Here is a 71,596-nt window from a genome sequence, read left to right as displayed (position 1 = left end):
CTTGAATAGGTGTGAGGTTTTCAAAAGCATACAAGCCTCTTCTCTGTTCAGCTACACCAATTGTCTTCATGGTAATCTTTTCCTGAATTTCACAACCAAATTCATCAAATGTAAGTTTTAATTTTGAATTGGCAGTCAATTTAGACACAGATATTAGATTAAATTTGAACGTTGGAATGAAAAACACATGAAACAATTTAAACTGATTCGAAAATACTATGGTTCCTGCATATTGGGTTATTGTGTAAACCCCGCTAAAATCGGTAAATAATTAGTCAATAAATCGAATTTTAATTAGAAAAATTAAAAATGAAAAACTAGTATCAAAATAGGATAAAACTCTTCAAAACAAGAATTTTGACACTAATTTCAAAAAATTTGGCCCAAAATTAGACCAGATAGGCCGAACCGATTGAATCGGACCTAAACTGGGCCCGTGGGCTAACCGGACCCATCACTTAAACGAGCTGAAGCTCATTTTCTCCCTCATTTGGCATGCAGAACGCTGGAAAGCTCAACAAGCAGGGGAAGAACGTTTGAAGCTTCCAAAACCCTCACTCAAATTTCATTTCTCAATAACTTTTGATCCGAAGCTCTGATTGACGATCCGTTTGTGGCCACGCGACCGCAGCGTCAAGCTCTACAAAGCCCGGCACATTGTAAGGTAAGAAATCCATATTTTCTTCCTCAATTTCCCCAGTTTCAGTTTTGAAAATCTATGAACAAATATGTTGAAAATTGTTCAATTCGGTGTTCTAGGCTTGATTTAGCTTGCGGAGCTTACTGGGTTTGAGTTGCTATGCATGTGGAAGTGGTAAGGTTTCTCTAAACTTTAATTTAATTTTAATTTCATTAGGTAAAATATGAATTTGGAACATATATGTGTATTAGGTGTGAATTAAGTTTATATACATGCTTTGGAATTGAAAAGTGAACATTTGGAGGCTTGGTGGTGATTGAGGCTAAGCTTGTGGCTGGTTACACTATGCTTGAGGGGCTGTGCTGTAGCTTGTGAGGCTGCCTTGGATTAAATAAAGTGATTGGCCAAGGTATGGTTTAGGTTTCGCGCGTTTAATATGTAAGGTTTTGTGAAAACTTAGGCTAGAGCACTATAGGATAAGTTGAAATGATTAATTGTGTTAAATGATTAGTCTTTATGGTATTGATGGATAAGTTGATGTGGGCATGTGTTGAGTACTTGATAATGTGGGTTGAATGCAAATCTATATATGTATGTTAGTATAATGATGATGGATGAAGGATTGATGATTATGGCAATTTAATGATATGGTTGAGATGGAGTGGTGTTTATGTGGAATTGTTGGTATGATTATATTGATTAATGTTGTGGTGATGGTTGAAATATTTTATGATGATGACAATATGTGGATATGAAATAATATGTTAGTTTGTGAGTTTATAAGTAAAATTTGTAAAGTTGGATGAAAATGAGGTGTTGTTGAGTTATGGAAATGCAAGGGTTGCAAGAATTATTGTGTTATGGTGAAGAACAGGTTGTATTGATGGTTATGGTATGATTGAGTTAAATGAGATTGAGTTTTAAAAAGGAAATGTGATTTTTGGGTAAAAATGGGGTTTGGCATGTTTTGGTAAACTTTGGTTTTTGATGAACTTTGGTAGCCCATAACTTGCTTCTCAAATTTTGAATGGAGATGCGGTTTGTTTCAAATGAAAAATGGTTTTGCAAGCTTTTCAACGATATAAATTTTGTGAAAAACGAAATTTTGTAGAGAAAGTTATGGACGACAGAATTTTGGCATGGAAAATGTATATGCAGGTAACTAAAACTGGTTTTTAGCAGCTTTTTGGGCAATCTGTAAATTTTTGGAAAAACGCACATCCACGCGTACGCGTGGCCCACACGCACGCGTGGCCCACACGCACGCGTGGCATGACATATTAGACTACGCATGCGCGAGTAGCCCATGCGTACGCGTGATGAGCCAACATGCATGACCATGCGTACGCATGACCCACGCGTACGCGTGACATGCTGTTCTCACCTACGCGTACGCGCGTGGTAAGGGGAAGCGCGCGCGTGCTACCTTTTCACACTACCACGCGTACGTGTGGCCCACGTGCACGTGTGGCCCACGCGCACGCGTGGCCCTTGCTTGCTGCAAAACTGAATTTTTGTGTTATAAACCAGATTTTCACTTCTAAACCTCTATTTTCATCCTTTTAAACATAAGGTATAGTACTAAGTACAGTAGCTAGTTGAAGTAGGGGAAATTAAGGTAATTTGAGGGTGAAGTAAAGGTTAAAATGATGTATTATGAATAAGAAGGGTGAAAATGTTATGAAAATGATGAACATTTGTGATAGTGATATGTTGATGGATGATTGAACTCATTTGGAATAAACAAATGTATTCTTGAGATACCTGGTCAGTAGCAAGGATGGTGGTTCGTCCCGCTTGCTCCATGTTAATGTTTGAGAATTAATAATGATCATGCTTGATTTAAATTGAATAAATGTATGTTTGTGACGCCTGGGTAGTAGCAGCAGTAGTGGATCTCCCACTTGCTCCAGGTTGAGCTTTTAAACACCCGCCTGGGTAGTAGCCGCAGTAGTGGTTATTCCACTGGCTCTGGGTTAAGCGGGTAGTAATAAGCGGGTTGTAGCTCAAACCTACTTGCTTCACATGGGTGTTTCAGTCCATGGTTAGCTACCAGGACATGTCGGGTTGGCTATATAACCGACAGATGATATCATCAGCCATAGGATAGGCATACATCATGTGCATTTGTTTCCTTGTTTGCTATGCATTACCTGGGTCTGTCTAATTGAGTATATACCATGCTACTTGTTGTATTCGCTACTTGTACTATCTGTGTCCTACTTGTGCGTGATATTGTTTGATCGCTTGTCTCTGCTGAATCTATGGTGACAGAGGAAAGGAGGAAGGGTGAAATGGGTTGATGTTTATGTTAGGTCTAAAAGCAAGTCAGTTTAGGAATGTTTAGATTACCTACCCCTATTTGTGGCTTCTGCTTAGAAATTAATTTTTACAATTGTATGGCGGAGTTCTAGGATTGCCTCTGGCAATCCCAAGACCTTATTTATTATCCGCGTGGCACCTTTACCATGCTGAGAACCTCCGGTTCTCACCCCATACTGTGTTGTTATTTTTCAGATGCGCAGCGGAAGGCTCCTCGGTAGGCATCTGAATTTCTGAAGCGAAGTGGTTTTTGGGTTTATTTTGCTATTTAGTTTATGTATATGTGTACTTAACGTTCTCTTCGAATAACTTGTTTATTTTGTTCCTCTTAGAGGTTTGAGGAGAGTTTTCATTTATGTATTTTGGGTTTTTGGGATATGTATATATGTATATAAATATTCTCCGGCCAGCCTTAGCTTCACAGGCTGAGTTAGGAGCTTGTTATTTTGTATTATTAACCCTCTACTTGTGTCATCTGTTTATATTTACTTTTGAGCTTTAGTTTTCTTCTCACGCAAATAACAACATTTCCTGAGCGTTGCACTTTTTATTTTGCGATTTTGTTTTACCCCTTTTTCAAGGCTCCTAGCATACTATCTCTTTTCATTAATATTAGTTATATATATATATATATATATATATATATATATATATATATATATATATATATATATATATATATATATATTTTACTTTTAGAGGTCGTAATACCTTGCCACCTCAGCTTTATGACTTAAGCATAAGACTCTGTGTGGTAGGGTGTTACATATTGTACTGGTACTGTAACCACCCTATCCCATGAGGCCTATAATTTCTGATTCCTTACAGCGTTCGCTGGCACGCATAGGATTAGATATATGAAAATATAAAGCGTAGACAATGAATTAGTTGAGAAATTAGCCTAAAAGTGTTACCAACCATTAACTCGGTTTTTCCTTTCTCTTTTTCAAAAGTACGGTTTTCTTTTCCTTTTCCCGGTTCAACCGAACCAAACTTTCCCTACACAAATCTAACCCTGATCACTTCTCCTCTCAGCGCCATTTGGAACCATGGTCACACCTCTTCAAGCATGCATTGATGCTGTGTTGAGGTGAGGAGAAGCCACGAAGCCTTATGCACCGCCTCACCCACTTCCTTTTCTTCTATCTCTTGTTAATAGTGCTTCTCATTTTCTTTGAACCAAAACACGCACAAAGAAGGAGAAGAACAGAGAAGGGAAGCAAAACGAAACTGAAGAGGAAGGAAGAAGCCATCCACAGCAAGAAGGAAGGCACCCCACCTCTCATCACTCTGAATCTTCGAAGCTTCTTTGTTGGGTGAGAACTAGCAACTCTCCTTCTTCCTCTTCTTCAGATTCAAATTCTGTTCTTCCCTTTTATTCCACCTCTGCCATTCTAATTCCAATTCTTGCTAGAACAGTAGTGACCGTAGGCAAGAACTCTTCCCTTGCTTGAGATGAGGTCGGCCATTTGTTCTTGAAAGAGAGGCCAAAGCTTCAATTCCATACGCTTAGGGTTCTGATTTCCGAAGGAAGTAAAAATAGAATTTCCAACTTTAAAAGAGGTAAGGGTTAGGACAAATAGATTACTATTCTTGTGGCTGTACCTGTGATGAGAAGAGATAAACTGTTATATGCTTGATTGATGATAAATGAGGCTCTTGTATGTGTTTGAATGATGGTTAGGTTATATGAATTATTATGTTTGATAAAAATGCAGAAAAGTGAATTTGAGTTATGAATGTGTGTTTGTAAAAAAAAGGGGTAAATTAATGAGTATAACCTCTTAGAGCTATGCTGACCATGCTAGAACTTTAGTTAGTCAAAAGAAAGGTAAAACTATGGTTTTAGATGAATTTTAGGCTTGAACATAAGATTTGGCATGTGAGGTTGTTGGAAGTGCATTATGCAGAATTTCTGTAATGTCTGCATAATTGGCAGCAGAATGAACGAGTTTCTGGGAGCATTCCAGATCATAATTTTTTATGAGATTATTTTTCTATGAAACTTTAATGTGTTTTTAATATCTCGTAAAAATTTTAGAATTAATTGATAAGTGGATTGGGAAAAATGATTTTTTGAAGATTGATGGTTTCAGCAGAAAATTCTGTTTCTTTACTGCAGAAGCACCAACTTCCAACTCACTTAATTTATAATTCTGATGAGTAATTGGGCTGAAACCAACGGCAGTCTCAAGATTTATGTGTCTAAAATATTCAGTTTAAATTTCGTGTCAAAACTCTTTTTGACCAATTAGATATGTTGCAAAAAGTATGAGTTGCTTGCTGGATTTTGAAAACAGATTTGTATAAGGCAGGGCTGTGTTCCTAACCTCATAACTTTTACATGTGACATGGTAATAGTCTAAAATTTAATTTTCTAGAAAGCTGGAAGAGTCTTGTTTAAGTACATGAATTTTGAAAGGCAATGGATGAGAATTGGATTTTTAGTGAATTTAACAAATTTACTATTCGCTGCTGTTTTTTTTCTGCAATGATAGTAGAATTTTTGAAAGATTTGTACAAATTTCAATTATGGTAGGAATGCCCCCGAACCAAGTTGTATTTTCTAAACCCGTGTTTTTACAATAACTAAAGGGATTAAAGAGAGTATAATGACCAATTAAGAATGTTTACTTGATAAATTGTTAAGGAAAGTTTGAACGTTGTTAAAGCTGAGGGAACCCGTAAGGGTGGTTTTAGTGCTATTTTAGAGGAGACTATGTCCGAATTTCTATAAAAGTTCAGGAATTTAATTAAATGTAAATGTGTAAGTTGTCTCCAAGAAGGTTTAAGGTTAATGGGTGATGTGGAGGTATGTATAATTAGACGGTGGTGTAGAGGTATGTATAGTTAGGCGGTGATGCGGAGGTATGTTTTACAATGTTGGTGATGCGGAGGCATGATAAAGAGAAAGTAAATGAGAAACCATGTTTGAAAGAGATAATTGAAATGAATAAGTAAATTATGAAAAGTGTATGTTGAATGGACCCTGTGCCGAACTGCTAATGCGAAAGTGCCCGCCTAATGGATAGCCTGAGATTGCTAACGCGGGAATGTTCGCCTAATTGATAGCACTGTTCCTTACTGTGATACACATTGAAATGTTATTATAATGAGACCTAATTGACACGGGTAACCGTGATGCCAAGGTGTCTAATTGACACAGTAAAGGGACCATACTCGGGGTTCACTCTGAGTAACGTCGGGTTGCGGGTAGACAACCGACGCATGAGCTCATGGCCTGCGCTAGGAACAGGCATGCATCATCTTGTTTGCGCATATGAACTTCTTGTGAATTATTTACTGCCATTTCTTTCTTGTTCATGCTACTTACTTGTTATAAATATGTTTGTGCCTTGAGTCTCTGTGTTTGTTCCTTTTCTGTTTCGCGACAACTTAGAGATAAAGACCCTAGGTTCCCCTTTTTCCTTACTGAGAACTCTAGGTTCTCACCCTTCTTTTCTTTCTTTTCCCCCTCCCCAGACGGGTCCGGTAGAGGAGCCCTGTGAGTTTCGTTCTAACCGCTGAGCTATGAAGATCTGGCGCGCGGCGGAGTCTTCATATGGAGCATGTTTTGGACCGATCACTCCAGAGTTAGTCGCAGTGGATCTTTCGCTCCTGCTTGATGATCTTAGTATCACTTTCTCCTCACTTTTGTAGTACTTTTAGAGGGGTAGGACGTCTTAGTAGTTCGGTTCCAGCTTAGGAAACCCGTGTGAGGGTTGGAACTGATTCCTTCTTTTGTATCTGTACATATAACTTGGTGTGATACTCGGCTTTGATGGATGACACGTATCCTTGAACTTAACTCATGTGTATATTATATATATGCTTATATATGTTACTTTCTGTTGCCTTGTGTTTTCTTACACGACAACCCTGAAGAAACTAACCTTGCGAGCAACTAAACGCTATTCCACGAGTAGTAATCTGTTCACGATTAAACCGATAAAGGCTTTTATTGATAATTAATTTATAAAAATCTGAGTCTAGAGCTAAGTAGGCCGCACAACGAGTAACACCTGAACATTTGGCATTAGTCATGACGTGTCGAAAGTTGGGGTGTTACAGGTACCATCAGGCATATTAATAAGAACAAGTTTTATTTGATATAGACACTGAAAAAATGACTTTGAATAGGCAACATGATTTGTAGCACCTGAGTCAATAACCCAAGATTTTTGACTGAAAATGGACATTGACATTATGTAAGAGATACCTTGGTTTGACGGAAGTATGGTGGCAACAATTTGATTTATGCTATGCTTCGGTTGTGCATCTTGCTGATTCAAGAGAGATAATAATGCTTCCTTTTGCTCTAAAGTAAAGCCAAGCTCAGAATTGCCAAATGCTTCTTGAGATTGATTGCTGTTATCATCACTTTCTTCAGCAACCAAATTGTTGATAGAGGCACCACCATTCTTGAAATGAGGAGGGAATCCATGCTTTTTATAGCATGTGTCTACTAGATGGCCATTTTTGCCACAATAACTGCACTGTTTTGAACCTTTTTCAGTCTTGTGATAATTGCCATGGCCTCTGATAAACCCATATTTCATGAGTTATTTTGTGCTTAGTTTGAGTGATTTATTCAATCCTTCACCCACTTATTCATATTAATTGCATGGTTTTACTTTCCCTTCCTTATTATGTGATGTATGTGAAAAACATGTTTCCTAAGCTTTAAAATTAATTATTTTAATTACCTTTATTTCCATTCGATGCCGTGATTAGTGTGTTGAGTAGTTTCAGATTTTCTAAGGCAGAATGACTTAAAGGATGGAAAAGGAAACGTACAAAAATGGAAGGAAAGTGCGAAACGGAGTTTTGCAGAAACTGGTATCCACGCGATCGCATGGACGACGCGATCGCGTGCCAGAAGCGAAGAAGCAGCGACGCGGCCGCATGACTGACGCGACCGCGCGCCTTAAGTAGAACGCATACGACGCGGACGCGTGACTGACGCGACCGCGTGGCAAGGAAAAGCTCCAGATGACGCGACCGCGTGACCCACGCGGACGCGTGACAAAGGCCACGTATTAGAATTTACAGAATGCGCCCCCAGCGATTTCTGAAGCCCTTTTGGCCCAGATCCGGGTACAGAACACACAGACTAGAGGCTATAAAGTGGGGGAATGCATCCATTCAAAGAGGAGCTCGCCAATTTTCACTTTCCATGATTTAGATTTAGTTTGAGAGAGGTTCTCTCCTCTCTCTCTTAGGATTAGGATTTAGGACTTCTCTTAGTTTTTAAGAGTGACTCTCGATCCAGGTTTAATATTTACTTTAATTCATGTTTCTATGCTACTTTTACTTTAGTGCTTTTATTCATATCTACAGATGTTGCCCAATTGGCTTATAAATTATTCCATGTTACAGATTATTATTTGAATTAATGATTATTTGAGGTATTTTGAGTTTATTATTGTTCTCTTTAATTTAAGTTATTATTGCTTCCCATCTAAGGATATTTTTATTCCAATAATTTTACTTTTTCCCTTTTTGGTCTTGGTTAAGAAATCAGTAACTCAACAGTTATCAAACTCAACATAATTGATAATCATCATCTTGCTAATTAAACTGAACTTCAGTAATCCCAACTTTTTCTTAGAAAATAAATAGGATTCGAAGGTCAAACTAATTAGTCCCTTGACTTTCCTTTACTTTAGTAAAGGTTAACTAAGTGGAATTAAGATTCAACTTTCACTATTGTTGAGAGGAATAACTAAGTTGGACTTTCAATTTCTCTTACCTTGCTAAAAGTTTGCTTTACAGTATTTATTTATTTTAATTGCCATTTAAATTATTTGTCATATCTACCCTTCACTCTCAACCCCGATTTTACAACCTCCATAACCAATAATAAGAACATACTTCCCTGCAGTTCCTTGAGAAGACGACCCGAGGTTTGAATACTTCGGTTAACAATTTATTTAGGGGTTTGTTACTTGTGACAACCAAAACGTTTGTAAGAAAGGTTGATTGCTTGGTTTAGTAACAATACTTACAACGAGAGTTTACTATAACCTCTAAACCATCAATCTTCTGCTCTTTCAGCCTCCCCTACCTCCTTTGCCTCTAACCCTTCCTCTAACAATTCCACCATCAGTTCTTGCATTGGTTATCAATGCCTTCCCTTCAACCATTTCATTCATGTTAAACTGCCTTTCTTGCTGAAGCAGATCAGAAAAAACTGCGTCTACCTTGGACAATGGTTTCATCAGCATGATTTGAGATCGTACAGTAGAATATTGATCATTCAATCCACGCAAGAGTCTTAGAACACTTGCATCTTCCTTATAACCTTTCAATATATTCAATTCACAGGTGCAGTTTTCAAAACATCTTGAGCAGATCGGGATCGGGTGCAAATGATCTAATTCTTCCCAAATCTCTTTCAATTTTGTATAGTAAGTAGTAATTGTTAACTCTCCTTGTTTTGTAGCAACTAGATCTTCCTCTAGTTCTGCAATTCTATATATGTCTCCATGACAGTACCTATGATTTAATTCTTTCCACAATTCCTCAGCAGAATTTATCCACACTACACTCTTAGCTATCTCAAGGATTAAAGATTGATTAATCAAAGAAACCACATATGTGTTAGATCGTTCCCTTGCTTCAAACAATGCAGTTCCTCTTTCAGATTTTTTAATTGATCCATCTACAAATCCTAGTTTATTCTTTGATGTAAGTGCTCTCCACATAGCTTTCTCCCAAATTTGGTAATTGTTTCCTACTAATGGAGTCGAAAGTAAAGAAGAACTTGAATTTTCTCCGGGATGCAGAAAATAGGGACTCACTGGATCCAATGCAGGATTTGATTGCGTTCTTGTTGCATTCGATTGCATAAGATTGATCTGGTTAACCAAACTTGCAAGAGCCTGGATGTCTAAAGAAGAGAATGGTGGATTGTTATCTGACGCCATTTCTTCAACTTCTTGCTCTGGATTCAATTTTTAAAGAAAATTTCAAGAACTGATTGATTTGTAGAATTTTTGCCCCTAGAACTCGCTGATCGGATCACTATTTGTATGGACTAGTTTTGTGCAAAACAAAGTAGCTCTCATCAGTCTCTATTGTGTGAGTTTAAGGGAGAAGGAAGAAGAAGAAGAAACGGAGAAGAAGATGAAATCAAAGAAGAAAGAAAGAAGGAGAAGAAGATGAAATTGAAGTTGCAAGAAGAAGGAATCAAAACTACATACCGGTTAATTGAATCAGCAGGGAGACGAAATCGAAGTTGCATTCAAGTTTCTTTCGAAGTTTCTCAACCCTTCCATCCACGCTCACTGCACCATGTTAAAGTGGTAAGTTTCTTGCTCTGGATTCAATTTTTAAATAAAATTTCAAGAACTGATGGATTTGTATAATTTTTGCCCTAGAACTCACTAATCGGATCACTATTTGTCTGGACTAGTTTTGTGCAGAACAAAGTAGCTCTCATCAGTCTCTATTGTGTGAGTCTAAGGGAGAAGGAAGAAAGAAAGAAGGAGAAGAAGATGAAATTGAAGTTGTAAGAAGAAGGAATTGAAACTGCATGCCGGTTAATTGAATCAGCAGGGAGACGAAATCGAAGTTGCATTCAAGTTTCTTTTAAAGTTTCTCAACCCTTCCATCCACGCTCACTGCACCATGTTAAAGTGGTAAGTTCTAGAAGGTGAAAGAGCGACTTCACGAAACTCAGATAAGGGAGAGTGTGTTTCTTATTCACATCTCAATCACCATTCTACTTGAAAATGGGAATGCAAAAACTGACTATACAAAAGAGTACTGTTGATATATATAGTCACTAACTACTCTACTGCTAACTAGTTTTTCTCTCTTGTACAAGGTAACTAATTCACTAATGAGTTTTGTAACCAACACTATACACATAAGCTCACTATACTAACTAACTAGTAGAAGTGTTAAGTCATGTAACATCCATGTCCACTACCTTCAAGAACAAGGTAGGTCACTGCACTAATTTTTCTGATGCTTGGTTCACTATTATCAATTACTTTTCTGCCACGTCAAGGACTAGGATTTGGAGTCTCAAATCATAGCTCAAATCCATCAAGAAAACTGGTTCCATTGCAGATTATCTTGCTCGAATTCGTAAGTTAGCTGATTCCCTTCTTGCAGTTGGATATCAACTAAAAGATGATGATCACATACAAGCTATCTTGGATGGCTTAACTGTGGAATATAGTAACTACATCACTGTTGTGATGTCAAGGATGGAAACTTTCTCAGTAAGTGAGGCAGAGGCTTTTCTCCTTCAATATGAGGACATGCTAGACCGGTTTAAGAATCAAGCTAAGGATGGTGGTGCTAGGAGAGAACACAAAGGCCGGTTTCAAAGAGGAGAACGATCTTCTTGGAATAATTCGAGGACTCAAATTTGTGGTGAAAATGGTCATGAGGCTTTGAACTGCTTCTATCGCTTTGACCAACAATATCAACCTGGTTCGGGATCTTCCTCAGCATCACCTCAAATTTCTTGGTATCCTAATTTGGGTGCTAGCCGCCATGTTACCACTGATCCCAATAATTTCCTCTCTTCCTCACAAGGAACTCATGATCCTTATCATCTATTGATCATGTATATGTAGGTAATGCTACATGATAAGTTTGAAAAACTTGAAATTATTATGATGATCAAACATTATTAATATTAATTAGAAAATTGTTATTTCAATATTTAATTCCAATTGTTTGGATGATGATTTTGTTAATGTGCAGGTTTTGGTTATTGGGCCAAAGTCACATATTCCCAATGTGATAAGAATAATAAGCTTTTGTCCAAAAATATTTCATACTAAGTAGCTGAATTATTTAAAAAGATAACAAAACTATTTGGGCCAGGAAATGTGTGCACAGCCCAAAACAAAATTCTTGTTAGACCAACAAAGCCTTTGGTCCGATTTGGAAGAAGAAAGAAAGGAAGTGGAGCATGCATATTCAGTTACCTACCTTCATGGGTTATGGAATTCAAATTTTAATTAAATTAAGCTCATGCCTTAGTAACTGAAAGAGAAAATTAAAATTGATTTAATTGCATTAAATGCTTCACAACACGTTACTCCACCTTTTGGGGATTGTTAGCAGGATTTCAATTTTATTTAATTGTACATTGAAAATCTTTGTATCTTCTCTCTCCTCTCTTTGTTTCAGTCATTTCATGTGTCAGAAAAGAAGATAGAAGCAAGAGCAAGTTGTCAGAGAAAAATAGTGAAGCTATGAAGAAGAAAAAGGCTAGGTTGATGATGACCTTTTCAAAAAGAAGATCCAAAGCATGGTGTGGCTAGATCTTTGCCACTGAAGGCAAGATTTTCAAAAGAAGCTTCAAGATCTTCCATGCCAAGAATAGGAAAGATCCATCTCGGTCAGAGAAGAAGATCTTAGTGGTAAAGCTCATTTCCATTTTTGTTCATCCAAGAGAGAAGGTAGCTATTGGAGCTACTAAGAGGAAGAAGCAAATATAGAAAAGAAGGAGCTGTCAAGGATCAGAGGTTCATCAAAGGTCAGAATTCTTTCTTGGAGGCAAAGTCAGGATCAAATGCTTAGATTGAAGAAGCTTGATGAGAAGGGATGAGAGAGGTACATGCATGTTGATTTTCGGTTTTCCTTTTCTCTTCTCTCTGTCCGAACCAAAACTGCTTGAGTGTTGGAGAAGATGTTGGTGGCTTGGTTAAACCAGTTTGAACCTTGGAAGCTTTCCCTTCTATAATAAGGGTGAACGGCCAAGGGTTGAGATCAAGGAGAGAAAGCACAGAGTTCTCATAGCTACCCTAAGCTAACAGAGTTCTTCTCCTTCAATGGGTTTTATTTTGTTTTCTTTTCTTTAGTTTTGTCTATCTGAGTCTCATGGAAAAAGGCAAACAGAGTGAGGTTTGTAAGAAAAAGCCAGTGAGAGGAAAAAGGCAGTGAGCAAAATTAAAGAAAAAGCCATAGGTGTTTAAGAGTTCCTTTGTACATCTGATGTTGTGATTCATTATCCTGTGGGGATTCCCTTGCAAGTTGGGTTAGCACTTTGCAGTTAAAAGCTTGGTAGGTGTCCAAGTCAAAATCATATTTGGGGATAGAATCTGGATTTGTCCCAGATAGTAAAGGGTAGTTCCTAGGGAAGAATTCGTGTATGTAATCTGATGATTATAGTGAAATTTTGTCATGTTGTGATGGAGAGTGAATGTAGGCTGCATTGCACTTAGCAGCTGAACCAGGATACTTCTGGGTATGCTTCTCTTTCTCTCTTCTACTCTTATTCTATTTCTGTTGCACTGGAGACAAAATTGAAAAATATCTCCTAATTGGTTACGAGACAAAAAGAAAATGTCTCTTGACTGGTTATGAGACAAAAAGCAGAAATATCTCCTAAAGCTATTTGAAAAAACAGAAATTAATATACAGCAAAAAAGGGGCTAAGATTCAACCCCCCATTCTCTTAGCTACTGATTACCATCAGTACATGTACCCCTATTAAAAACAATGGATTTTCTATTTTGATTGATAAAAGAATAATGATAGCTTTAAACTGCTTAATTTGCTACATGTCCATCAAATAGCAGAGGACAACAATGTCTTTTTTGAATTTTGGCCTAAACAATGTCTTGTTCGTGATCAAGTTTCTTGAAAACTCCTTCTCTAGGGCACTACTAGGGGAGGAATTTATGCTTTTGATCACCTAGTTGTCCCTAATAGTGTTCTCTTGCTAAGAAAATACTCTAAGTGTTTGTCTTGTGCATTGAATTCTGCTCCTTGTAATAATTGTACTCTTACTCATGCAGATACCTCACCTATTAGGTGTTCTGATTCTCATATTGTAAAGCCAGTTACTTGTAAATTTGTAATGCTTCAAATCATTCTATGAATTCAAATTATATGAAGTGTTTTCCTCTAATTCTGATTCTAGTTCTTTTCTTAATTCTGCCTCTACTAATATTGATCAGCATGTTATTCAATCTCCTTTAATTAAAACTGCATTGTGTTTGTCACCACAAAACATAGTAAAGTTCTTAAAAGTGATTCCTCAGAAACACTACATACCAAGGCAAAACATGCATCCAAAATAAAGGCTTTACAAAACAGTGAGGATTGATAGCGTTTAACACCATGATATCTTTCCTAATCTATAGCCTTATACACAAAAAAAAGCATATGTTCCGATGATGGTCTTCAGATAGCGTTATCTTTCTTCCTTGGCCTTTTGAACCCCGGAGTCGGCACAAAGGTCATGAAACTTGCAATCTTCTTGGTTGTCGCAGCACTAGTTCCTTTGATTGTTCCAACAGAAATTGGAATTGTTGCAGTTGTTGCAGCAGGCTGGGGAGAGATAGCCCTTTTTCCTTTTCCCTTGGAAACCTGAAGCTTGGGTGGTCTTCCTCTCACCTTAGCCTGCATGACATATAAAGTAAATACATGAATAGACAACCACATATTTATGTATATGAAAATGAAAAAAATGTAATTAATCAAACCACTACAACTTCACTGGGTGGTGACGGTTGTGTTCCTTGGGTTGCTGGGATTCCTTCCGGTTGGTTCAGGACTATCTGTGAGGCTGCATTCGATCTTAATGGTGGTGGAGAAATAGACACTAGAACAGGGTTAATTGGGGGCAACATGAGCATTATCATTTGAGAGTTCATTTGGTGCATCTGTGTTAGGATCAACAACTGCAAGTTGCAGTTGCATTAACCTTGCTTCTTCTTCAACATCAACTTGTTTCTTAAGTTTGCATGTTCTCTTATTGTGTCCAACCTCACCACAAAACATGCATCGGATGAGCTTATATTTTCTCTTCATCCTTGTCTTGGAACCAGAGCCTCCTTCATCTTTGTCTTTTCTTCTGTTCTTTGTGGGTCTACCTGGTTTGGGCTTAATTAGAGGAGGAACTGGTGCAGGTCTACCTATTTTTTCCCTTAAGTCTTGGCTCTTGATTGGGTTAACATGGAAAGCATATGTTTTTCAGTATGATTCCATGGTTAACCACTCATGGCAGTAATCCTCCGCCCTCTTATCATTCTTATATTTTATACATGATATGGCATGCATACAAGGCATACCTGTGTGATGCAGTTACATTTTCAGACCAATTGGCATTATTAATATAGTACATTTACATAAAGATTGAGAAAATATACCTATTAGTTGCCAGAATCTACATGTGCAAGTACGCTTTCCTAAGTCAACAACCATTGTGCTTGGCCAGCCTTAAACCTCGTATAAGTCCTCATTCTGATCACCACTCCATTGTGGGGACCAATGCTGAGAAAGCTTTGTCATTGCCTCAAGCCTGCTTTGTTGCACTGGAGACAAAATTTTTTGGTAGTTTGCCAGTTTCTGCCTATTGTCAACCATGGTCTTCATTATGATCCTCCTGACTTCCTCTGCCAATGTGAGGATAGGCTTGGCCCTATCAGCTTTGTCCTTGCATTAAATGACTCACAAGAATTGTTATCGATAGTGTCCATTTTTGGCCCCTCACAAAAATGAGCTTTAGTCCATGCCTCCTTCGGCCACTTCAATATCTTCATCCTCTTCAATATCTTCATAGCTCGAGTTATCGGTGTCAATAACCTTTTCAACCCCTCTAGAAGAAGCTGATATGTGCTTCTCTCTGAAATCAGTTTTCCTTGGCCTGCTACTGTTGAAGTCATCACTGTCATTGTCAGTGTCACTGAGATTTTCTAAAACTTTAGTGGGTTTATACAGACTGTCCTCAGTACTCTCATATGAGTCATGAGAGTCACTATCATCCTGAATTGGTGGTGGCTTAACAACTCAACCAGACCTTGTGAATTGCAGAGGTTCTTTGTTCTTATTTTGAGCATGTAACTTTTTTGGAGGTTGATCGCCACTTCTTAGTTTAACAGCAGGTTTCAAAGGATCAGTGCAAGGTTTTGCAAGTTGGAAGAAATTTTTTGGTTTGAATTTGGGCTGGAATTTGGGCTTTTGCGTGCGCTGAGAATTGCACTTAATGGTGGGCTAAGAATTGGGCTTTTCAACGAACTTCTGTGTGGGCTGGGAGGACCTTTTATTGGGATGCACATAGTTTATTTTCTTGGGATGAGAATTGGGTCCAACAAATGTGGGACTAGCTTTGGTATATTTTTGGAAGGGGAGTGGAGAGGGTTAGTCTTCCATGGCTGTGAGTGGCTCTTTTTGGGCTGGGATACATTTTTGCCATTGTTACCCATATAACCGATCATAAACCAAACCCTGGAATGAAATCCTAAATCATATGCACTAATAGATTCTTCACCATGACTCAATCATATAATGGGAAAACTAAGGGTTTACATAGTGTTACCAATTTTTTTAACAAGATATAAAAAATTTACCTCTCACGTCGAACACAGAAACAATGCTGTGTCGTTGCCTTCAAGATTTCTACCAAGCTCCAGAACTAACGCACGAACAATGCTCCAGAATACTCTATTGGTTGTGGACAATGACGCAGGCTTCTTCGTCTTCGTGATGGTGGCTTATGGGTCAGAGAAACAGAGAGTCACGGTGAGAGTAAAGAAGAAGAACAAATGAAGACTTGTTCAGGAGACAAAATGTTAAACGTTACACTCTCTACTCTCAAAACGGTGGCATTTCATAATTTCCATACTCTGAAAGTGAAAAACGACGTTTGGTATGATGGGTTGTGACGTTGGGATTTTTGCCAGTAAAGAATTTCATAAAAACAGTCGCATTGTAGTCTTGTAGATATAGTCTCTAAACCGACAGAAATCCCTTCGTACAAACGTTTTGGGTGTCACAAGTAACAAACCCTTTTAAAAATTATTAACCGAGTATTCAAGCCTCGAGTCGTCTTCTCAAGGAACTGCGAGGAAGTATGTTCTTATTATTGGCTATAAAGGTTGTAATCGGGGTTTAGAAGATGAGAAGCAAGTAATTTAAATGACAAGTGAAGTGAATGGCAATTAAAATAAATAAATATTGTAAAGCAGACTTTTGGTAAGGTAAGAGAAGTTGGAGGTCCAACGTAGTTATCTCTCTCAACTATAATGAAAGTTGAAGCTAAAATCCACTTGGTCAACCTTTACTAGGGCAAAGGAAAGTCAGGGGACTAATTAAATTGACCTTTGAATCCTATTTATTTCCTAAGAAAAGGTTGGGATTACTTAAGTTCAGCTCAATTAGCAAGATAACGATTATCAGTTATGTTGAGTTTAATAACTGTTGAGTTACTGAATTCTTAACCAGGACCAAAAGGGGAAGAAGTAAAATTGCTGGAATAATAAAAATGTCCTTAGATGGGAAGCAATGGTAACTTAAATCAAGAGAACAATCATAAACTGAAAATACCTCAATTATCATTAATTCAAATAACAGTCTGTAACATGGAAGAATTCATAGATCCAATTATAAAGGTAAATAGCCAACTCAAATGCTGAAATAAATAAATAAAGTGAAAGGGAAGTTTAAAATAAAGAAATATAAAACCTGGATTGAGAGTCACTCTTAAAGCAAGAAGAAATCCTAATCCTAAGAGAGAGAGAGGAGAAGATCTCCCTCTCAACTAAATCTAAATCATTGAAAAATAAAATATGCGAGCTCTCTTTGAATGGATGCATTCCCACACTTTATAACCTCTGGTCTATGCTGTCTGTACTTGGATCTGGGCCAAAAAGGGCTTCAGAAATCGCTATGAGCATTTTCTGCAATTTCTGGTGCGTGGCCTCTGTCATGTGGTCGCGTCATTTGGAGCTTTTCCTTGCCACGCGGTCACGTCAGTCATGCGACCGCGTCATGTGCGTTCTGCTTAAGGCGCGCGGTCGCGTCAGTCATGCGGCCGCGTCGCTGCTGATTCGTGCTTGGCACGCGATCGCTTCATCCATGCGGTCGCGTGGATACCAGTTTTCTTAAAGCTCCGTTTTGCCTTCTCCTTCCTATTTTGTATGTTTCCTTTTCCATCCTTTAAGTCATTTTGCCTTGGAAAATCTGAAACTACTCAACACACTAATCACGGCATCGAATGGAAATAAAGGTAATTAAAATAATTAATTTTTAAAGCTTAGGAAACATGTTTTTTACAATATGACATAATAAGGAAGGGAAAGTAAAACCATGCAATTAATGTGAATAAGTAGGTGAAGGATTGTATAAATCACTCAAATTAAGCACAAAAGAACTCATGAAATATGGGTTTATCAACCTCCCCACACTTAAACACTAGCATGTCCTCATGCTAAATCCAGGGTAAATAATTAAGGTTAAAGTGATGGAATGTCATGCAATGCAACCTAATTTAAATGCAACTACCTAAATGAATGATGCATCACGCAACTCTAAATTATTCACTCATATATAAAGCTTACATGTAGTCAAGTTAATTCACATTCTCAAGGAATCATGTATATATATAGCCAACCCTTAAATAATAAAGCATTTTAGCAAATGAGATGGGAAAGAAAACATTGTACAAACTTGCAAAACAATTAGTAAATTTAAGCACAGATATATGTTGATGAGTTATTGAACCCTCACTGGATTTTGGGTTTACTCTCTAGTCACTTAGTATTTGTTGGGTTTATTCACTCTATTTTTCTTTTTATTCTTACTTTCTATAGCTTTGTTCTTCATCTAACCAATCAACAATTATAGAATATAGTCATACCAAAAAGTCATGAGGTCTTTAATTGAGGTTGTAATGGGGTCAAGGTAAAGGTAAGGATTTATGTATAGGGTCAAGTGAGCTAATAAGTGAATCCTTAATTAGACTAAGATCTCACCTAACATACATATTTAGTAAAACAAAATCTCTTTACCTATTTTCCCATATTATCCCACTTATTGTTACATACTCATGTTTCACTTTTTATTTTTTTATTCCATGTGCATTGCTTTTATTTTGCATTGGGGAATTTCTTTTGTATCCCCCTTTTATTTAAATGCTGAAAAATAACTCTTCTCTTTTTTTTTTTCAAGGCACATGGCAATTAAATCACTTTGATTTTCTCATGAGCATGCTTCCCAAATTTATTTTATTTTTTTTAACTTCTCTACCTTTTGTTTCTATCATCCATGTTCCCAAAAGGTTTCCCACATTTAACTCTATTCATGATTTTCTATCTTAAGCTAACCAAGGATTCACTTGGGATTTTCTTTTGTTTTTTCTGCTTAAGGCTAGTAATTTGGCTAAATAGAATAAAGGGGTTTTAAAAGGCTCAAGGGGGCTAACAAGGGTGATGTAAAAGGTAGGCTAATTTGGGGTAAGTGAGCTGAAATCAAATGATGGCCTCAATCATTCTATTGGTATGTATCTACATTCTATATTCTATAATTGGACATATAGATTAAAGCAAAGTAAAGAACATCAGAATAAAAAGAAATGAAACACACAGAAATAAAATTATGATTTGAATGCAACCATACAATTAAGCTCAAGACTCACAGGCTGTGTGTTCTCTAACTCAAGCATCATATATCATTTATATATTGTATGCAGGTTTATTTAAAAATTCCCATTATTCTTATAAAAAATTTATTTAGGGTAGCTTTTAAAGTTTTAATGTTCCTCCTTGATGAAATGTTGTCAGCTTAACTACATCATGTAATGCTATATATAAGGTTTGTGGATTTAAATATGATATGTTCAATTTCCTAGCTTACTTCCTTTTTATATTTTTCTATTTAAACTATACTATCTTATGCTAAAAAGGGTAAACTATACTAATTAATCCACTAATAAATCAGAATTGCAAACTAAACTAAATAACTAAAATAAACTAAATGGCTAAAATATGAACTAAAGATGCAAAATGCAGAAAATAGAGTAAAAATATATAAAAGCAATGTATAAGTACTCAGAAAATAACAGTAAAAAGAAAAATACAGAAAAATATCCAAAATAAAAGAAAAAAGATGTAGTGGTTCACCAAAATAAACGCCAGAGATGGCGACCTCCCCACACTTAAAAGGAAGCATCGTCCCCGATGCTCAATCAAGCCGGGTGTGAAGGAGTGTTATCACTGGAAGGGATGGTAGGTGGAGTCTCAGTGGTGGTAGGCTGGGAGTCTGGCTGCTGTGGAGGAGGTGTTGACTGGATCGGGATCTCAAGATCCACAGCCTCAATCTGATGTGGGACCGCTGCCTGTGGTGCGGCTGGTGCTGCCTCCTGGGGATGGGTCTCTGCCTTGGGTGCATCCGCCTCCTCCTCAGATGCCTCGGATGGTGTGTCAGGCTCGGAGGGGATGTCACCAGATCGTATCATCAGCTTTAGGTGCTCATAGCGTTGCTTGTTGCGACGCTCCATCTGGTCAAGTCGTCGGAACAAGCGGTGCACCAGATGATAGACGGGTTCTGTGGCAGGTGGAGGTGCAGTGGTGGTAGCAGGGGTAGGTGGCGTAGCAGTGGAGGAAGAGGGTCCAGTAGACGGTGGGGCTGACTCATCAGTAGCAGTGAATGGTGGTGGTCTGTGGCCCAAGGCTAAGAAGTTTCGGCTGTGCGGAATGATCTTCCTGCAATCCGCCGCTGGTGGTCTCTCATCGGCATCCTCCCGTGGCACGTCAGCTCGACGGCCAAGCTGTATAACCAGATACGGAAAAGGGAGGGTGCCTCGGACGTGGACCCTGGCCATATAGTGCCGAATGAAACGTGGCAGATAAAGGTCCTTATCCTCCAGCACACACCAAAGGAGGGTGATCATAGCAGCCGAGATCTCCGTCTCGTGAGTACTCGGCATCACATAATTACTCAAGATCTGGTGCCATAACCGAGCCTCATCATTTAAGTACGCTCTCTTGATCCCTCTAGGCATGGTAGTGTCCTGACCCATCTCCCAAGGAACTGTCGGGTCGAGAGCTGTCCGTGCCTTCACGGCATCCCAATCAAACTGCATCTGACGCATGTCCTCCTCAGCCTTTGAATAACCATCAGGCTGATCGGACTTGGCTGGGAGCCGGAGAATGTCCTCTAAGGCCTCTTCATTGACCAGAATTTGTTTTCCTCTCAAGTTCACGGCATCTAGGGTGGTGAGATAGTAGTTGCAGTAGAATTCCTGGACCCAAGATGCGTTGACCTCTGTCAGTGTTCTCTCTAAAAAGAACCAGCCCCTTTGCTTGATTTGCTCAGTGGTGTACTGCTGGAGTGCTTCAGGAATCTTCAGAGTTCGTTCCAGGTATAGATTTATGGAGTTTGCAAAAGCCGGGTACTTCAGCTCATAGTACCGGTTTGCAAATTTTATAGGATCATTCGCAGGGAGCAGCTGGTCAGCTTTTTCCTGCTGTGTGAAGTTCTTCTCCCGCCATGAAGAATCGTGCATTAGATCAATGATGGACTAGGAGGAATCTCTTCTCTTGCGCTTGCCAGTAGCCTTGCCTTTTCCTTTCCTTTGTGAGGCAGACATCCTGAAAAACAGAAAACCAGAAAATGGATAAAATAGGAAAGCAAATAGGCAATTAAACAAAGGAAACTCAAAGCGGCAAGGGAGAAATAGAATAAGGAAAATGAGTAAATGAAATGTGATTGAATTTATGTTAAATGGAAAAATAATCAATATGCCATGGTGAGAAAGTTAGAGGGAAGTGAAAATAAGCAGAAAAGAGATCAAAAGGGTTAGTATGGTTAGAATTTGAAAAAGAAATTAGTAAATTAAAATTAGTGAGTTAGTAAAGTGTGGGTTAAAGTAAGTGGCATAGAAAAATTCCATATAACAAGGATTCACAGGTAAGAATAGAAGTACTCATAATCGAACAAGGAAAACAGGGTGATGTTGATTCGAATAGAAATAAAGAAAGCAAAAATTGGAATCAGTGAATCACAAATGCAGTTTATGAACCAGGAAATCAAAGAGGATAAGAAAGTCTGCCATAGCATTCATGAAATGGTTTGGGTAAAGCAGAGTAAAACAGAGTTCAGAAATGCCAAACCAAAACATGAATGAAAACAATTCAAAAAATTTGGGCAGCATTCCGGCTAAAATTGGATTGTCCCGGAAAATAAACAGCAATCATAGCAGTTCATATGAATTAAAAACTTGCTGCAGTCATTGTTGTCAAACTCTCGAGTTAACTCGTAAACTCGTACGAGTTTACGAGTTTAGATATGGAATCGAGTTAACTCGTACATAGACTCTATCTTGAGTAAACTCGTCTAGACTCGGCTAGACTCGGTCAAACTCGGACAAACTTGTGAGTTTAGGACTGAGTTAGCGAGTTTGTGTTTTTTCTTCATTTTTGCTCAAAAAAATGTTATTTTGAATCCAAAAAAACACTTTTTTATTAGGGTTACGATAACACTCCCAAAGAATAAAAGAAAACTCACTCACAAATCACTCACCTGTGTCGTTTCTCTCAAGTCTCACTTTCTCCATGTTCTGCCGCAGTCATTGTTCCCCGTCGAGCTGCCGCTGTTTGCCTACGTCTGTTACCTCTGCTCTGATTTGCGCCATTGTCTTTGTGAATTTTACCTACTGCTTTGTATTTCTTCACATCTTCACTATCCGCAACTCCATCGTGCTATCACCATTCACGAGTTCGACTACTTCTCCTACAGTTCTATCTCTGCTCTGGTTAGCGCCGTCGTAAAATCTATGACTCTTTGTCGCCATTATTTCGTGCTGCTGCTGCACCCTCACCACCGCTGCCTGCTGCACCCTTGCCTTCGATCTGCTGTTGCTGGGACTTTGCCCCTTATTTTCTTCTGTATCCTCTATTTTTTGTATGCCTTTTGCCCTTTTTTTAGCCTTTGCTTCTTGATTTAGTTTTTTTTTTTAATTTTATTGCTTCTAATTTTAGCCTATTGCTTATCGTTTATGTTAGATGGCCAGATGGTTCAACCATTGATGACTGATTAGTAATTAATTATTTTGATTAAAATTAATTTGATTATTTGATATTGTTTAATGTTTAATTAAAGATTTAGTATTACAGATTTAGAATTTTTAATTTTGTGTGTTCTATGTTGTATTTGTATAAGAATAATTATAGAGGATTTGAATGTGTATTTTAAAATATTTGTTATTATGTATGCTACTATTTTATTTATTATATGCTTTAAGATTGATATTATTGATTTTGAAGGATTAGAATTGAGTAAATATACATTATGATATATATATATATATATATATATATATATATATAAACTTCATAACAGGTGAACTCGTACGAGTCTACGAGTTAACTCGCGAGTCAAGTCTAAGTTAGCTCCACGAGTTTACTTAGACTCGCGAGTTTGACAACCTTGGCTGCAGTTACCAGTAATGAATAGAAACAGGAAAATTTAGAGTAACAAGCAGCAATTGCAAAAAATCACAGCATATGAACGAGGTCACAGGAACAGCAGAATTGCAGTTATGATAAAACATAAACAGGAACAGTGCAAGTAAACAGACCTAGATCCACTAACCACAGCCTAAGCTACCTAACAACCTAAAAATCCACTACAGCATGCATATCTATCTATCCTAATGATGAACAGAAACGGAAAAAATTACAGAAAAACGATGAACGGATAAAAGGGGGTTGCGTTTTGCGAAACCTGGTAGGCGGGAGGGGTGGAACGGGGAAGAAGGTGGCTGCGGCGGCGTCCGGCGCGGTGGCGGCTGAGGGGGGCAGTGGCGGAGAGAGGGTTTAGGGTTAGTGATAGAAGAAGGGGGGTTTGCGGGTGGGTGGCGGAGAGGGGGGGGCGCGGCTGGATGGCCGGCGGTGGTGGGCGGTGGTCGCGGAGGACAGTGGTGGAGAGGGGAGGAGAGAGGCAGAAAGAAGAAGAAAGAAGGGGAGGGGGTGGTACGGCGGCGGTGTCTGGATGGCGGCGGCGTTTGGGTGGGGGCGCGGTGGCGGCTGGTTGGTGCTGGGTGGTGGCTAGAGGAAGAAGAAGCAGAGAGGGAGAAGAGGGTTGGGGGTGGGGGGCTGCGCGACTGGTAGGGTTCGCGTGGCTGGGGGGTTATATTTTCAAATCCACGCGGTCGCGTGGGGCACGCGGTCGCGTGGTTGGGGTGAAAATGGGAGTGACGCGATCGCGTGGGGCGCGCGATCGCATGAGAGGGGGGAAAGAGGGGTGACGCGATCGCGTGGGTTGCACGATCGCGTCGCTGGAATTCGTGCTAAACGCACGACTCCAGCGCCGTTTTAGCGCAACTCTCTGTCTCCTTTTTGGGGTGATGTGCAATCCATGCGACGCGATCGCGTTGCTCACGCGGTCGCGTGGGATTGGTATTGTGCAAGTGACGCGATCGCATGGGGCATGCGATCGCGTGGGCCAATTTGTACGAAACGCACAAGGGCCGCACGATTCCAGCCTAACTTTCTGTTCGTTGGATCCTTACGCCGATATATATATATATCACGCGGCCGCGTGGGTCATGCGGTCGCGTGGGTGGTGTTTCTCGCAATATGACGCGATCGCATGGGGCATGCGGTCGCATCGTGCACCCTTTTTTTTTATATATATGCATGAAAAATGCAGAATGCAATGATTAGCATGAATGCTATGTATGATTCCAGGTTTAATAAATTAAAATGAAAAAGGAAAAAGGAAAGCAATTAACAAGAAAAAAATTGAAAAAGAAGCGACCATACCATGGTGGGTTGTCTCCCACCTAGCACTTTTAGTTAAAGTCCTTAAGTTGGACATTGGAGAAGTTTCCTGTTATGGCGGTTTATGTTTAAATTCGTCTAAAAATCTCCACCAGTGCTTGGAATGCCAATAGCCTCCGGGGTCCCAAACCAAGCATGCAAAGCTTTTGAGCAGCTCCAAACAGATTTTCAGGCTCCCGGGACTACGAATGTCAGGATAGAGTCCAGGATTCCAAGCCTTGCTTTTAAATCCGCCTCCGTCTTGATCTACATGTCTCCATCCGGGCGGTTTAAAAAGTAGAATCTCACCGTGGTGACCAAACGTTCTCCGTGATCCATGCAATTGAGCATGATACCAATCCGTGTACTTCGAGGTGAAGCGTGGAACCTTATTGAACCTTGTGCACCAGCTCTGAGTACGAGCCATTTTCCTCTTACTCTTAAAGCCGCAGAGAGCTATAAGCTGGCCATCTGTTTCAAGCAAACCATATTCAAGTGAATAAGTAAAGTTATAAGTTAAGGATTGTACCCACTTGAAGCTTGTATTAGGTGGTAATGGCCTTGGGATAGGTGTTTTTGGTGGTTCTGCCAGTTCCATTTCTTTGTGCTCTTCTGTGAATTCCTCCACTTCTTTGCAAAGATCTTCAATTGTATCTGTGTCCTGGTCAAAGTCTTCTATGTCTTCCTCATCACTTGAGTCATAGATTGGAGGTTGAGAGAAATCTACCTCCGCATCATCTTCATATTCACTTGGGGAAGATTCTTCGATCTCAGAGAATTCACTTGCGGATGCAAGTTCATCACTAAGAGAGCTAGACTTGTGACTATCATCATCAAGGGAATTTGCTTCTTGGATTATTCCGTCTGATTCCTCATAAACGACTTGCCTTGGAGATTGTACAGTATCCTCCTTAGCATCAACTGTAGTATCCTGGACGGAGTTTTCCTCAATTATGGATTCCCATGGAAGTTCAGCATCTCCTAGGTCTTCAACCAGCTCTTCTTCTTGAACAATGACAGCTTCTTCTAATTGTTCTAGTACAAATTCATGCTCTATCTTGTCCACTGGAGTTTCTGGCAATTCCTTCATGCTCTGCTCTTCATTGGGCTGTCCACATGGGGCTGTGGCTAATCCTTGTGTATTTGAGCGCCTAGAAACCCATTGAATTATCGCTTGCTCCAGTTGTTGAATGGTTGTTTGAAATTGATGTACTGTTTCCTTTAGGCGATCCTCTGCTTCTCGGGTTGCTGGACTTGGACATGATACAAAGGAAAGTGGTGGTGATTGGGAACGATTAGATTGGTATTGGGGTAAGGAAGGATCATATGGTGGCGAATGGTGAAGAGAAGCTTGTGAGTGTGGTGGTTCGAGGTTATGTTGAAAGGATGGTTTATATGCACGGAGTGGGGCTTGTTGGTAGTTACAAGGTTGTCCACCATGTCTTTCAGCTGGGTATGCACTGTAGAATGGTCTTTGTCCAGGATATCTCGGAGGGTGTTGCTGCCAAAAGGTTTGATTAGATCCTCTTGGTTTCATCCATCCTTGATTGGTCTGACCTTGGTACACATTCCTGCTGTAACTTCTATTTCCTTTAACAATATTAGAACCAAACTCAAAGCGAGAGGGGTGAGAGTTCATAGTAGCAAATAAAGATAAAAAGGAAAAATAAAAATAAATAAACAAGCAAAAGAAAAATATTTATAATAACCAATAATAAGGCACACGTTAGCAGTTCCCCGGCAACGGCGCCATTTTTTACGTTGGAATTTTTGCCAGTAAAGAATTTCATAAAAATAGTCGCGTTGTAGATATAGTCTCTAAACCGACAGAAATCCCTTCGTACAAACGTTTTGGGTGTCACAAGTAACAAACCCCTTTAAAAATTGTTAACCGAGTATTCAAACCTCGGGTCGTCTTCTCAAGGAACTGCGAGGAAGTATGTTCTTATTATTGGCTATAAAGGTTGTAATCGGGGTTTAGAAGATGAGAAGCAAGTAATTTAAATGACAAGTGAAGTGAATGGCAATTAAAATAAATAAATACTGTAAAGCAGACTTTTGGTAAGGTAAGAGAAGTTGGAGGTCCAACGTAGTTATCTCTCTCAACTATAATGAAAGTTGAATCTAAATTCCACTTGGTCAACCTTTACTAGGGCAAAGGAAAGTCAGGGGACTAATTAAATTGACCTTTGAATCCTATTTATTTCCTAAGAAAAGGTTGGGATTACTTAAGTTCAGCTCAATTAGCAAGATAACGATTATCAGTTATGTTGAGTTTAATAACTGTTGAGTTACTGAATTCTTAACCAGGACCAAAAGGGGAAGAAGTAAAATTGCTGGAATAATAAAAATGTCCTTAGATGGGAAGCAATGGTAACTTAAATCAAGAGAACAATCATAAACTGAAAATACCTCAATTATCATTAATTCAAATAACAGTCTGTAACATGGAAGAATTCATAGATCCAATTATAAAGGTAAATAGCCAACTCAGATACTGAAATAAATAAATAAAGTGAAAGGGAAGTTTAAAATAAAGAAATATAAAACCTGGATTGAGAGTCACTCTTAAAGCAAGAAGAAATCCTAATCCTAAGAGAGAGAGAGAGGAGAAGATCTCCCTCTCAACTAAATCTAAATCATTGAAAAATAAAATATGCGAGCTCTCTTTGAATGGATGCATTCCCATACTTTATAACCTCTGGTCTATGCTGTCTGTACTTGGATCTGGGCCAAAAAGGGCTTCAGAAATCGCTATGAGCGTTTTCTGCAATTTCTGGTGCGTGGCCTCTGTCACGTGTCCGCGTGGGTCACGCGGTCGCGTCATTTGGAGCTTTTCCTTGCCACGCGGTCGCGTTAGTCATGCGACCGCGTCATGTGCGTTCTGCTTAAGGCGCGCGATCGCGTCAGTCATGCGGCCGCGTCGCTGCTGATTCGTGCTTGGCACGCGACCGCTTCGTCTATGCGGTCGCGTGGATACCAGTTTCCTTAAAGCTCCGTTTTGCCTTCTCCTTCCTATTTTGTATGTTTCCTTTTCCATCCTTTAAGTCATTCTGCCTTAGAAAATCTGAAACTACTCAACACACTAATCACGGCATCGAATGAAAATAAAGGTAATTAAAATAATTAATTTTTAAAACTTAGGAAACATGTTTTTCACAATATGACATAATAAGGAATGGAAAGTAAAACCATGCAATTAATGTGAATAAGTAGGTGAAGGATTGTATAAATCACTCAAATTAAGTACAAAAGAACTCATGAAATATGGGTTTATCAGGTTGTCAGCTCACGTTTCAGGTCAGCAGATTTTTAATGGTAGCGTCACGAGGTTAACAGAAGGACGAACGTGCTTTAAAAATATTCATTTAGAGATTAATTTAATTAAAAAAATAATTCGGGGACGAAAATGAAAAATGCGTGATCTTTTAAGAACGATTTTGATTATTAACCCTTATTTAAATTAAGCAGATTGTTCTAAACCAAAAGATACATAGACGGCACTTATATAGTTGTATTAATAGAAAATTATGACAATATATTAAACTGCTCTTGTAAAAAAAGTTTTTCAATTAGTACGCCACTTATATCTCCTTTTTCAAATAACAACATTATTATGGGTGAATTTGAAAAAAAAATTAATATAGAAAAAAGAAATTAATATACGAACATACTTGGCAGTTAATATACGAAATTAATATACGAACATAATAGAAAAGTCCGTTTGAGCGTCTTGAACGTCTCATTGTCATGTTTGGCAACTTTTTTGAACCTCTAACCTAGAAGTGCTTTCACCTCTGAACGTACGTTCACGTGAAGCTAAAAATTCAAGCTTTTGCGTTCACGTTGGGAAAGTTAACTAGTTGGAGGAATTAGATAAAAAATTTATTCCATATCTACCAATTATACCCTTCATTTCTTGTATAAAAAGGATGCACATAACCACATAATTTCACACTTTCTGTATGTTCTTCTCTTTATGTTCTTGGTTACAAATTTTTTTTCCAGATTTATTTTCATCACCGCCAAGGTAAAGATTTTAATTTTTTTTTTTATTATTTTTAGTTCTTTCTTTCATATTTTGATTTTTATGTTTTTTATTATATTTTTTATTTGTATAATAAATATTTTTCATATCATTTTTTTATGTTATTTTTTTAATTTTCTATTGTTATATTTTTATTGTATTTTTTTATTTATATGACAACTATTGTTGATATAAATTTTTATTTTTATTAATTTTTATGATATTTTTATTATTTGTTGTTTATATAAATTATTTTTTTCTATCCTTTATTGTACTATATTTATGTTATGTATAAAATTTTTTATTTTTTTATTTGATTTTTTTATATGAATTTTATTTACTTTTTATTATAATTTTTTTGTTCATATAATATATGTTGTTGATTGTGATTATTATATACTATGTTTGTATGAATTTTTTTTTGTTTTTGTTTTTTATTTTTATTGTACTTCTTACTGTACTTTATTTTTGTTTTTATTATATACTAATTATAAGTAATAAAAGAGTTATAAATAATAAAAATTTATAGTCCAAAATGACACTAGATTAAAGAGTACTAACGACACTAGAATAAATTATAAAATATTTTTTTTGTTTAATATTATAAAATGTATAGTACTCCCTTTTATATTTTTATTTTTTATTGTTTTTTAGTTCATATGAATTTTTTTTATTATTTACTGTTCTTTATGTTTAATATGTAAAGTGTCTTTTTTATTTTTTATTCGCCGATGTAAAATTTATAATTATAATTCTCATATATTATATTTTATTGTAACTTTTTTATAATATAGATTAATTGATCCCATTAAAAAAGACAAATTAAATAAAAAATTATTCATAAGTATTAATAAAATTATGAATGTTGGATGCCAAAAAAGTCTTATATTGTCAATTTTTATATGTTACTTTAATTTAGTAAGTAAATATTAACATTATTATAAAATAAATTAAAAAGATTTATTTAAATATCTAAAGTAAAATAATAGAATAATATTCAAAATTATTTTAATTGATGTCTCTTTTAGTAATTTTTCATCTAAAAGTGATTTTGAATAGTATAATCTAAACAACATTTATTTTACTATAATTCATTTTGACATAAAGATTGCCAAACATAAATCACGTTAACACAAATTTACTTTTCATTAAAATCAAATTTACAAAATTAATTCTATGCAAACTCTCGTTTGTAAACTGTAATCCAAACACACACTATCGTCTCCCTACATGTTCTTATTGTGCGATTGTTGAAGCCAAGGTTGTGAAGAAATTTCATAGTCAACTATTTCATCAAGGGAAGTCGTACTTGTATGATAGATACAAGAATTACTACTACATAATAATAATGTTATGGCAACATTTTAGCATAACAAGTTATCTACTTCAAAAATCAAAACAGATACATCAGCTTGTGTCATCTAATTTTGAGGAAATCTCAATCCATGAATTGATGACTCAACATATATAATCTGATTGAATTCAAAGGGACATAGCAATATAGCATGTGCTCTTTTTCACATGTGTAATCCTTCCACTCCACATCTCCAACTACTCTTCATCGACACGTCATCACCACTGGCAATATTTGTTGGCCTCGGAGTTATTAACATGCTTGTGTGTATATAATGTTTTACTTTATGTATTTTCTTTTTTTTTCTTATATTAAATTGATTTTATTGAAAGAGTATTCAACATATTAGTAATTCTATTAGATTTTAAAATAGTGGGATAAAATTACATCAGTAATTCTAACATGAATTTTAGTTAATTAAGTTAAATTGATCTAATAATTAGTTTATTGGTCTATTTAAGTAAGTATGTGACAGTCAAATAATTTGACTTTTAAAAAAATACTTTTCATAAGAAATGAATGACATTTTTGCTTTAAAGAAGATATCAATTTAACAAAATATACTCTAATAATTTTTTTTGAAGGACTACGAGACTTTCAACCAAAAAAAAATATTCATTTCAACTCATTGAAGGACCGGGAAGTGCACTTACGTGATTGCTTCATTATGATCTAATGATTCATACTTCATATATATAAAATAATCCTCCTCTGTCTTAATTCTTAAGCTTGTTTGCTATAACAGTGTGTTGTGTACCCTTTATATGTATGAGTTAAAGTTATTTTCTTTGGTTAGGGTTTGTACCAACCAATCACAAAAAGCAGATAAGTTTGTTGAGTTAGAATTAACGAATAAAAGTAGAGCAATCTCACTGTTAATTTCTCAATAAAAGCAGAACAAAGCTATGCTAATGATTTTTTTCCAGAACATGTTTATGCTATATGTTAATTATTAATATATCTTTTATTTAATTTTTTTAAGTAAAAATAATTTAAAAATTATTAATATTTTTCAATTTTACATAATAAATTTAGTCAATATATTTAAAAAAGATAACAAAAAATATTAAAAAAAACCTAAAAGATTCTAATAATTGCCCAAAACACGAGACTCCGAACAAAAAAATCTATCAATCCTAAATGATTTTTAATGGATAAATCAACAGTTCAACATGTAACATAGGTTAATTCTTTAATACAAAGAAAAAATATTGACAACAGAACTAATCTGTCTCACAGAAATAATGATCAAAGATCGAAAAAAGTATTTTTTTATTGAGGGCCTCGTTGTCTTTCGAAATAATTGTCAGGGACCGTTTAAATTTTTTTTTCTATTTTTATAAATGACAAACAATTTATATATTTGATTTAATTTTGTTGCTGAAATATTTGAAAAAGTATTTAAAAAATACATCATAAAAAATACAAAAAAAAAAATGATCTCTGGGTCATGTTTCTAATTTTTTTTTTAATACTTTGCATTCACATAAAAAATATTCACTTAGAATAAAATTACTAAATAAACAATAAAAGGATTTCTTTTTTTTTTTTATAAATATACTTGAAAAAAAATTATATCAAAACTATAATTTTTCTTAAGTATATCTCTCTATATATTTAATACATTTTGTCAAATTAAGATCGTTTTCAGATGATGAAAATTTCATTTCTTTCTTTCTAATACCACTTTGACTTTATCAAAAACTTAATCATTTGAAGGCTAAAATAATAACTTAGTCGTTTGAAAAAACAATACAATAGCAGCGGTCAAATATGTTTGTTCAAATTCCATTGTAGCTAGTAGAAAGAATTGTAGAACAACGATGTATACCAGATACAGAAGGTGCCTACAAATACAATTCAAGAAATCAAGAACAGGCACCCGGTCACATATATCATTTTCCAAATTTCCACGTAGAAGCTATACTCTACCTAGCTATATTCTGACTTCTAAGGTTTGAAACATGTTAATTCAACAATGTAACACTTAAATTATAACATATAATTAGATAGATTTGGACTCATATATTATTATATTACATATTACACATAAGATGGTGATTGACACACCCTGATCACTATAGTTGCAGAAACCATGGTTATACCCACTTCCATTTTGATACCAGTTCTTCTTCTCTTTGCCATAAATCCCATAACTGAAGCTGGAACTCACAGAAAAGTAATAGTATCCAAATTGTCACACTTAGATGAAGAAGCAAATGCTTTGATTTTGAGTGGTTGGTGGAGTAACCAACACAATATTTCAAACCGTTGCAGCTGGCCTGGTATTCAGTGCAACAATGCCGGAAGCATCACAGAGATTACTTCTCCTCCAAGGGAGAATAATGACAGCTCTCTCGCGTCACAGGGCCGGTCGACAGGCATCGATTTTTCTGTCTTTTCGAATCTTGTCCACCTTGATCTCAGTGAAATGGGGTTGTATGGATTCCCAAAGGGGCTAAGTAGTCTCAACAAGCTGAAGTTTCTGAACCTATCTCATAACAAGCTTAAAGATGAACCAGGTTCTCCTTCTTCATTGGCAAATCTAACTCAACTTCTTGTGCTTGATATTTCTTACAATTACATTGGTGGTCAAATTCCTAATGAATTCAGCATGCTAGAGAGGCTAGTCACATTGGATTTGAGTTCAAACTTGTTCAGTGGAACCATTCCTTTAATCTTCAGTCATATGTCCAATCTCATCTATATGAACCTTTCTAGCAATCAACTAACTGGTGGCCTTCCTGCTACAATATATGCAAATCTCACCAAGTTAGAGAATCTTGACCTTTCCCAAAACGGATTTAGTGGTCTCATCCCTCAAGAAATAGGGAATTTAACAAATTTGTTAACCTTAGACCTTAGTTTAAACAACTTGGTTGGTCCAATACCTCACCAAATAGGGTACTTGAACCGTTTGACAAGTCTCCACCTTAGTTCAAATTCCATTAATGGTTCTATACCTTCAAGTTTAGGACTTTTAACCCAGTTGGAAGTGTTGACTATCAAAAACAATGAAGTAGGTGGATCTATCCCCAGTGAATTAGAGAACTTGGTTCATCTTAAAGTTTTAGATCTTTCATATAATGAAATCTTGGGTGTTATACCGAAATGGATATCTAACCTGACACAATTAGATGATATAAGACTTTCAGGGAATCAAATTTGTGGTTATATCCCATCTACTATACTTGGTCATATCAGTCATGTGGATCTCAGCACAAACAAGTTAATTGGAAGCATTCCCTTTCAGATTGGTAATATTTCATATCTAGATGTTAGTTACAACAACCTTGCTGGTCCAATTCCTGAGCAAATAGGGTACTCGAACCGGTTGACGTTTCTCCACCTTGATTCAAATTTTTTCACTGGTTCTATACCTTCAAGTATAGGACTTCTAACAGAAATGATAATGCTCACTATGGGACACAACAAGATAAATGGTAGTATCCCCATAGAAATAGAGAATTTGTTGCATTTAGAAGCTTTGGATCTTTCTACTAATAGACTTTCTGGTGTTATCCCAGCTGGTCTCTTTGGTCACCTTACATTTGTAGATCTCAGCATTAACAATTTGAGTGGAAGCATTCCTTCTCTAATTGGCAAAAGTGTTAATCATTTAGACCTTAGTTACAACAATCTCAGTGGCAACATACCTGAGGGGCTAGATTCTGTGCAATTCTACAATTTAGAGTGCAATCCTTTTCTCAATGGAGATTACCACAATTGCCAATCAGAAAACCTTAATAATGGTCATGATAAAAGTTTAAGTACTTTGGGTTTGGTTTTGATAATTGTGGCCAGTATTCTTGTTTCTTTTGGCTCCATAGGGATTGGAATTTGTGTTCTATTTGCCAGGCATCGCCGTCGCAGACTAAAAAGCAAGGCAGCAAAGCATGGAGACTTGTTCTCAATTTGGGAATATGATGGCAAAATTGCATTTGAGGACATTGTTGAAGCTACAGAGGACTTTGATATCAGATATTGCATTGGAACTGGTGCTTATGGTAGTGTCTACAAAGCAGAACTTCCGAGTGGCAAAACCATTGCATTGAAGAAGCTTCACAAAACAGAATCAGAAAATCCATCTTTTTACAAGAGCTTTTGCAAGGAGGTTGAGGTCTTGACACAGATTCGCCACCGCAACATCATTAGGCTTTATGGCTATTGCTTGCATAACAGATGCATGTTTTTGGTGTATGAATACTTGGAAAGAGGAAGCTTGTTCTGTAACTTGGCCAATGAGATAGAAGCTCAAGAGTTGAATTGGAGCAAGAGGGTGAACATCATTAAAGGGACATCATATGCTCTTGCTTACATGCATCATCATTGTACTCCTCCTATTGTTCATCGCGACATTACCACCAGTAACATACTGCTGAATTCAGAGTTGGATGCTTGTGTATCAGATTTTGGCACAGCTAGACTTCTTGATACTGATTCATCTAACCAAACTATTCTAGTTGGTACTTATGGATATGTTGCTCCAGGTAAGTTTTAATTCTAGTTCTCTTCATATAGCTTCTAAAAATGGTAAAATTTGATGTTATTTGCATACTAACCTATGTAATATTTGGTTACATTATGTAGAATTGGCTTACACCATAAATGTGACTACAAAATGTGATGTATATAGTTTTGGAGTGGTGGCTTTAGAAACAATGATGGGGCATCATCCAGGAGAATTCATTTCCCGTCTGTCAAAGCCATCTACTCAGAACTTAAAGGTGAAAGATGTATTGGATTCAAGGATTCCTCTCCCAATTCTTGAGAAAGATATGCAAGATGTTGTGCTTGTTATGACACTAGCATTGGCATGCCTCTCTTCTGATCCAAAATCTAGACCATCAATGGAGGATGTGGCTAATGATTTTTTGGCTTCTAATTCACCAAGACATTTCTCTTTCTCTGATGTTTCAATCTACCAATTGATGAATCAAGAAATATATGTCATAGGTAAAAATTAGGACAACTGTGATTGTACTCTCTTATGCATGTCATCATATTTCTGTAAAGTAGTGATGCATTTATTAGTCCTTTTGGTCCTAAAAGACAAAATTGTGCATATAGGGCTTTCCCTCTCTCTCTCAAATTCACAGTCCAATTTAGTTGATAATTTTGTCCTGAATCATTTCAATTTTTATTGACAGCTAAGACTAAGAGTTATAAAAATCAGTTATATTAGTTATTACAGTTAGGCTATCCATGTATATATAGCAGTTGTGTAACCAAGAATAAACAAGAATATCATAATTCAATACTCATTCATTCTGATTCCTCAATACTCTTCTTTCTTTCTTTCTTTCTTTCTTTCTTTCTTTCTTTCTTTCTTTCCTGCATCATGGCGTTGATACTCTCTGGGTCATCAGCCACAAACAAACCTGAGCTTGTTCCCCTTACCGAAAAACTCGATGATGATAACTTCATCACTTGGAAGCACCTTGCATGGCTCACTATTCAGATTTTGGGCATGGAACATCATCTAGATGCATCCAAAACTCCAAAAGCTCCACAAGAATCTGCAGCCTATAAAGAGTGGCGGCAGAATGATCTTGCACTAACCACATGGCTTCGGGCTTCCATGTCCACTACCTTCAAGAACAAGGTAGTTCACTGCACTAATTTTTCTGATGCTTGGTTCACCATTATCAATTACTTCTCCATCACGTTAAAGACTAGGATTTGGAGACTCAAATCACAGCTCAAATCCATCAAGAAAACTGGTTCCATTGCAGATTATCTTGCTCGAATTCGTAAGTTAGCTGATTCCCTTCTTGCAGTTGGATATCAACTACAAGATGAGGATCACATCCAAGTTATCTTAGATGGATTAACTGTGGAATATAGTAACTACATCACTGTTGTGATGTCAAGGATGGAAACCTTCTCAGTAAGTGAGGCAGAGGCCTTTCTCCTTCAATATGAGGACATGCTAGACCGGTTTAAGAATCAAGCTAAGGATGGTGGTGCTAGGAGAGGACACAGAGGCCGGTTTCAAAGAGGAGGACGATCTTCTTGGAATAATTCGAGGACTCTTTGCCAAATTTGTGGTGAAAATGGTCATGTGGCTTTGAACTGCTTCTATCGCTTTGACCAACAATATCAACCTGGTTTGGGATCTTCCTCAGCATCACCTCAAATTTCTTGGTATCCTGATTCGGGTGCTAGCCACCATGTTACCACTGATCCCAATAATTTCCTCTCTTCCTCACAAGGAACTCATGATCCTGATCATCTATTGATCATGTATATGTAGATAATGGTACAGGTATCCCTATTAAAAACCATGTCTTTTCTATTTTGATTGATAAAAGAATAATGATAGCTTTAAGCTGCTTAATTTGCTGCATGTTCATCAAATAGCAGAGGACAATAATGTCTTTTTTGAATTTTGGCCTAAACAATGTCTTGTTCGTGATCAGGTTTCTCGAAAACTCCTTCTCCAGGGCACCACTGGGGGAGGAATTTATGCTTTTGATCTCCTAGTTGTCCCTAAGAGGGTTCTCTTGCTAAGAAAATACTTTGAAGTCTGAAGTGTTTGTCTTGTGCATTGAATTCTGCTCCTTGTAATAATTGTACTCTTACTCATGCAGATACCTCACCTATTAGGTGTTCTGATTCTCATATTGCAAATCCAGTTACTTGTAAATTTGTAATGCTTCAAATCTTTCTATGAATTCAAATTATATGAAGTTTTTTTCCTCTAATTCTGATTCTAGTTCCTTTCTTAATTCTGCCTCTATTAATATTGATCAGCATGTTATTCAACCTCCTTTAATTAAAACTGCATTATCAGCTAATTGTGGCAAATATAATACACTTGAATTATGGAGTTTATGTCTAAGGCTTTTACTGATTTCCTTCAAATTCATGGTATTAAACACATATTATCTTGCCTTTATAGTTTATACACATCAACAACAATGATGCTTTTAAAGAAGGCACAGAACAATCACTGAAAATTGGTTTCTCTCTTTTAGCCACGGCCTCTCTTGAATTTTTATCACCATTTGAAAAACTATTTAAGAAGCCAGATTATTCAATGCTAAAAATATTTGATTTGTGCTTGCTTTCCTTTTCTAAGACCATACAATAAACAAAACTGGTTTATAAATCTGAAAAATATATATATTTGTCAAAGATATGTGCTTTTTGATGAGAATATCTTCCCTTATTCAGATTTATTTCCCTCTAATACTCATTCTGTTATGACCTTGCCAATTGTTCCTGAACAATTGACTACTAATCTCTGAACCAGCTTCATCACACTCATCAATCACAGAACTTCCTAGTGATTGTCCTTCTCATTCTTTAACAGGACTTGACTAGGCTCAAACTCAGATAACTATTAGTGTATTGAGATCTACTTACCTCCTATTCTCTCATACAACTTCTAATTCACACTCTATTATCACAATATCAGAATCAGGAAACCAAAAACCAAGAACCTTTACTGTTTCTATTACCTGGGAGAGGTACTTTTCAACTAAGGTAATTAGCCATAGTTTAAAGAAATTTAACATTCAGTTATAATTTACAAGAAGCCTTAGATCAAGAAGTCCATGCTATGCTTTCAATTAGTGAACTGTGGAGTAACCAACATAATAATGTCTCAAACCTATCTTACAACAGTTTTGAAGGGATCTTTCTTGTAATAATATTTGAAATGATTGGCAACACTCTTTCGTTTCTAGACCTTAGGTACAATATCTCAATGGCAAAATACCCAAAAGGCGAAACACACTACAGTTTAGATTGCAATCTCTTTCTTAATAGAGATTATGACTGTCCTGAATCTCAAGAAATTATCGTTTAAGTTTGTTGAGTTTGAAGAACTAAAACATTGTTAAGATGATGACTAAATATTATTGGGTTATTATCCAATTATTTGTGTGATTAGTTTTGTTTAGTGTGAAGGAAATTAATTAAATTATACTGGTCTAAGAAACATGAAAAACAGGCCACATACACAATCGTGGCGCAAGGAGTTATTTGCTCCATCACAAAAGTGTCTTATCAGATACAAAAACAAGCATTTAGCAAAATGTAGGGAAAGAAAGAAATTGGCCCACATCCAAACACAAGCCCAAAATAGTGGTTCATATCCAAATTCATTCTTTCACTTATATTCAATTTGGATAAACAACTTAATTAAGCTACTTTTGAAAAAATAGCTTAAACAATAAATGATTATATATTAAAAATAGCTTATAAATAAATTATTTTGTTTTTAAATTTTTAGTTCTAAAAGTACTTATTTTATAGAAATATGATAAAAAATAATATTATGAGAGAAGTCCTTTTTTTTAATTCCTCTATAATCTCTTAAATAGCTTCTTAAAAAGTTATAATTTGATTTCGAAAATTGCACCAGACATTAATATTATTACTTTTCATAAATTAAAAATAAAAAAAAGTTACTTTTAAAGTTTACCAAACGCACCCTTAGTTGCTAACTAGATAACTCAATTTCATTTCATTTGAACCACGTCAAGTCACACACCATCGAACCAAAACTCTCTCTTCTCTCTCTTTTCTTTTCTTTCACATCAAGTAAACTCTCTGAAATAAGAAGAAAGGAAAAGGAAATCCTGAAGTTAGGGCAAATTGAACAACAAAAAGGAGGTTTCTATTTTCAAGCAACGAAGAAAAGGTTAAAGAGGCTAGGGCAAAAGGCAAAATCAAATCAGAAAGGCAAATCACAAAAAGCATTTCTACATTTGTGATTCATTAAAGAAGTGTTGAAGAAATCATCTGGGTTACAAGTACCGATTTGGAAGATGAAGAAAGTAAACGTAAAGGTACTCTGATGTGAATCAACGTTCACAAAAAAGACTTGGAGCCAAAGCAAGAATGTAAGGTTCAGATTCAAGAAACAAGATGAAAAAAGTTGAAAGAGAATATTAAAGGTATGGTCTTCGGTCATTGCTTATACCTTCTTTCTCCTGTGAACACTGTTACTATATCTGATTTCGGAGAAGAAGTCAAACAAAAACTTCAGTCTCTACTATTTTTTACTTAAAGTATTTCAACAGATATCAAGACTGAAAGCAAAATTAAAAAGAAGCCAAGATTCAATCTCTCTCCTCTTAATCAGTGATTGATAATCATTAATTAGTATTAGAGCTTGGTCTCAAATAGATCAAGCTTGGAAGAAAGATCCTAATGGCGAACAACGGTGGTTCCAACTTAGTGGCTTACACACTGATCGAAGGACAATCCATCAACAGACCTCCATTTTTCAACGGAAAATATTACAACTACTGGAAGGAAAGAATGAAGATATTTGTTCAATCAATGGATTACAACATTTGGAAGATAATCATGAATGGTCCTCAAACTCCCACCAAAATTGGCGTTGATGGTGTTGTCACTCCCAAAACCGAAACAGAATGGAATGAAGATGACAAGAAAAAAGTGGAACTCAATGCTAAGGCACTCAACTTGCTAAACTGTGCGATCAGCTTCGAAGAATACCGGAAGATTTCAATATCCAAAACGGCAAAAGAAATCTGGGATAAACTCCAAGTTACACATGATGGCACCCCACGAGTAAAGGAAATGAGGATTGACATGCTGAATAAAGAATATGAGATATTCTTCATGAAGGAAGGAGAATCAATTGATGACATGTTTGAGAGATTCTCTATCATCATTTATAACTTGGATGCTATGGAGATTATTCATTCCGAACAAGTGCTGGTGAGGAAGGTCCTAAGAAGCTTAACAAAAGAATGGAAAACTAAGGCTACTAATATCTCTAAAAGCAGCAACTTAAGTCAAATGACCTATGATGAGTTGAGAGAAAAGTTACTAGCATATGAAATCACTCACATAAAGAATGATACAAAAAAGAAAGGAGTGACTCTTAAATCTTGTACTGAATCATTGGATGATGAATCCAGTTACTCAGATGACGAGTTTGTGTTTTTTGTTAGAAAGATGATGAGACTCAAAGAAAGAAGCAAAGGAAGTAGCTCAAAGGAATCGAAAAAGGACCTAAGCAAGGTTATTTGCCACAACTGCGGAAAAGCTGAACACTACAAATATGACTGTCCGAAGCTTAAGAAAGAAGATAAGTTGCCGAAGGACAAGAAGAAGGGACTTAAGGCTATTGCTTCTTTTGATATGAGGAACGACAGGGAAAGAACAAGAGGCTGTGACGGTGGTGGCAACTTCGGGAAGGATAAAATTGACGCTCTTTGTAGGCTCCTGTAAGCACTACTTCGCTCTGTGCTCATTATTTTCTCTCAATTTTTGTTTTTGTGGGATAGTTCTTGATTTCTTGTAATTTTAGTCAATCAAAACAGGTTTCTTAGAAAATTTAATGTACTTTATCTTTCTAATAGAATGAACTATTTTATAAAGTGTAAAGTATCTTGTGTAAACAACTGCTTATAGGAAAATAGTATGCATGATTTTTGTAATGTACTGATATTGTATATCACCCTTTTTCTTTCAAGGACAAAGTCAGTGTTTTTTTTATGTTTCTATGATAATACCTGTAGGACGAGGATTTTGCGTCATATGGCATCTGAATTGAACTTAGATATGCGAAGTGATGGTTATGTCAAAGTTAATGATCTGCTAAAGTTGAATATGAAGACATTTGCTAATATTCCATTAAGATCCCACAATATTGATGATGTTAGGGAGGTCAGTTTATTCGTATATCTTTTGTTTCCTTGTTTGTTATGTGTTATCATTGCCATTTCTATTGTAACTTAGATTATTATGTTGCATTTCTGAGAAGCATTTGGCTTGGGGAAAATAGCAAAACAGAAAATAGACACATTATAGATGGTATTGTATTGGGTCTATTGACATTTTCAACTTGTAATTCGATTTAGACTTCTATTCCTGTTATCCTGTATCAGCTTTATAGAGTTTCCCTTTCTATATCTTTTGTTGCAGAGTGATACTAGTTTGATCTTGTAAAAGCAGTCGCAATATGGTTTTGAGAATTTCTTGATCCATCCCTTTGCAACTAACACTATTATAAATCAATAGTTGAATGAATTGGATAGGATTGACATGCTGATTGTAGCTGGTCATGTCTAGCCCACTCTTTCTTTACTTACTGCCACAAAATATCTGTGGCTTATCTTTTTTCATGAATTGTTATTGTATCCATAACCTCTTTTATCCGTAAACTCTATTTATGTGCTATTTATTTGCTTGTTTAGTCACTGAAGTAAAGATTTTGATGTCTTCCATTTTCATATGTATTAAGTATTAACTGAAGACCTTTTATTCTAAATGATCTCATGTTTATTGTCAGGCTGTTCGAAAGGATAATAAGCAGCGCTTCAGCCTTATAGAAGAAAATGGGGAGCTACTTATTCGAGCTAACCAAGGCCATACAATAACGGTAAACTATTCTGTTTTAGTTGAATGTTGAAACGTGTAAATTGCTTTTGAAGCACTTGCTTGGACCATTTTACTCATTTCTTGAGGATATCTTTTCTATTGAATAACTACATCTACCATCCTCTTTAGTTTTAGTTATTCCCTTGTATGCGACTATTTCTAGTTAAGTTTGATTTACTTAGCTTTTTCGTCCTTGATTTCTTACATAGTTTTCTATGTTGATTCCCAGGTATGAGGTGAGATGTAAATGTTCTGATCTTTTTAGATGTTAGAAAAGCATTGGAGGGTATGATGATATTCCAAACACAATTCTTGAAATGTTGAACTTCTCAGTTGTTTGTTGATGATTAGTAACTAAGATATACTCTTTTTACAATCTTATTGCAGAAGGTATGAAACTGTCATTGTTTCTTCTGCATAGGTGTTTTATACACTTGTTAAATTTAAAACAAAATGGTTAAGTCTAACTCATCCTATGAATTGTTAATGAAGTTTTTCCGAAGTTTGAAGTTTTTTGCATGCTCTATATATTAGACCAAGAAAAATGTCTAATGTTGAAGTCAGGTAGGTGGATGATCCATAAACTTTCTATTTGAAAGCGCTACATGATATTGGTTACCATTAAGATTTAGTCATTTGAGTGAGCAAACTGCATAATTTGAAAGGCAATGCTACAAGTGATAAAAATATAATACAAGGCCAAAAATACATAAAAATATTTGAACTGGAAGAAGACATACTGAGTTGAATACAAAACAGAAGATGACTTTCATAAATGAAATTAGGGAAATTACAAAGAAAATATGATTAGGGAAGAAAAAGCTCTCCTAAGTTTTACCTATTGCATATATTTCTTGATTCACAAGTTGGTGGATTGAAATGCCATCAAAATGCCAAAGCAATGGCGAGTTTGAAAACAAAAGCTCATTAGCTATGTCCTGCATTGAAGGTCTTGATGTTGGGTTGGGATGTAAGCATGCTAGTGCTAATGTTACAACAAGTACAATATCCTGCATGTCTTTTCGAAGAAAAGGCAATCGAATACGTGAATCCAGTATATCTTTGAGCATGATCTTTGGAGCAGATGGTTTTGACACATTGGAAATTAGTTCCTTAGGGTGTTCGCCCATTATTGTTTCCAAAGTCACCACACCAAAACCATAAACATCACATTTTGTTGTCACATTGATGTTATAAGCCATCTCTACAATATGTCCAAACATTAAATAGGTTACTAATGATATTTCAATAATAAATAAGGGAATAAAACTACACTTTTACCTGGAGCAATGTATCCAGGAGTGCCAGCTAATAGAGTTTGATTAGATGAATCAGAAGAAAGTAGTTTAGCTGTACCAAAATCTGATAGACAAGCTGACAAGCCTCTAAATTTGAAGTCAACAAAACATTGGTACTAGTTACATCTCGATGGACAATGGGTGGAGTGCAATGATGGTGCATATGAGTGAGAGCAAGTGCAGTCCCTTTGATAATGTTTACTCTCTTACTCCAGTTCAGCTCTTGAGCTTCTTCATCAATGGCTAGGTTATAGAACAAGCTTCCCTTTTCCATATACTCATACACCAAAAACATACAGCCGTTGTGCAAACAGAAACCATAAAGCCTAATGATGTTGCGGTGGCGGATTTCTGTCAAGACCTTGACCTCATTGCTAAAACTCTTGTAAAATGATGGATTTTCAGACTCTGTATTGTGAAGCTTCTTTAGTGCAACATTTCTGCCACTAGGAAGCTGTGCTTTGTAGACACTTCCATAAGCACCTGTTCCAATGCAATACCTTATATCAAAGTCTTCTGTGGCTTTAATTATGTCTTTAAATGCAATTTTACCATCATAGTTCCTAATTGAAACGAAATCTCCATTGTTCCTTTGATTATCATCTTTGGACTCATTTTGGAATGGACACCAGAAATCTAGGCATACAAATACTATTGAAATGCATATGCCATATAAGATGCACACTATGATTACTGCGAGAATAGGACTTGAGTGATCATGAGTTGCAGAATAGCAAGGGGGATTATTACCAATCAATGAGTCTTTCAGAAGATCACAAAGTTGGTGATCCAAATCAAAGGAATTGTAAGAGATGTTGAGGTAGGATACAGAATAGATTCCCACAGGTATGTTTCCGGAGAGGTTATTGTAACTAAGGTCAAGATAAGAAAGATTGCCCATTTGAGAAGGAAGGGATCCACTTATAGAATTATTACTTAGTTGCACATAATTGCAATGGTTTAGAATACCAAATGGAATTGGTCCCTCAAGTCTATTGTTGGAAACATCTAGTATTGAAAGTCTAGAGAGTTGTCCAATCCAAGATGGTATAACACCAGAAATCTTGTTGTGAGAAAGGTCTAAAACTTCCAGATTGACCAAGTGCTCTAGTTCTATGGGGATGGGACCTTCGATATGGTTCGAACCAAGGGAGAGAAATTTCAATTTATCCAATTGCCCCATAGAGGGAGGGATTGAACAATTGAATGAGTTATTTGAAAGAGACAAATGCTCTAAATGCTTCAAGTTCCCCAAGTCTTTAGGAATGGGATGTTGAAGTTGGTTCGAGTCTAGGGAGAGTTCAACCAAATACTTGAGGTGCCCAAAAGTAGATGGAATACCACCACTGAGAAAGTTGTTAGAAACATTAAGTGTTATAAGTTGAGTGAGATTTGAGATTGAGGTAGGTAACCCACTTTCAAGATAGTTACAGGAAAGATCAAGGTACATAAGCTTTGTAAGAGTGCTTATTTCAGTAGGAATAATTCCCTTGAGTCTCATGCCACTCAGTTCTAGACGGATCAAATTGGGGAATGCAGTAAAATTGAAGTTCCTCAATTCAGATGGAGGGATAACAAAATAACGCCTTGTTGAAATCTCTATGACACTTGCAGCTTCATTGCACACAATACCAGTCCAGTTACAATGTTTTGAGATGTTGCGACCTTCCGTCCACCCGATATGGAGCAAGGCCTTTTGTTCCGCGTTCAAGGACGAGGAATTCGATGCTGCCACCATGGTGTTGGCACTCATAACAGTTAGGAGGACTAATAGAAACAAAGTGGCAACAAAGGTATGCCTCATTAGTGTTAGTAAATTGCAACCTGAGTCTTCCATGTGTGTATCTAATTTTCACTGAGTTGTGCTGTATGCTGTACACTCAATTGTTGTCGCACATATATTTATAAGAATTTAATTTTGATGCATTGATATTGTCTGTTCTATATATTTGGCGAAAAGACGAAAGTCAATGACATGTGTGCCACTTCATTATATGGTTTATGGTTAGAGAAGTTGCTAGGTTCCTTCAGCAATCACTTATGAGAATGATTAAATAAGTAATGTCATTTTCTGTGAATTCCAAGTCTCTCTTTTGGAGATGACTTATGACTTATAGATCACGGAAATCAAATGCTGAATCAACATAGTAACATAGAATGAACGTGTAAGTCGGGCATTGTCTAATCACATATACACCAAATCAAACTTGGCGAACGATATAGTCACCCATTGTTTTCAAAATGGAAAAATACTTTTGTTTTGTAAAACTGAGGAAATCAAAGTTGGGAGAAATGTTAAGACCCTCTCGGTTATTAAATTATATGACTTATTTAGGGAGATTGATCAGTTAGTTAAATAAAACGTAAGATAAGATTTGATAGTAAAAGAAGTAAAAAGAAATTTGCTTACCTTTAAAAATAACGTAAATCAGACAATTTGATCAATTTAAATAAATTTTTCATTGAAACCATACCCTTCAACTTGCAGATTAAAGGAATTTATATGTTTATTGACACATATAAAACTACTTTAAACTGTAGCATATCAAATTAAATTCATATTTTTACTTTCTTTGTAATAAGAACGATGAGGGATGGCATAGTTATAGGCTTAAAATTTTCAATGTTGCATTATTTTGTGACCCACTAAAACTTCAAATTTTCAATCTTAAAACATATGTTACTAAAATACAATCATATGACATGTACATGCTATTGCATCAATTGGTAGATTGAGACATCGTAAAAAGAAAAATTCATTGAAGCCTTGTAAGCTGAAAGCTCATTAGCCACATCCTGCATTGATGGTCTGGATTTTGGGTCAGAGGAGAGGCATGCTAATGCTAGCTTTACAACATGCACAACATCTTGCATATCTTTCCGAGATTTCGGAAGTGGAATCCGCGGATCCAACACATCTTTCACCAATAATTGTTGAGTAGATGGCTTTGTCATAGTGGACATGAATTCTCCTGGGTGATGACCCATCATTGTTTCTAATGCCACCACTCCGAAACTATAAACATCACATTTTGTAGTCACACTCATGGTGTATGCCAGTTCTACAACAAAAACAACCATAGAGAGTTACATAAATGATGATGAGGACAGTGATTTATTCGGATAATTAGAATTAGAAATTACCTGGAGCAATATATCCATAAGTGCCAACTAGAAGAGTTTGGTTAGATGAATCAGGATCAAGAAGTCTTGCTGTGCCGAAATCTGAGACACAAGCTTCTAACTCTGAATTCAGCAGAACATTATTGCTGCTGACATCTCGATGAACAATAGGAGAAGGACAGTGATGATGCATGTGAGCAAGAGCATAAGCTGTCCCTTTGATGATATTCACCCTCTTGCTCCACTTCAACTCTTGTGCTTCCATCTCGTTGGCCAAGTTACAGAACAAGCTTCCTCTTTCCAAGTATTCGTACACCAAAAACATGCATCTGTTATGCAAACAATAGCCATAAAGCCTAATGATGTTGCGGTGGCGAATCTCTGTCAAGACCTCAACTTCATTGCAGAAGCTCTTGTAATAGGATGGATTTTCTGATTCTGTTTTGTGAAGCTTCTTCAATGCAACAGTTTTGCCACTTGGAAGTCGCGCTTCGTAGACGCTACCATAAGCACCGGTTCCAATGCAATATCTGATATCAAAGTCCTCTGTGGCTTGAATGATGTCCTCAAATGCAATTTTGCCATCATAGTTCCAAATGGAGAACAAGTCTCCATTTTTTGTGGCCTTATTTTCAAGCTTGCCATGATGCCTGGCACGGAAAATGCATATTCCAATCCCAACAGAACCCAATGAAATGGTAACGCAGACCACGATTATGACCAAAACCAGTGATCGGCGAAAATGCTTATTATGATGGTCGTTTAAATGACCATCGCAGTCATAATATTCGTTGTCAAGAAAGGAATTGTAATCCAGATAACAGAATGGAATAACAAACTCAAGTTCCTTTCTATTTTTGATACAAAGATTATTGTAACGAACGTCTAAATATGAAAGGTTTCCAAATTGAGAAGGAATGCTTCCACTTAAATTGTTATGGCTGAGATCCACATAACTAGAGTGAATAAAGATAGAAGATGGGATAACACCAGAAATAGCATTATAAGAAAGATTTAAACCTTCTAGATGCAACAAAAGCTCTATTTCTTTGGGGATACAACCATCTATCCTGTTGGATCCGATGGTGAGCACTTCCAAACGGGTCAAGTACCCGATTTGCTCAGGAATTGGACCAGACAAGAAATTTGAACTCAGGTCTAAGGTTAATAAATTTGTTAATTTCCCTATTTCATGAGGAATGGAACCACTAAGCAAATTTGAATCAAGGTGGAGACTTGTCAAACGGTTCAAGTACCCAATTTGCTCAGGAATTGGACCAGACAGGGAATTTGACCTCAGGTCTAAGATTAATAAATTTGTTAATTTTCCTATTTCATGAGGAATGAAACCACTAAGCAAATTTGAATGAAGGTGGAGACTTGTCAAACGGTTCAAGTACCCAATTTGCTCAGGAATTGGACCAGACAGGGAATTTGAACTCAGGTCTAAGGTTAATAAATTTGTTAATTTCCCTATTTCATGAGGAATGAAGCCACTAAGTTTGTTTTGGGAAAGGTCCAACACAAGAAGTTGAGTTAGATTTGCCAGTGTGAAAGGAAGATCCCCATACAGGAGATTATTGGAAAGTTTCATGTGTGTGAGGCTGTTCATTTGACCCAAGATCAATGGAATGCTTCCATCGAAGCTGTTGGCACTCAAGTCCAACATGACAAGTCTCTCCAGCTTGCTTAGTTCTTGTGGAATTGTACCACTAATATAATTGTTAGAAATGTCCAACACCACAAGTTGAGTTAGATTGTCCAATAATGTAAAAGGAAGCTCACCTTCAAAATAGTTGTATGATAGGTTGAGATGTTGTAGCTTCTTAAGACCACTTAGTTTAGGGAACTCACATAACCCCATTTCACTGAGATCTAGATGGACTAGATTTTGAAACACTGAAAAGTTTAGTTTCAAAGAGCAGAGTTGTGTCCTGAACTCGTCGGTGAAATTACTTGGAGTTGGAGGTGAAAGCAATGTTATACTTCCAGCTTTGTTGCAGTTGACTCCGGGCCAGTTGCAACGGTTTGAGACATTATTATGTTGGTTACTCCACAACTCTTTACTAATTGAATGCATAGCATTGGCTTCTTCATCTAAGGCTGACAATTTGTGAGTTCCAGCAGTAGTGGCGATGCCAACTAAAAACACAAATGATACGAATATCAAAATAATGCAAGTGGATGATATAGCCATGGAAGCTATAGTGTGTGATGAAATAATGATCAGAGTATGAATTTTTCACTTGTTCCACAACTTAAAGCCTCAGGGAAAGTGGAACAAGGCTTTAAGCTTTCTTCAGCGATCAATAATTAAGAGACTTAGTAGTCATTAATGCCATTTTCTACAAGTTCAAAGTCTTTCTTTTGGAGATGACCTATGACTTATAGGCCACGGAAATCATAGGTAGAATGAAGTTATCTCTATGAATAAAATCATTTCTTATTCTTGAATAAAATTCTACTATCATGAAAAATAAAATTATAAAGAATTAAAATACATTCATCACACTCACACCAATCACAGAACTTCCTAGTGATTAACCTTCTCATTCTTTAACAAGACTTGACTATTATTAGTGTGTTGAGATTTGCTTACCTCCTATTCCTCATACAACTTCTAATTCACACTCTATTATCACAACATCAGAATCAGGAAAACTGTGAAATATATGTCATAGACTCATTGGTAAAAATTAGGACAACTGTGATTATATTTCTATGAATCTATGATATATGGATGCATTTATGATTTTTTTTTACCTTATTAGTCTTTTTAGGCTCCAACAACACTACCGCTAGAGATTACACATTTTTCCAAGATCAATGTGACAATTGTCACCATGCAAGAGTTTTATTTAAGCTTTCTATACATGAACAGAATTTCGGCATGCAAAAATTAAGAGAAGTTGCTATATTTCACGAAAATCGATTAAAATGTTCATATGACCTTAGATATTCAATCAAATTCATGATCTTTTACGTCGTGAGCGTTTAAAAATTAGTTTATTTTTAGGTGCTGTGGCAGTACATAATTCGATATCTATATAAAATTATTTTATACTGTAAGTGCACGAAAATTTAACTCATATCATTTTCAAGTTTTTATTAATTATTTTTAATATTTTCATTTTACATTATTTTCATAATACTTTAATTTAAATAAAAGTTTACTAGGATACTAGATATATTAAAAAAGGGAATAAAAACATTGAATCTATCTATCTATCTATCTATATTTTATAAAAATTGATACCAAAGCCATTCTATATTCAAGTAATAACACATAAATTATTTATAATTTTGCCATATAAATTTATTATGGTAGATGTCATTCTATTATGAAACCAAGCATATATAATTATATATCTTCCTTTCAATCTTAATGTTATTTCTTGTAATAGTTTTCACAATAATTATCAAGATGATCTATACTATTAGAATCTCTTCTTAACAATAATATTAATATCATCTTAACCATTCATATTTTTTAAAACATACAATTTACATGCATATAGACACTAGAAGCAATATTTAAAGTTATAATAATGATGATAATGAAACCAAGAGTTGATTCAAGTTGTCACTACATCAAGCTATTAATAACTTGGTGGTCCTGAACTTTAGCTCCATTAGAAGAAAATTAATAATGTCCAAGTGAAATCCTAAGTTAATATCCTAAAATCAGGTTTCAGCAATCCACGTATCATAATTTCGGTTCATGTTAAATGTATGCATTCTTCTTTTCAACGCCCATGTTTTACCGGTCTTATTTTTCATGAATTCATCCAACAAATTCATCCCGTTGACGGTTGAAAATGTTATTATTATGGTTGGGCAAAGAGATTTTTATACGAATGCATCATGGAGCTGCCGTTCCTCTCTCCTAAGTCTTACCATGTGCTGGTCATCCATGGAAGTTTCAACACCTAATTCAAAGCATCAACAAGTGTGTTTGAAATTTGGCCAATCTGTTCTGAAAATTTACGCTATCACATGCATCATTGATGTAAATTTTACCTATAAAAAGAAATGATTCATTCATCAGACGGGCAAAATCTTTTTCAGCAAAAGAACCCAATTCATCCAATCTCTCCTTTCTTATTACCTATTTTTTATGCATCACAAATTTTTCATTTGTCCAAGCATCACCATTATCACACACAATTACTTCATTATCATTCAGACAATCACAGCATATATTGAGTGTACATAAAAGATTATCTCTGATTTTGAACATGTGGTTGCTGTCTTTCGAGGTTGGTGTGTCATCAAAACTTCTACATGAATGCATCATGGAGCTGCCGTTACTCTCTCCTTCTCCCTCCCCCTCTGACTGAAGTCCCCATTGGTTCTCATTATTAAATTATCCCTCCCCAAGTTATTAGTAAATATGTGTGATTTAAACAAAAAAACAAGACATCACATGCCCTTTCATATTTATTTATTTGTTTACTTGGGCCAAGCAAGCATGATTAAAATAGAACAAGCTCACTGCAATAGTCCAAAACAACAACGCAGCACATTCCTTTTTCCATTATTTATTTTTGTTTTTCAAAAACCATGAATGGCAAAAAAACCACCTATCTTCAAGGATTATGTCAGAAACTTTAACAAGGATAACTTACCAAAAATCTAACTACAATCTCCAAAGTATGAGAACCTAAATCAATCTAAATATGTAATTTGTTATATATTCTTTGGTATCTGAAAATAAAAGGAAAGAAAAAGAAACAAAAAAACCAAAGAATAAGCACTCTCTAAATGACAGTAAATACATCACAAGTAAATCAAGATCAGCACAATGATTAACAATAAACTCTAAAAGATTATCAATTTAAACCCAATTTTAATAAGATCAGCACAATGATTAACAACAAAAAAAAACATTGAGTGAGATAATGAGCACAACATCAAGAAAGCTTAATAAAATTTAACATCAGAAAAAAAGAAAGAACAAGCCAATATCAGTTTATCAGTACCAATTTAACATAGTTTTCACAAGGTTAACACAAAAATTAACATGCTTTAACAAAGATTAACAAAGTTTTTAATCCAATTTTAACAAACTCAGCACAATGATTAACAACAAAAAAAAATTCCTAAATTAGGTAATGAGCACAAAATCAAGAAAATTTAACAAAATTTAACAACAAATAAAAAAACCCAAGAACAAGCCGGTAACAGTTTATCAGTACCAATTTAGCATCAATCAATAAGCCAATGATTAACAAGCTCCCCACAATGATTAACAAAAAAAATGACTCCATGAGGTAATGGGCACAAAATCAAGAAACTTTAACAAAATTTAACAACAGACAAAAAAGCCAAGAACAAGCCCGTAACAATTTATCAGTACCAATTTAGCATCAATCAATAAGCCAGTAACAGAGTTAATTAATCAAGAATAGGCTAGAACAAGCCAGAGTAGTGAGCAAAGCCAATCAACCAAGAACAAGCAGTAAGCTGACAGAGCATCCAATTAACTCAAGCACAAAGTAAAAAAACAAAACAGCAACAAATCACTTAATCAATAATCATCAATCAATGAAAAACAAAACACCAACAGTGAGTATTAAAAAACGACGATCGCTAACCATCGGGGAACAAGCATGAAGAGGGTTTGGTTTCTGAACAGACAATAAAAAAACACGATGAACAGGCACTAGCAGTGAGCATTGACGACGACGGAGAGGGGTTGAGCGCAACGGACGACGGCGAAAAGGCGACTGATGAGAGCGAACAGGGGATGGAGAGCGAACAGATGACTGATGAGAGCGAACAGAGGATGGTGGGGGCGAAGTAACGAACGCCGATAGCACGAAGACGGAAGTTCTTGAGTGCGACGGATGCGGCAGCAGCAGTCTCTCACTCCGACAGACGGCGACAATATTGGTGGAGGCTAGGGTTTGCTTTCTTTGGTGGAGGCTAGGGCATTTTGCTGATGACTAAGGAAGGAGTTGGAAAGGGGGAGCCAAAAGCGTGCAATCCCTTTTTTCCGTTCAACAAAGGAAACGGCGTCGTTTCCTGTAAACCGACCGGGTCCCAGTCCCATTTTGCCGGCTGGTTCCCGACCAGTTCAGCAATTTGTATCCGGTTTCTACTAATAACCCAAACCGCCTAAGCAATCGGTTTACGGTCAGACTGATTTGATCGGTCAATCTGGTCTGATTTTCAGAACATTGATCACAACGCAGCTCAAGAAGGAAAACATAAATTTATAACAATCCTATCAACAATCCAGCATTCTAGCATATATAACAATTTCATCCATTAACAATAACATAAGTCTCAATAAAAACATATATCTAATGACATAGAACATAATATAGTCATTTATAAGATGGCTCCGAGAAGAGGATGACTGGTCGGCAACAGCTGTATTGCCGGAATCTAGGTTTGTTGTATCTCTCCCAACAAAAGAATTTAATTAAGAACTTAAGATGCAGAATCATGAGTGGGGAAGGTTTCAAGATAGTTTAAGTCTCGGGTGGGTTAGATTTCAATGCATATTTTGATTTTTTTCGTTTTGGGTCAACTTTGTTGGCACCAAGTCCTAAAAAAAAATTAAAATTGCATTAAATTTTTAAATTAAAATTTAGTATTTAAAATAAAAATATTATTATATCTTGCATTTTAAATGTTTTTACATTATTCATTTTGATTATTAAATTTTGACAAATTTAAATAAAATAATTTTTTATTTTAAATTTTAAATATGATCTTAACTTTTTTTAAATGTATTTACATGGATCTAAATTCAAAGTAACAAATTTTAAATTTTTATGTATATCTTAAATAATACAAAAATATTTGTTAGTGATTTTTTTTTATTTTAATGCTTTATTTTGTTAGACATTATACGTACTAATTTTTTTTTCTTGTGTTCGCCATTATCAAGTTTGTTTTTAAGTGATTTTTTCCTTAAGCTCAACCTAAAATTTATAAGTTTTATTATTTGTATTATAAATTTATCCTTTAAAGTTATGTTTGGATAATTAGTATTCAACTCAAGGATCTAATATTCACATTAGATAATTGGTTAAGAAAAATAATTTAATTAATTATGATATATGTAGATTTAATAATTCAAACAACACTAAACTACTATTATATTTGACCTCAATATTTAAATGAGCATCTTTTATAATTCACCAATCTTTTATAATTCACTAATCAATTAGGATATATGTAGATTTAATAATTCAAATAACACTAAACCACTATCATATTTGACCTTAACGTTTAAATTTGTATTTCTTTATGCTTCACCATTACTCATAGTATCTATAAAATATAGGTGATGAATTGCGTATTAAAAAAAATCACTATGATAGTTAACTTACTCATATAAATTTTAGGATTTACCAATTGAGATATAGGGTTTATAATGAACATAAGTATCAGGTTAATTGACCTCAATCTTTAAATCATTATTTTTAGAGTGCACCAATATTCATGATATATATAGAATATATAGATTATAAATCGCATATAAAGAAATAAAAGAGTCGTTATCTGATTAGTGTTTACGGTTGTTAATTTATTTAGGTAAAATGAACATAACTGATAGGTTAATTGACCTTAATATTTAAATTAGCATTTTTTTAGAGTACACCAATATTCATAATATATTTATAGAATATAAGTGATGAATTGCATATAAAAATAAGTTGCTTTATCATTAATGTTTATTGTGGTTAGCTTAATCATATTAAGTTTAGAGTTCACCAATTGAAATGTAAAATTTAAAATGAAAATAAAAACTAAATTAATTGACCTCAATTTAAATATAAGAAGAACATAGGCTGATATTTTTTTTTAGTAAAAAAGTAATAATAAAACTTATTCATTAAATTAATTACATAATAAAAAATACAAATAATATGTTAACTAAAAAAAATAAAATTATTATTTTTTTATACTATATTTTTAAAAAAGAATTAAAAATTAATTTAACTCTTAATAAATTACATATTAAATATTATTATTTATATAATATATATCTATATAATCAATTATTTTAAAATAATTTAATTTATATTTTTATTGAATAATATTTATTTAAAATTATAATTTTAATTCCCGTACCAAGTACGGGGGATAAAACTAGTAACAAATAAAGTCTGAGATAGTTGAAACGTGAAACCAATTTTTAGTTTGTAACATTCATTTTTATCTTTCCATGACCATGAATTAATTCTTTCACTTTTTTTTGAAACATATATTGACTTTTATATGTCACTCATCCTTGTTTTAAACAATCATTCGTATCTAATATATTCATTATATGTACACTTTTTTCATTTTGATTGTGACATTTTATAAAAATTACAAAAGTTTTTAGATGTTCCAATGATTTTAGCCATTAATCTCAATTATGTATATATTTTTATTAGGGATAAATAGCAATTGAGCAAGTAAGCTGAGCTGGCAGAGTTAGTTAGCTAGTATTGAGAACAGTTAGTGGTTGTTAGTAGTTACCATAAGAGCTACTATATAAGACTAAGAGTCAATGTAACAATTAGTGAATGAAAATCATTTTCTCTGGTTCACACACTATGAAAAGAGTTTTCTAGATCTTTCTCTCTTTCTCTCTCTCTCTCTGCTAGTGTTTCTCATTCTCTTCTCTGAAGAGTTCTGATACCTCACATGGTATCAGAGCATTCAGGTTCTGATCCATGGCTACTCCGAGCGAGCCTCAAGCTTCCGCAATCTCAAGTGCGCGAGCAATAAACACAGTTTCATTCAAGCTGGATGAAGATAATTTCATACCTTGGAGACGACAAGTGCTGGCGTTCATCAAATCCAACAGACTCAAGGAACACCTCAATCCGTTGAAGATACCGAAGCAATTCAGGACCAACGGAGATCGCCAAGCAAAGATCGAGACTCAGGAGTTCCTCGATTGGGAGCAGGACGATCAATTCTTGGTGTCGTGGCTGTTTGCTTCAATAGATCCGAGCTTCACAAGTCAGGTAGCGAATTGTGAATTTGCATGTGAGATTTGGTACAAATTAGAGGAATACTTTGCAAAACGGCTGAAATCAAAGGTGAAGCAACTCAAAACACAGATCAAAAGCATCAAGCTACAAGGTTCTGTAGCGGAGTACATGTCTAAGCTCAAGAAGGTAACAAATGCTCTCTCTGCCCTAAGTGCACCTCTTTCAAGTGAGAAATTTGTAGAAGCTATGACTCAAGGTTTAAATGAGGATTATAGTGCGTTTATAACCATGATTAATGCTAGAGCTGATGAAATAACTGAGAGTGAAGTAGAATCGCTACTAGTGGGTCAGGAAGAACTAGTAGAGCGTTTTAAAAGGACTGTTTTAGGCACAATGCAGGTGAATTTAGCACAAAATGTAGATCTAAGGTCACAAAGTCAACAACCTAACTATCAAATGTATCAACCTAATTTTCAACAGCAGCAACAACAATTTCAAGGTAGAGGTCAGAATTTTAGAGAAAGATTCCAGGGAAGAGGTGGTTTTAGAGGTGGCAGATCAGGTTTCTATGGTAACTCCAGGCCACAGTGTCAACTCTGCAATCGATTTGGGCAAACTGTGTGGGAATGCTTCCACCGCTTCAATCACAATTTCCAGAATCCACATCAGACTACTGGTAATGCACCAACACCACCTCCCTCTTCCTTCCACCAGCCACAACAAGACCAGCAAGCTCAAGCTCTCTTAGCCACTACACCTGCAGCAACACCTCTCACTAACAAAGCCTGGTACCTGGACACCGGAGCTTCACATCATTTGACCTTTGATGCAAACAACTTGATTACAGGCTCAGAGTATGCAGGAATAGATCAAGTGCTAACAGGTAATAGCCAAGGTATGAGTATAAATAGTATTGGCAAAACTATACTGTCCAATGAGACCAATCCTCACTACTTTAAACTATTAAATCTGCTTCATGTACCTTCCATCACCAAAAATCTAATAAGTGTCGCCAAGTTTGCTCTTGACAATCATGTGTTTTTTGAATTCCATCCTGTTGATTGTTTTGTAAAATGTCAGGAGACCAAGAAAACTCTATTAAAGGGGTCTCTTAGAGGAGGGTTATACCATTTTGAGCATGTTGGAGTGCTTGCACGAGCAGCACCGTCAAGCAATAAATCAGGCAATTCGGGGTCCAAGAACCCTCATCTGTCATCCACTCATAGAGTCTGTAACCTCAGTTCTTTTACATCTAGTTCTACAGTAGCAAGTAACACTAATAATGTAGGCACTGTCTGTAATGCTAAGTCAGTATATGAGTTTGATATGTGGCACAAGAGGTTAGGTCATCCGAGTGCACGAATTGTTGAAAAAGTATTACAAAGTTGTAATGTTGGCTATATGAATAAAAGCAAATTTTTAACCAAAGACTACTTGTGTAATGCGTGCTGCCAAGGAAAGCTCCATAATCTTCCTTTTTATGATTCTCAAACAGTCTATAGCCACCCTCTAGAGTTAATCTTTTCAGATATATGTGGTCCTTCTCCTATTACCAGTGTTTCGGAATTTCGATACTACATTATTTTTATTGATGCCAAAACCAGATATACCTGTTTGTATCTTCTCCAAAACAAGAGCCAAGCCCTGCAAGCATTTTTCCAATACAAGTTGTTGATTGAAAATAAAACTGGGCAAAAGATTAAAACACTTCAAATTGACAATGGCAAAGAGTATACCTCACAAGCTTTTACCAAATTTCTGATTGAGAATGGGATTGCACATAGACTTAGCTGCCCATACACCCATGAACAGAATGGAAAAGCCGAGAGGAAGCATCGGCATGTCATTGAAACTGCTCTAACCCTTCTCTCTCAAGCATCCATGCCTCTAAAATTCTGGGATGAAGCCTGCCTCACTGCAACTCACCTCATTAACTTGCTGCCCTCTGCCACCACACAATACATATCACCCTATGAACTCTTGAACAATAGAGCTCCAGACTATAGGTTCCTTAAAATCTTTGGATGCTCATGCTTTCCTCAGCTCCGCCCTTACCAACCACACAAATTTGACTTTAAGACTCACAAGTGTCTGTTTTTGGGTTACTCACCACACCACAAAGGATACAAGTGCCTTTGTCCATCTGGAAAACTCTATGTAGCAAGGCATGTAATTTTTTACGAATCTAAATTTCCTTATCAGTTGCTATTTTTTAATAAGGACTCAAATCTAAAGGCGTCAGTTCCTCATACAACCAAACTTATCACTATTCCTATTCATGTGCGCCATCCACCAGTACTTCTCGAAATTCCTCATGAGTCACCCCCTAGTACACCAGCACCCACAACACTAATACCCTCAACAGATTCCCCAGCCACAGCAGTACCCTCATCAAGTTCCCGTGAGTCCTCACCTCTTCAATCTAATTCGTCCGCTCATCAAGGGAGAGTTCTAGAGTCAGCCACTGTTATATCTCCTCCTCCAATTTCAGTTCCATCTGAGCCTACCTCAACCTCTCCATCAACCATAATTGAGTCATTTGCCAGTCCTATTTGTACTGACTCTTGCCCATTCACTGCTGACACTTGTATCTCTAACTCTACTTTTGAGTTTCCCTTAAGTAATGCAAGGTTAACTGAACAATCATCATGTGTTGTTCCTGCGCCTGAAGCAAAGATTGGGCGCACTCATCCTATGATAACCAGAAGTCAGGCGGGTATTTTCAAGCCCAAGACATACTCTTCCCAGCTTTGCTCCTCCTCACCTGATCTCACACAAGTAGAGCCCTCTTCAGTTGCTCAGGCTCTTACCTCACCACAGTGGAAGGCAGCTATGGATGAAGAGTATGCTGCCCTAATGAAGTGCAAAACTTGGAAGCTTGTAGACCCCTCAATAGTAGCAGACCCAATTGGATGTTAATGGATATTCTGCATTAAAAGATAGCCAAATGGAAGTATCCAGAAGTATAAGGCGCGGCTGGTGGCGAAAGGCTTTCATCAAAGGGAAGGCTTTGATTATGGGGAAGTATTCAATCTAGTGGCGAAACCTGCAACAGTCCGTGCTGTCTTGGCAATTGCTTTGTCGAGACAGTGGCGAATTCGTCAGTTTGACTTTAACAATGCCTTTCTCAACGGTGATTTGTCTGAAAATGTCTACATGGTGCAACCTGACGGCTACAATTTTGGCACTAATTTAGTGTGTAAGTTAGAGAAAGCGCTATACGACCTCAAGCAGACTCCACATGCATGGTTCCTCAAGCTAAAGAGTACCCTTGAGAGTTTTGGGTTTATCAGTACTACCTCTGACCCCTGCTTGTTTGTCAAGCACAGTTCCCTCTCCATTATCTATCTTTTGGCGTATGTCGATGATATTCTAGTGACCGGCACTGTTGCAAGTGAGGTGAACAAGCTTATTACTGATTTGAATGAGGTCTTTACGCTCAAGGACTTGGGAGAAATGAGCTTCTTTTTGGGTATTGAGGCTGAGAGAACAGCTGCTGGTTCCTTAGTGCTGAAACAAACGAAGTATGTAAGGTAGCGTTTGTTTTCGGAGACACGACACGGAGACATGGACAGCACATTCTTAAAAAGCGTTTGGAAGCAAAGACATGGACACTGAACATATTGTCTCCGGGACAGTTTTTAATCCTTTTGTGTCCACTCTTTTACGGAGGACAATGATAGACACGGATTTGGAAGAGAGACACAGACGTTTTTATGAATTTTTTTTCTTTTTTGTCCATGGTGCTATTTTTTATTATTCCACTGTTACCCCTTCTTATTTTTTCTATTTTGCGTTGTTCTTAGAAAGTACTTTTTTTTACTCCATGCTCTTTTTCTATCTCTACGTTCTTTTTCTTTCTCTTTTTTTCTCAGGTACTCTCTCTTTTTTATAAAAATTTTTATTGGACTGAATAATTTCTTTTTTCTTATCATTCTTACTTCAACATCATTTTAACTTTATATTATATTATTTGATTTGTAATAAAAATAATAACAAAAATAATTAGTCTGGAGACTTTTAAAAGATAAATATTATAAAGGTAAAATTGATATTTTAAAATGCTAAAAAATAATTTATAAATTATAATTGATTTTATATAATTTAAAGAAAAATTAATTTTTTGAAAGAAAAATAAAATTTTAGATAAAAAAATTAATTTTCTAAATAAAAATAGATTTTTATGTGCAAAAATTAATTTTTTTTCCATTTAAAAATGGATTCTTTTTTTAAAACTGATTTTGTATTTAAAATTAATTTGGCTTATTAACCTAAATAAAATTTTTTATTAATCAAACTCAGATTTTTTTTATTAATATTAACTATATGTATTCCTACATATTAAAAATAAATTTAAAAAAAAATAATTATATTTATAAATTTTATTTTAATATAAATATTATTATATAATTTTTTATTAAAATTTTTGACTGCTTCAAATATTTTTTTCAAGTTCCCACTGTCTGTACTCCTACGTACTCTTATTATTTATTAAATTAGTTTATACTCAAAAATTTGGAATCACATGACTATTTTAGTCATTTTATATAATATTTTAGTCCTGTCCATGTGTATCCAAACATAATACTAGACATTACATTAGTGTCCTATCCATCGTATCCAAACACGATACACAAAACATAATTTTTAATAATGTCTCTGTCCTATTGTCTTTGTCTCAGTGTCCTGTTCTGTCGTGTCTCTACAAACAAACGCTACCTAAAGGACTTGCTCAAGAAGGCTGATATGGCTGATGCTCACGCTATGCCTACCCCTATGATGAGTGGTCTTCGGCTTGATGCTTCAGGAGCTGTGTTTGATAGGCCAACTCTGTATCGGTCGGTGGTTGGTGGCTTGCAATACGCCACCATAACAAGGCCAGACATTGCATACGTTGTGAACAAAGTCTCACAGTTTCTGCACTCTCTCTTAGAACAACATTGGAAAGCGGTGAAGCGCAGGGCAGGCACGACAGACATGGGGCTTGAGTTCCATAAGAGTGAGGACTTCAGGATTTTAGCGTTTTGTGACTCGGATTGGGCCGCTGATCCCGTTGATCGCAAATCGACTACGGGTTACTGTGTGTTCCTAGGATCGAACATCATCTCTTAGTCTAGCAGAAAACAAGTCTCAGTGTCCAGGTCCAGCACTGAAGTGGAGTTCAGGGCGCTAGCTGATGCTATGACGGATACTATGTGGTTGCAGAAATTGCTCTCTGAAATGCACCTTCCTCAAGGCCCAGCACCTACACTGTACTGTGACAATCAGAGTACCGTACTAATGAGTAGAAATCCAATACTTCACAGCAGGTCAAAGCACTTTGAAATTGACCTGCATTTTATTCGGGATAGGGTTGTTCAACAGCAGGCATATGTTGTGCATATTCCCTCCTTTGATCAAGTTGCCAATGTCCTTACAAAACCTCTATCTCATGATGCATTTATACGTCTCAGGTCCAAACTGAGATTGGTTTCACAACCTTCCTCAATTTGAGGGGGGATGTTAGGGATAAATAGCAATTGAGCAAGTAAGCTGAGCTGGCAGAATTAGTTAGCTAGTATTGAGAACAGTTAGTGGTTGTTAGTAGTTACTATAAGAGCTACTATATAAGACTAAGAGTCAATGTAACAATTAGTGAATGAAAATCATTTTCTCTAATTCACACACTATAAAAAAATTTTTCTAGATCTTTCTCTCTTTCTCTCTCTCTCCGCTGGTGTTTCTCATTCTCTTCTCTGAAGAGTTCTGATACCTCACAATTTTATAATAAAGATTAATGACTAAAGGAACTTAAACACCACCATTTTTTTATACATGTTCTAACCTTCCTAGAAATTAATTATCCTCGAAGACTTAGTAAACAGCTTGTTGGAAACGGCACTATGACACTGTGACATTAATAGATGGATAAGGAAATTCTCCAAAAATAACCAAGCTTGAACATATATATGCTTTTTGATATTGAGGCTTAGTTGCTGTGGAACTGAACTAGTTTCCATGGCTATATACACTTCAATTTTGATAGTATTAATCCAACTTCTCTTGTGTGCCTCCAGCAATTCCCATACCATTTTACCACCTGGAACTCAAAGAAATGCAACATCCAAAGTGTCACTCTTGGATAAAGAAGCCTATGCTTTGCTTTCTCTTCACTGGTGGAGTATCCAATACAATATCTCAAACCGCTGCAACAATTGGCCTGGTGTTGAGTGCAATAACAATGGAAGTATTACAAAGCTTTCACCTCCAAAAGTTTCCACCTATACCTTTAAAAGAGACCTCTATGTTAGGGACATTGATTTCTCAGTCTTTTCAAATCTTGTCCGCCTTGATCTCAGTCAAATGGATCTATATGAACTCCCTTTGGGACTAAGTAGTCTCAAGAAGCTAACATTACTTAACATATCCTCCAACAATCTTCAAGATGAAATCCCTTTCTCATTAGCAAATTTCCCTCAACTTATGGTGTTTGATGTCTCTAACAACCTATTTAATGGTCAGATTCCACATGAAATTGGCATGTTGGAGAATCTTGTCACATTGGACTTGAGTTTCAACATGTTCAGTGGATCCATTCCATTGAGTTTGAGTCATGTGACTAGTCTCAACCACTTGAGGACATCCAATAACCAACTAGATGGTGAGCTTCCTTCAATGATTCTAAGTCTTTCTCAGTTGAAGACTTTTGACCTTTCTCGCAATCGTTTTCTTGGTAAGCTCCCTACAACATTTGTAAATAATTCCCAGTTAAGGAATCTAAACCTTTCTGACAATCGAATAGGCGGTTTCATCCCATGTGAAATAGGGAAGTTAGATAATCTGGTGGTTTTAGACCTGAGTTTGAATCAGCTAGCAGGTCCAATTCCTGATCAAATAGGGTGTCTAAAAAATTTGACAAGTCTCCACCTTGATTCAAATTGGATTAATGGTTCTATACCTTCAAGTATAGGACTTTTAACCCATTTGAAAGAGTTGACACTTGGATTCAACCATATACATGGGTTGATTCCTGCAGAATTAGAGCACTTGGTTAATCTGAAAGTTTTGGATATTTCAAACAATGCAATTTTTGGTAGTATACCAAAATGGATATCTGCATTAACACAATTAACAGATATAAGACTTCAGGGGAACCAGCTTTGTGGTGTTATCCCATATGGTATCCTTATTCATAGTATTCATGTGGATCTTAGCCGCAACCATTTAAATGGAAGCATTCCTTCTCAAATTGGCTATAATCTTTCATATCTAGACCTTAGAGACAATAACTTGAGTGGCAAGAAACCAAAGGAGCTCGATTCTATTCGATTCTACTATCTATATTGCAATCCCTTTCTTGATGATGGATATTATGACTGCAGCGATTCACAAGATCAAAGAGATTCTGACCATCATAATAACCATTTCAGTCCATCATCTATGGTTTTGGTTTTGGTTTTGATAATTGTGGCCAGCGTTCTCATTTCTTTTGGCTCCACAGGGATTGGAATTTGTGTTCTCCGTGCCAGGTATAGTCGCAAACACAAAAATAAGGCAGCAAAGCATGGAGATTTATTCTCCATTTGGAACTATGATGGTAAAATTGCATTTGAGGACATCATTGAAGCAACAGAGGACTTTGATATCAGATATTGCATTGGAACCGGTGCTTATGGTAGTGTCTACAAAGCGAAACTTCCAAGTGGCAAAACTGTTGCATTGAAGAAGCTTCACAAAACAGAATCAGAAAATCCATCCTATTACAAGAGCTTCTGCAATGAAGTTGAGGTCTTGACAGAGATTCGCCACCGCAACATCATTAGGCTTTATGGCTATTGTTTGCATAACCGATGCATGTTTTTGGTGTATGAATACTTGGAAAGAGGAAGCTTGTTCTATAACTTGGCCGATGAGATTGAAGCTCAAGAGTTGAATTGGAGCGAGAGGGTGAACATCATTAAAGGGACAGCATATGCTCTTGCTCACATGCATCATCATTGTACTCCTCCTATTGTTCATCGAGATGTCAGCAGCAACAATATTTTGCTCAATTCAGAGTTAGAAGTTTGTGTATCAGATTTTGGCACTGCAAGACTTCTTGATCCTGATTCATCTAATCAAACTCTTCTAGTTGGCACCTATGGATATGTTGCTCCAGGTATTTTTTTTAGTTTTATACACACTATTTTGTCACAAAATTTATTGCATTAACCTATGTACTTGTTTGGTTGCATTGTTGTAGAATTGGCATACACCATGAGTGTGACTACAAAGTGTGATGTTTATAGTTTTGGAGTGGTGGCTTTAGAAACAATGATGGGGCATCATCCAGGAGAATTCATTTCCACTCTGACAAAGCCATCTACTCAACAATTATTGGTGAAAGATGTATTGGATCCACGGATTCCACTTCCGAAATCTCGGAAAGATATGCAAGATGTTGTGCTTGTTGTAAAGCTAGCATTAGCATGCCTCTCCTCTGATCCAAATTCCAGGCCATCAATGCAAGTTGTGGCCAATGAGTTTTTGGCTTCAAAGGCACCAATACATGTCTCTTTCTCTGATGTCTCAATGTACCAATTGATGAATCAAGAAGTATATGTCATAGATAAAAATTAGGACAAGCTATTATTGTATTCTCTAAATTGAGATGAATTTAGATGCAGGTAGTTTTGCATGAAAATTCAGTTCCTGCTCACCCTTTTCGATCCTTCTGATGGATATAATCATAGAAAATATACTTTAAAGTGGCGGTTTGTAGAGAGTAGTATTTCAAAGATAGTTAATTCGGTTAAAACAGATCCCATTTAGTCAAAACAAAATTTGTTAGTAACATCTCTTTTTGCTTGGATCATAAGCGTTAATCTATGTAAGGCTCTTTTTGTGCAATGTATACATAGATCACTATCCAAGCCAACCCAACCAAATAGAAGGTAGCATCCCCCTTGAAACAGTTCATTTGGTTAATCTCAAATTCTTATATCTTTCTTTTAAAAAGAATTTTGGTAATATACCAGAAGAGATCTCTGCATTAACACAATTAACTGACATAAGACTTCAGAGGAATCAAGTTAGTGATTTTCTCCCATCTGATATTCTTGTACACTCTAGTTTTGTGGACCTTAGCCACAACAATTTATATGGAAGGATTCCTTCTCAAATTGGCAATACTCTTTCATTTTTAGACCTTAGTTAATCTAATATATCATTTATATGTGACACTATGACAGTAAAAGATGGATAAGGAAATTTCCTAAAAACAATAGCTAATGTTCATCAAAAGCGGAATATAAAATCTCTCCAACTGACAGAGTTCTAATATTTAAAAGTTCCAATTTTATGATAAAGAAGTTAATTAATAATGACAAATTAAAAACCTGTTCTCTGTACTAACTAATTTAACTAACGGAAATGTTTGGTAACCAAAGAAAATCAGCCAAAAACAGCCATAACTTGTTTTATTTAGCTTTAACTAATATATATGCCTTTGAAGTTATATGACTATTTTCTAAATCTTTCGATGTAGCACTTCTAATCAAAATGAAAAATAATTCATAGAACTTTGTAATATCGAAAAAATGTATGGTAACTATATAAAAGGATAACTAAAGTTCCAAATGCTGATATCGGTTGGCTATTATTCATTATTCCTCTTCTTACTGTTATTCTTCTTTTCTACAATTTCCCAAACCAAGTTCGAGCATCTCGTGTGTGAGTGTATCTATATATAGGTGTAGTATAGCTACATTTTCAATCACTATGGTTATTGGTGACTACAAAGTATAAATTGATTATCTAATGATTAGTTGACAAGTGGCAGACTTAAAATAATTATTTCTATTAAGCAATAGTTAATCATGATTCTAATTAAAACTGACAATGGTAATTACTGCAGGGTAAAGTTATGTACTTATGTGTATAAAGAACTTGTGTATGGCGTAGACGTAAATAAGGGGAAATTCTTGGGGTCTCTTCATGCAAATGATAATTCTTGTATTGATTTATTAGTTGAATGATGATTTATTAAAAAGATTTTCAAGTGTATCGTCATATCAGTGTATCAGTGATTTTTAATGGTTGATCTTAATTATATATATTATATATATTTTTTATAATTAAGATCAACAGTTAAAAATTACTGAAACACCAATATGATGGCACACTTGAAAATTTTCCAATTTATTAATGAGCATTTATAAAAAAGTTACTTTAGTAATACGTGATATAAATTGATTTGAGAGAGTAAATTTGCGTACACCATAAGTGTAACTACAAAATGTGACGTCTATATTTTTGTAGTAGTAGCTTTAGAAACAGTGATGGGACATCACCCAGGAGAATTCGTTTCCACTCTGTCAAAGCCATCTACTCAACAATCATTGGTTAATGATACGTTGGATCCATGAATTCCACTTGCAACTCTTGGGAAGGATATGCAAGATGATGTGCTTGTTGTAAAGCTAGCATTAGCATGCCTCTGCTCTAATCCAAAATCTAGATCAACCATCAATGCAGGATGTGGTAATGAGTTTTCAGCTAAAAGACCCAAAGAGTCAAAAAAGAGTTCAACAATTGAGAGAGTCTCAACATTTTCTCCGTTATTATTTTTAGAGTAAAACTTTTCGATTTCTATCTTTTTTTTTTTTTTTCAATTTAGATAACCTATCTTAACCATTAAAAAATGACAATTCACTATTTATTATTTTTTTATTAAACGTATGAGCACTTCTGTATAAATTTTCAATAAATGATGACGAAAAATGCTTATATGTTATGTAACTTATATGACCTAGCTTTCATCAATTTTACTTGAAGAATAATCATTTGATTATAACTGTTTAATTCCTACATAATCATCAAAATGATATCCTAATCAAATAGTTATCATCTTTCTGCAATATTATTTTGATGACTGTATAACCGATAAACAGTCCCAATCAAATAGTTATGATCAATGTAAGACAGGTGAATGTCCACGATCATATAAGCTAATATTGTATATAAGTATTTTCTATCACTTTTTACCAGATATTCTCATAGACAAGAACGAATGGATCCAGAAATTTAATAGAGAAGAGGTCGAAAATTAAAATATTATATGATCAAATATAATATTATATATTCCTTAATATATATAATTATAATTAATATTTTTTATTAAAAAATACTAATAAGTGCTTGTTATATAAAAAATTATTTTAGTTCTTATAATTTTTTTATTTTGGATTCGATAAAATATAAAAATTAGCTATTTTTTATTAGCTTATTTTGTTGAGTATTCTTGTGACAGTAAGTTATATTTTTATACTTCATATCATAAAAAAATATACTATAAAATAATATAAATAAATTGTTCTAATAATTTTGTTATATGCATTTAAAATATATTCATGAATAAAATATATAAAATATAATTATTTTAATAAATTTACTTAATATGCTATTAATATAATATTATGAAAAAAATAAATAAATTTTAAAATAATTTATTTCCATGTATGTACTATAATATATAAATATTTTTTTAGTTATTATAAATATTAAAGTATTTTTATATGATAATAGGTGTAAAAATTAAGAAAAAATATTTAAAAAGAAAAAAATTTAAATATTTAAAAATTTATTTAATCAAAAAGTAATTTGGTAATAATATTTTTTTAATTTAAAATTATTATTTATTTTTGAGTTTAATAATTTAATTATTTATTTAAGATAATTACTTACTTTATTTTTTAGATAAAATTATATAATATATAATAATTTTATATACTTAAAATTGTTAACTTTGTTCAAAAAAGTTAAAAGACCTATGCTTGCCTTCTTTAGATTTGTCCCTGTTTATAGAAGAACTTATGTGTCAAAAAAAAAAAGGATAAAAAATAAATTATCATTTTTCAATCATTAATGTACAAATTATCTAAATTGAACTACCGCAAAAGAATTTTACATGTGCCCCATGTGTGGGGTTAATGTTCAAATTGGTCTCCGAAAAATTACACGATCGTCAATTTTGTCCCAAAAGAAATTTTTAATCAAATTAATCCTCGAAAGATTTGACATCAATTATGTTTGTCCTTCCGTTTATTGGCTCACAGATTCCGTTAACGGCAGTACATGTGGACCGTTAAGTGACACATAGGTTCATCCAAAACGACGTCGTATACCAAGAATCCCTATTACTGAAGTAACTCTCTCATTCCCCTTCTCCCCTTCACTTTCACTAACACTTTTCCTCCCTTTCACCCAAAACCAACAAAGAGTCACCGAAACAGAGTGACAAGAAGAAGCTACTCTAATCACCCGTGGAAGCAATAACTAGCGACGCCGTTCGCATTGCGATCTGTCCTCCTCGTCACGGTTTGAAGGCCACCAGTCTTCTGCAGTGGTAGGCGCCGTCTCCGGTGAGAGGTAAGTTATCTTGCGTGGCGAGTTCGTTCTCTACTTCTTTTTCCTTTTTTTGTATGAATGTATGGTATCATATTCGATGATTTTGAATATTAGTTGATTTTGGGTTAGGGTTTTTGTGCTGGGGGTAATTGCTGCTAGGGTTTTATAATGGTTCAGACATTGTGTATGTTGAAAAAATGTGGATGCTCTCTGTTTTGATATGGCCGAATGCAATGTGTGTGGATAGATAAAATTTTTTGTTTTGTTTAGTTCTTGTGAAAGACAGGGTTTGATTCTTTGCGGTGTTCATTTTAGATGAAAGTAGTGATTGAAATTTTGTTGATGAAACATAAATAAATTGTACTAAAAAATAAAAATAAAACAGAGTGCACTCTCATGATTCATTGTTGCTATTTTTAATTTGTAGATGAAAAATCATCCAATAACATTTGTTTTTCATCATGGTGAGAAGTTTAAGAATGATGAAGGTGGATCAAAAATTTATGAACCAAACAATACAAAGGTGTTAGCGGGAGTTGAACGGGATACGCTAGATGTTTTCTTTGTAAAGGGATATTATAAGGAGTTAGGATATTCAGGGGTGGACAGTTGTTGCTGGAAAGTACCCAGAATATCGCTTGAAGTTGGGTTGAGGAAGTTAGAAGTAGATGCTGATTTGTTGGAAATGGTGAAGGATTATAGAAGGAATCACAATTCGATCAATATTTACTTTGTGCATAGAGTCTCAGAGCCACACATGGTGGAGTGTATGAGCGAGGATGATGATGAGTTAGTTATATTAGAGAACCAGAGCACCTGTAAACCCAAGGCCACAAATACCTCCCAATTGAATAAGAGATACTGTTTAAGGCCCAAATCACAGCCACTGTCCCAACCCAAACCACAGCCCATGTCTACGCCTAACAATACACTACCACAGCCAAAATCCCAGCCCAAAACACAGTCCATGTGTCAGCCCAAATTCCAACCCAAATCACAGCTCATGTCTCAGCCCAAATCACAGCCTAAAACACAATTTGTTCTTCACAACCAGCCCCTGAAATCCTCATCTCAGCCATCAAGGTCATCTACCCAACCCTTAAAAGCTCAGTCCCAACTACTAAAGACTCACAGCCAACCCTCAAGATCTCAGCCTTTCAAAAAGCATGTTGTTGGAGATAAAAAGAAAGAACCAGTGAAGGGAACCAATGTGACAAGGAGTGGTAGAGTTGTTACCCCAGCTCCACTTCAGGAGGATAGTGACTCACATGATTCGTACGAGAGTATCGAAGATAGTCTGTATAAGCCTCTGAAGATCTTGGGATATGGATATGAGAGTTCTGGTGATAGTGATAGTGATAGTGGGGTTGTTGCAGCCAAGAATTCAGGTTCAAAAAAATATGAAAACAAGGAGAAGTCTAGGCCTGCATCTCATAAATCCACTGAAAAGGAAATTGATACGGATGACTCTAGTTATGAGGATATTGAAGATGATGAGATGTCGGATTCAGATGACATGCAATTTACTTTGTTATATTATTTATAGTATTGTGTTAGAAACTTTATTTATGAAACTCTAAAGTGTTGTGTTGTGTTACTTTGTAAATACTGTTTGTTATCAATTTTTCAGGATCAGAAAGAGGTGTAGAGTCTAACAGTGAATCTGAATGTGGATCTTGGCACTCAGAAGATATGAATCAAGCATTAGATTATGATGAGGAAGACAGTGGGGTTTATCCACTGTATAACAAGAAAGCCAGGTTTGGAGAGCTGAAGCTTGAGGTAGGTATGATCTTCAAGACAGAGCGTGAGTTTATGAATGCCACTAGGGAATACACTATACAGTGGAGTAGGAATATTATTTTCAAGAAGAATGATAATGTGCGGATTAGGGCTGTTTGTAGGGGAGAAAATTGTTCTTGGGTAGTGTATTGTGCTTTGAAGAAGTCTGATATGTCTTGACAGATTAAGATTTTAGTGGATAAACATACATGTCCTAAGAGTAGGAGTAATAGGGCTGCTACTCAGGAGTGGACTTTGAAGAAGTTTGTTCCTAAACTAAGAAAATACCCGACAATGAAGCACAAAGAGGTGTATAAATGGTTTATGAGAAAATGTAGCATACGGCTGAACAGTACATGTATCACTAGGGCATTACGGAAAGCTAGGAAGGTTGTTGAAAGAGATGAGGTTGCACAATATGGTCTGATTTGGGATTATGCCCATCAACTGTATACCACTAATCCAGGTTCAACAATTCAGGTTGGAGTGATTCCGATGCCCGAGAGCCCCCGACAGTTTCAGAGATTCTATGTGTACCTTGACGCTTGTAAGAAAGGGTTTAAGGCCGGGTGTAGACCGTTGATCGGATTGGATGGGGCATTTTTGAAGAATCTACATGGGGGACAGATTTTGACTGCATGTGGGCAGGATGCCAATAATCACGTTTACGTGATTGCTTATGCAATTGTGGGAATTGAAAACAAAGACAATTGGAGTTGGTTCTTGGAACTTCTCCACAATGACCTCGATGACACACAGCATGGCTGGGCATTTATCTCAGACATGCAAAAGGTGAGGACTGTTTTGATTTTTGAAAAGATTTTTAAGGACTAATTTGATTTAATGATGATCATTTAAGGACTATTTTAACTCATTATCTTTTTGAGTTTTGATGTTTATACAGGGACTAATTCTAGCTGTGAAAGAAGTCATGCCAAATGCTCACTACAGATTCTGTGTTTGGCATCTGTGAAAGAATTTTTCGAAGCAATAGGGCAACATGGAATTGAAGGATATGGTATGGGAATGTGCTAGATCAAGAACCGTGTCAGAATTTGAAAGAAACATGAGCAAAGTAAAAAAAGATTAGTGAGCCAGCTTGGGCATACCTTGATAAATGGCCAAAAGAAGCATGGACAAAGGCACACTTCAGAGAGGAGCTGAAGATGGACGCAATATGCAACAACGCGTGTAAATCGTTCAACGCGAAGATAAAGCATGAAAGGGCAAAGCCCATCTTGACACTAGCTGAAGAAGTCAGGAGGATCATCATGAAGAGCGTGATTGAGAATAGACGAAAGTTATTGCACTATCAGGGAATTCTTACTCCAGTTCAACAAAGCCGGTTAGAGGCAATGACAAAGCTGTCAAGAAATTAGTTTCCTCAAGCTGGGTAGGCCCACAATGACCAGGAGAAAGGACAAAGATGAGCAACCTGTTAGTTCAAAGACACGGTTGAAAAGAAAGTATAACCCAATACGGTGCCTATATTGTGGTAAAGTTAGGCACAACAGAAGAACGTGCAAAGTGAAGAAACAAGAGGAAGCTGCTGAACAAGCAAGGCTTATGCAACTTCAACTTGCAGTAGTTGCTGACCCTACTGATGCTAATGCTGAACATGCACCCAATGGAATCCCGATTGATCCTGTTACTCAAGATCCTACCAATAGCAGCAACTTTGAATGCACCAACTGAGATGATCTTTGACCAATCGGAAGGGGTTCCAGTTACACAAGAATATCAACTTTTATCTGTTTTCAGCCAAGTATAATACTTGTAATCTATCTTTGATTATAAATTATAATCTTCCATAATGTCAATATGATTAGTCAATTGACTTTATCCTTCATGATAATAAAATGCAGGACAAAGTCAGAGCAAGGCCTCCAAAACTTCATGTTAAAAAAAGGAAAAGCAACAATCCCAGCCTCACCACAACCGACTGCAGCTGCAACAATTCCGGTTTCAGCTGAAACAATCAAGGGCACCAATTCTGCTACTGCGAAGAAATTTGCTAGCTTAATGACTTTTGTGCCAACTCCCGGATTCAAACACCCGAGGAAGAAACACAACGATGTTTGAGTTGTGTTGTTCATTAAGGGATGAATTATGTATTTTGTAAAGGGCTGGTACTTTAGAATCTTTATGTATTATAGACATATTGAAGTATTTTGTACAACCTTATTCATATTTTGGTATAGCCCAAAATTAGGTAACTTATGTTTGATATTATAAAGACTTCATTAATAGATTTGGTATTATTGTGAAGACTATATTAGCATGCTTATATGGACATGCAAATATTTCGATTTTAATACATATGGTTAGACTTAATTTATCTTATGCAAAAATGTTTAGACTTATTTTTATTCTCTTGTTTTTAAAATTGTGTAAAAATTTGTTAAGCTAATGTCAAAATATGCAGGCTGCATGATTGTTAATGGATATTCAAAATTGTTCAAACTGATTTATTACATTTCACCAATACTCTTAACAAGATCCAATAAAATAACAATATTTCACCAATGCTTTTACAAGTTTTTTACTTTCCCACTGATTTGACACAAAATGCTCCAACCACTAACATAAGCATTATTACTAGAACAAACATGAAAAAAAATAACATCTTCACTACTCTGACTTCAGCTTCCAAACTACTCATTCTCCAACCTAGTTTCACTTTCCAATCTTCATAATCACTTTCAACTTCAAACTATGCTTCTGCCCCACCATTTGCAACTTCAAAAACTTCATATTCATTATCATCTACCCAACTAAAGTAGTTACAATGGTTGCCTTTCTACACATGTGAAGTAAAAAAATTGAATCTCATATTAATGGTGAAAGGGGGTTC

General features: G+C 35.8%; 5 protein-coding genes and 2 long non-coding RNA genes across 16 annotated transcripts; 5 read left to right on the top strand and 2 right to left on the bottom strand.

Annotated features, from left to right (window-relative positions):
• Window positions 1–501: 501 nt before the first annotated feature.
• LOC112729421 (uncharacterized) lies at window positions 502–3,460 on the top strand. The gene is made up of 4 exons (XR_003166525.3): window positions 502–664; window positions 760–814; window positions 892–1,049; window positions 3,158–3,460. It is a non-coding gene; the product is annotated as an uncharacterized lncRNA (long non-coding RNA).
• Window positions 3,461–3,995: 535 nt separating this feature from the next.
• On the top strand, window positions 3,996–6,834 carry LOC112728264 (uncharacterized). The gene is made up of 3 exons (XR_003166205.3): window positions 3,996–4,278; window positions 4,382–4,525; window positions 6,446–6,834. It is a non-coding gene; the product is annotated as an uncharacterized lncRNA (long non-coding RNA).
• A 2,181-nt stretch (window positions 6,835–9,015) lies between these two features.
• On the bottom strand, window positions 9,016–9,891 carry LOC140176869 (uncharacterized). The gene has a single exon (XM_072208426.1). It carries the CDS (start codon window positions 9,889–9,891, stop codon window positions 9,016–9,018), a length of 876 nt encoding a protein of 291 aa, XP_072064527.1.
• A 21,847-nt stretch (window positions 9,892–31,738) lies between these two features.
• On the top strand, window positions 31,739–35,140 carry LOC112728262 (MDIS1-interacting receptor like kinase 2-like). Of its 2 annotated transcripts, XM_072209736.1 has the most exons (3): window positions 31,764–32,380; window positions 33,386–34,348; window positions 34,449–35,046. In XM_072209736.1, exons 1-3 carry the CDS (start codon window positions 31,954–31,956, stop codon window positions 34,823–34,825), a joined length of 1,767 nt encoding a protein of 588 aa, XP_072065837.1. In that variant the 5' UTR covers window positions 31,764–31,953; the 3' UTR covers window positions 34,826–35,046. The 2 variants fall into 2 exon arrangements, with proteins under 2 accessions (XP_025634116.1, XP_072065837.1); XM_025778331.3 differs by having other exon boundaries at window positions 31,739–34,348; window positions 34,449–35,140.
• A 3,172-nt stretch (window positions 35,141–38,312) lies between these two features.
• Window positions 38,313–41,737, top strand: LOC112728263 (uncharacterized). 3 transcript variants are annotated; one of them, XM_025778332.3, is made up of 5 exons: window positions 38,313–38,767; window positions 38,894–40,072; window positions 40,367–40,514; window positions 41,140–41,229; window positions 41,458–41,737. In XM_025778332.3, exons 2-5 carry the CDS (start codon window positions 39,024–39,026, stop codon window positions 41,461–41,463), a joined length of 1,293 nt encoding a protein of 430 aa, XP_025634117.2. In that variant the 5' UTR covers window positions 38,313–38,767; window positions 38,894–39,023; the 3' UTR covers window positions 41,464–41,737. The 3 variants fall into 3 exon arrangements, 1 of the variants encoding a protein (XP_025634117.2); XR_011868901.1 differs by lacking the exon at window positions 40,367–40,514 and having other exon boundaries at window positions 38,346–38,767; XR_003166204.3 differs by lacking the exon at window positions 40,367–40,514 and having other exon boundaries at window positions 38,313–40,072.
• A 3,395-nt stretch (window positions 41,738–45,132) lies between these two features.
• LOC112728261 (uncharacterized) lies at window positions 45,133–51,615 on the bottom strand. Of its 7 annotated transcripts, none has more exons than XM_025778327.3 (5): window positions 51,247–51,615; window positions 49,758–50,356; window positions 49,547–49,669; window positions 45,671–47,791; window positions 45,133–45,588 (listed from the first exon to the last, which is right to left on the bottom strand). In XM_025778327.3, the coding sequence occupies exons 4-5, from the start codon at window positions 47,727–47,729 to the stop codon at window positions 45,239–45,241; spliced, it is 2,409 nt and encodes an 802-aa protein (XP_025634112.1). In that variant the 5' UTR covers window positions 47,730–47,791; window positions 49,547–49,669; window positions 49,758–50,356; window positions 51,247–51,615; the 3' UTR covers window positions 45,133–45,238. The 7 variants fall into 7 exon arrangements, 5 of the variants coding, with proteins under 5 accessions (XP_025634112.1, XP_025634115.1, XP_025634111.1 ...); XM_025778330.3 differs by lacking the exon at window positions 49,758–50,356 and adding an exon at window positions 49,670–49,757 and having other exon boundaries at window positions 49,547–49,578; window positions 51,247–51,384; XM_025778326.3 differs by lacking the exon at window positions 49,758–50,356 and having other exon boundaries at window positions 51,247–51,572.
• An 8,907-nt stretch (window positions 51,616–60,522) lies between these two features.
• On the top strand, window positions 60,523–63,256 carry LOC140177371 (uncharacterized). The gene is made up of 2 exons (XM_072210463.1): window positions 60,523–62,731; window positions 62,816–63,256. Exons 1-2 carry the CDS (start codon window positions 60,592–60,594, stop codon window positions 63,190–63,192), a joined length of 2,517 nt encoding a protein of 838 aa, XP_072066564.1. The 5' UTR covers window positions 60,523–60,591; the 3' UTR covers window positions 63,193–63,256.
• The last annotated feature ends 8,340 nt before the right edge of the window (window positions 63,257–71,596 follow it).

The sequence above is a fragment of the Arachis hypogaea genome, chromosome 12, assembly GCF_003086295.3.
Source record: "Arachis hypogaea cultivar Tifrunner chromosome 12, arahy.Tifrunner.gnm2.J5K5, whole genome shotgun sequence".
Lineage (NCBI taxonomy): Eukaryota > Viridiplantae > Streptophyta > Magnoliopsida > Fabales > Fabaceae > Arachis > Arachis hypogaea.
This window is presented reverse-complemented; position numbering and strand designations above follow the sequence as displayed.

What these genes read in the sequence shown, in the direction of transcription:
- LOC140176869 (XM_072208426.1), bottom strand. Translation starts at nt 9,891, where the DNA reads ATGGCGTCAGATAACAATCCACCATTCTCTTCTTTAGACATCCAGGCT.
- LOC112728262 (XM_025778331.3), top strand. Translation starts at nt 31,954, where the DNA reads ATGGTTATACCCACTTCCATTTTGATACCAGTTCTTCTTCTCTTTGCC. An exon ending in TTATGGATATGTTGCTCCAG is followed by an intron (nt 34,349 to 34,448) that starts GTAAGTTTTAAT and finishes TACATTATGTAG; the next exon opens with AATTGGCTTACACCATAAAT.
- LOC112728263 (XM_025778332.3), top strand. Translation starts at nt 39,024, where the DNA reads ATGGCGAACAACGGTGGTTCCAACTTAGTGGCTTACACACTGATCGAA. An exon ending in GACGCTCTTTGTAGGCTCCT is followed by an intron (nt 40,073 to 40,366) that starts GTAAGCACTACT and finishes TAATACCTGTAG; the next exon opens with GACGAGGATTTTGCGTCATA. An exon ending in ATATTGATGATGTTAGGGAG is followed by an intron (nt 40,515 to 41,139) that starts GTCAGTTTATTC and finishes GTTTATTGTCAG; the next exon opens with GCTGTTCGAAAGGATAATAA.
- LOC112728261 (XM_025778327.3), bottom strand. Translation starts at nt 47,729, where the DNA reads ATGCATTCAATTAGTAAAGAGTTGTGGAGTAACCAACATAATAATGTC. An exon ending in TTATGGATATATTGCTCCAG is followed by an intron (nt 45,589 to 45,670) that starts GTAATTTCTAAT and finishes TTTTTGTTGTAG; the next exon opens with AACTGGCATACACCATGAGT.
- LOC140177371 (XM_072210463.1), top strand. Translation starts at nt 60,592, where the DNA reads ATGGCTATATACACTTCAATTTTGATAGTATTAATCCAACTTCTCTTG. An exon ending in CTATGGATATGTTGCTCCAG is followed by an intron (nt 62,732 to 62,815) that starts GTATTTTTTTTA and finishes GCATTGTTGTAG; the next exon opens with AATTGGCATACACCATGAGT.